Genomic DNA, 72,089 nt, shown 5'->3' on the forward strand with positions numbered 1-72,089 from the left:
ATCAGCAGGTCCAAATAATTTGCATTCAAGAGTTTTTAAAAAGCTGACCGTTGAGGTCTCTGGACCATTAATGTTGAATTTCAGTAAGTCTTGGTCATGGAGGAAATTCTGGAAGAAAGCTAATGTTTTATCAATATTTTAAAAGACTAAACAGGATGATCCACATAATTTTAGGCCTTTTGCCTAACATTGACCCTGGGCAAAATAATGAAATGGCTGATATAGGACTCAGTTAATAAAAAAAACTTAAAGAAGGGTAATACAATTAATACCAATTAACATAGGTTTATGGAAAACAGATCCGGTCAAACTAACTTGATATATTTTATAATGAGATTGCAAGTTTGGGTGATACAGAGAAATAGTGCTGATGTAATATACTTAGACTTTTATAAGGCATTTGATTTGTACAATATTACATTTTGTTTAAGAAACTACAACAATACAATTCAACATCGTACACATTAAATGGATTAAAAACTGCCTGATAGGTCACAAAATGTCATTGTAAAACAGAGAGGGTAATTAACCATTGGAATAATTTACCAAGGGTTGTGGTGGATTCTCCATCAGTGGAAATTTTTAAATCAAGATTGGATGTTTTTCCAGAAGATATGCTCTAATTCAGTGGTTCTCAAAGGTTCGGCCAATCGCGGCTCCCACTGTCTGTGGTTTGCTGCTCCAGGCCAATAGGAGCTGCGGAAGCGGCACAGGCCGGACGCTGCAGGTAAACAAACTGGCTCAGCACGCCAGGGGCTTTCCCTGCACAAGCAGTGGACCAGCTTTGAGAACCACTGCTCTAGTTCAATGGGGAATTAATTCAGGGAAATCCCATGTTCAGATTAGACTGAATTAGACTAGACTAGAACACTGTAATGGTCCCTTCTAGCCTTATAATCGATGAAAGTTAATGGGACCGCTTGTGGAGTATGGTGCTACTTTGCATGAATATGGGTATCAGAATCTGACCCTTAATTATGTTGGGAGAGGAAAAGAGATTTTATCCTCCCACTGCAATTACATTGACTCTTTTCTCTCCTTAAAAGAAACATTTAATTTCCATTATCATTAGTGGGTCCAATTCTGTTATCCTTACTTTGTTCTTACTCAGGAAGAATTTCCATTGAATTCAAATGGGAAATGTCTGAATGAAGATGGCAGGATTTGGCCCAAATGAGAGTTACACTAATGAATTAAGGGACTGTTTCTGAGCCCATAGAAATCAGTGGACAGATGTCCATCGACCTCAATGGACTTAGCATCATTTCCTGAGTCCCATATACTCTCATGACTTTTGTGCTGTAAAATACAGACCTATATTATAAAACTTCCTTCCATAACCTAAATACAAACCTAAACCTGTGTGAAGCAATAATTACTTACTAAAAAAAAAAGGACAGGAGGGGAATTTGGTTTATTTTTGTGTGGTTTGGTTACCTGGCAATATTACGTAATAATAATGTTTCTTTCTTTGATTTTAAGTATGTGTTTTATAAACATAACTATAAAATAAATACATTTGTTTAGCAGTAGTCCCACATAGGTCTTCAAAAAGCACAAATGAGAGTGTGATTTATAGAAATATTGGAAGCAAGAGGGAAAAGAATCTCTCACTTATGATATCCTAGGCAAACAATGCATCTTATTTTCAAGGACAACAGTATAAACGATCGCTAGGCTGAGCTGTGTTTGCACCTCTTCTATTCTTACACTACATCCATGGTCTATAATAGTTAAACCCAGTTTATCTGAGGGGGATAATCACAAAATTTTGAGGCATTTATAGTTATCCTGCAAATTTGCAATCACTCAGTATTACAGCTTGAAAATAATTTAGCAGTGAGTCAAGCTGCCTCCTGTGTAAAACAGCAACCAACATACAGATGAGCTCTGAAGAACTGGAAAACTTGACATAGCTGAAAAGTGTAACAAGGCCTCAAATGTGTGAATAATGTTTGGTTTGCAGCTGTTGAGAATTCTGCGTGGCTGGCAGAATGTCCAAGCCTACTAGTTACCACCCTCTTCCATTCTGATCTAATTTCTTTAACATCTGATGTTTATCATTATAATAGGTCCCTTGGGACTTTTAAACTTTTATAGCAAAAATAACTAAATACAGGCTAATGGACCTTAATTATGAATTACCACCTATCTTCGTGTTTTTAATTCATTACCAAAGTTAGAAGCTTCCTGTTTTAACTGTCTGCACCCAATGCATGGATGATGAAGGCTGGATCTTGCCTTATAGATACTGCCACAGTTAGGCACTACAGTTGCTTTGCTTATTGGTGTGGGAGTTTGGGACAAGGTTATGTCCCTATCTTCTTCACACCCTTTTGGTGTCGCTTGTGCCTCTATCACTGGAGTGCCGTCACTATGACTGTGCTCAGCCTTTTCACTGGGGCATAGGTGGAGGGAGACTCCTTGCACAGCACACCTAGAGTCATAGCCCCAGCTATTGAGTTGCTTGGGAGCAACTTGGGCAGACAGGAGGGAGGAAGCAGAGCTGAGGTAGACAGACTTGACCAGCCTCATACGTGAAGTATGCAATACCCCTTAAAGTGGTGTAGTAGATTACATTCCCCCTGGGAGTTCAGGAAGGCATTCTGTTTCTCAGGTGCAGAATGCCTCGACCCTTAGCACTGCACGGGAGGAGCTGCATTGCCTCCCTCAGTGAGTAAATTTCACAGTCTAGCTTTATGGGGAAGGAAGGAGTAGGCGGGTCTTGTCTTGAGAGCGTGCTCAGGAAACAACATGCAATTATTTTCACTGAGCCAGCTCCCAGACAGTGTGCATTAACAAAGCTTCATTGATTTCAGTACAGCGACACCAATATATAGCAGCTGATGATGTGGCCCAGCAGGCCTGTAGTGGTTTTTGGGGCTGCTGCAGTTTGTCATATACTGGTTTACTAATGAGAGCCCTGCTGTGGGAATAACTTTATAATGGGATACAATCTAGAGTGTCTCTGGCCACAGGCCAAGGTAAAATCCGGGCTGCCCGGTGGGGGGGGGGGGGCAGGGGCGGCTCTATGTTTTTGGCCGCCCCAAGCAGTCATGCGCGGGAGGCGCCCCGGAGCCGCGGGAGCAGCGGACCTCCCGCAGGCATGACTGCAGAGGGACCGCTGGTCCCGCGTGGCTCGGCTGGACCTCCCGCGGCTGCGGACGGTTCGCGGGTCCGGCGGCTCCGCTTGAGCTGCTGCAGGCATGCCTGCGGGCGGCCCAGCCGAGCCGCGGGACGAGCGCCCCCTCCGCAGTCATGCCTGCGGCAGGTCCGGTCGTCCCGGGGCTCCGGTGGACCTCCCGCAGGCATGACTGCGGCAGGTCCGCCGGCCCAGCCTGCCGCCCCCCCCCCGGCGGCAGGGAACGCCCTCTACATTTTGCCGCCCTAGGCACCAGCTTGTTTTGCTGGTGCCTAGAGCCGCCCCTGGGTGGCGAGTGGGGCAATTTGCCCCAGACCCCAGGTCCTGCAGGGGCCCCCACGAGAATATAGTATTCTATAGTATTGCAACTTTTTTTTTATGGAAGGGACCCCTGAAATTGCTTTGCCCCAGGCCCACTGAATCCTCTGGGCAGCCTCGGGTAAAATAGGAACAGCCGAAACAGCAACAAGATCCATTGTAGCCTTCTGGGATCCACTACTGCACAAGTGGAAGAAAGGTGGATAAACTACCTGCCACTAAAAGGAACCTTCTGGTAAATCTGGACTAACTTGCTGTTCTCCTAGAAGACTGAAGATAGGATGGACGAACAGGCTACAACTGAAGACAATGAAACTGAGAAGGGGTGTAAGAGCCTATGTTCTTAGAAAATAACAAGGTCAGGAGCTTGTTGTAAGACACTCTGAGAATTCAGTGCATAACTTAGCTGAATCCTAATGAAATTTTGGCTCAAACCATGAACTCCCTTAAACCTTTCAGCCAACCTGGTTTTATTACAAATTGTTGATTTCAACTTCTCCATATTCTTCCTTCAGATACAAGTGTATAGAACTAGTTTGCATCGCTGTAGATTGTAGGTGGTAATTCTATTGATGAAACAACATGAATGAAAATCTGATTTTATATCTAAAACTGCTGCTAGACCTGCCTATAATCAATAACCAGACGCTTCCCATTATAAGGCTCTGCTTTCAGTTGCTTATAATTTTGCCAAACTTTTACTGTCCAGATGCAAATTTTCATGGCAGGTGTCTGCATAAGGTTGAATTTAATTGTAAAGTTTCAGCAAAAGTAGTTCAGCAGTTTCCGAGAATGCAATAAAGAAAATGCATTATTATTATATTAACAGAAGTATCATACATAAAACATGGGAGGTATTGGTGAGGGCTCAGCTGGAGTACTGTGTCCATTTCCAGGTGCCACCCTATAGGAAAGAAGGACAAAAAAAAAACAACCCACAAGTTTTAGAAAACCGGACATATGAGGAAAGGTTAAAAAACCACGCAGGTTTAGTCTTGAGAAAAAAAGACTGAGGGGGGGGAACCTGATAACCGTTTTCAAATATGTTAAGGACTGTTATAAAGAGGATGGTGATGAATTGTTCTCCATGTCCACAGAAGGCAGGTCAAGAAGTAATCGGCTTAATCTGCAACAAGGGTGATTTAGGTGAGATATCAGGGAAAATTCTCGCACTATAAGGATAGTTAAGCTCTAGAATAGGCTTCCAAGGGAGACTGTGGAATCCGTGTCACTGGAAGTTTTCTAAGAACAGTTTGGACAAACACCCATCAGGGATGATCTAGGCTTACTTGGTCCTGCCTCAGCACTGGTGGGACGTGATGACTTCAAGGTCTCTTCCAGCCCTACATTTCTATGATTGTTTTGCCGATGTAAAAAATATATATATATATATATTCTTACAGCCATTGCATTGAGAAGGGTCAATTGCCACCATGCTTTAGAGCATTGACTTGACATCTATCAAGGGAGTCACCCTCATGGACTAGGGCAGTGGTTCTCAAAGTTTTGTACTGGCAACCCCTTTCACACAGCAAGTCTCTGAGGATGACCCCCCCCTTATAAATTAAAAACACTTTTTAATATATCTAACACCATTATAAATGGTAGAGGCAAAGCGAGGTTTGGAGTGGAGGCTGACAACTTGCAACCCCCCATGTAATAACCTCGCGACCCCTGAGGGGTCCCAACCCCAGTTTGAGAACCCCTGGACTAGGGCGAGCAGGAGTGCTGCCAGCTTTTTTGCCGCCCTAGGCGGCGGAAGGTCCTGCCCCTGAAATGCCACCCCCGACAAAGGCGGTGGAAGGTCCCTCCCCCGAAATACCGACAATGACCAGGGTGGCTGAAGATCTGTCCACCGCGGTCGCCGCCCCCCAAATGTTAGCACCCTAGGTGACTGCCTACATCACCTAATGGGTTGTGCCAGCCCTGAGGGCGAGAGAACTGAGACTGGCAGGGAAACAGCAGCAAGGGGAAGACTGAAATCTGACAAGGTTGCCTTTCCAGTCTTAATTCTGGCACTACCTAAATGTTGAGTGCTTGATTTGCAACATTTATGTACTTTTGGGCTATATGTGCATATGCATATAAAAAACCAACATAAAACCATGTTATTTAGGTTGCAAAAGTTAGTAAATACCAGATTTACAGTTGCCTGTGCAAACTTAATTCTGTCCCTTTGTGAAGCATTCTGTGCATTGAATGAGGCAGAAGTCCTGTTGAAAAAAACAGTATGTGATCTGTAGTTAAAGACTGCACTGTATTGGATGTGCACAAGTGCTTAATTTGTAATGAAAGAGGTGCTAAGGATCAAGCAATTTTTTTACTTTCATAACTGATGCAGCAAGCCTACAGGTGCCAGGGCTCAGCCCTAGCACAAATTAAGCACTGGTGGGCACAGTGCAACATGTGTCTGCTGATACTTTGGTGGCAGCGGCAGCAGCAGCAGCCTGATCTAAGAATGTCCATTTCCACTTATTGTTTTGGCATGCTGACAACATTTTCTTGAGGAACTCCAACTGAGGGAAGGGAAATAGCAATTTCTAGCAATTTGTGACTTAGCTAAACCTGAACAGAATTTTATGGGACAAAGAAAAGATGCTTCTATAGCCTGGTATTATTAAAGGCCTGCTACAAGCAATGGAAGTTTGAGTGATTCTCAAAGGAAAGGTTGCAATAATCTTTCTTAATGGAAAGCACTAGACAACCTCAATATAGGTGTCACTACGCGCTGCCCTATAATGTAATAGTGACTTCTACACAGTTATTTGTATTCAGAACTTTCCATCAACGTACTGTTTTTTACAAGTACATTTGTATGTAAAAGCAGCAAAGAGTCTTGTGGCACCTTATAGACTAACAGACATTTGGGAGCATGAGCTTTCGTGGGCGAATACCCACTTCGTTGGATGCATGTTTGTGTGTATTTGACCTTCTGGACATTTGTCACTGTTTTGGTGAACTAGCTTCAACCATTGTAGACCACAGGGAAAAGAAACAAAAACAGATTTTTGTTTTACGTTTACTGGAAAACATTACCAAATGTTATCTACAATTTCACATCTTCCTTGGACTGCATCTGGTTCTTCTGTATCCTAAGAAAAATGACTGCATCAGTACTTTTGTAAAAACTAACATGAAATCAGATTTTAAGTCTATTATTGGTTTTATAGAGAGTTTATAATTTAGAGTAATCATGATGATCACTTTGTACTTCTGGGGGACATGTGGGGTTCAATACTGCATTGCTTATATACCTCAAATTTCCATCAAATTCAGTTTGGGCGTGAAAGGAGTATTGGTTCCCACTTGTAAATGGAGCTGAAACTCACAAAAATGAATCACTGAGTCTTTATCCATCACTCTGCTGTTTTAATGAAATGACTTCATATCTCTGTGTAAACGTGCTCTAACATAGTCTTTGTTTCATATAGTAATTATCCTTACTTCACAGAAAAAATTTCAAATCCGCAAGATGATCCTCCTAATAGCAGTCTCTTTTCTCCAACAAACAACTTTACTAAGGTATTTTTTAACCGTGAATCATCACAGATATTAAAGGACCTAGAATAATTAGTTGGGCGTAATGAGTTCCTGTTTCATGACAGGAACAAAGAAATTAGTATGTGAGTGTAAAGTTTCAGGCATATTAATTTAATTTAAGAAAAAATACATCTGCCAAAAAAGAAGTTTCTGGGATAGATATTGAATCATGTCTTTACTGAACAAAGTACTTCCCAAAAAGGCAGCGATCCTTGTGTAGCTGAATTGTGGCCTAGTAAAAATCCTGTAGTCGTTACTCAGTGTCAAGTCATCCCTTCCCCAGAAAGAGAGATGGTGATCAGACTTTTAGGTCTTTCTCAGGCCAAACATCCTATGACATCAATGGGAGCTCAGTTGTGCAGGGACTCCAGTAACTGTCCCACTTGGAATAAGCCAAGTTTTGGACTGGAATATTGTCCATAAAAAAATGTACAGTTATAATTTGTTCATGTTACATGTTAGGACAGTTAGGGTTAAATATTAGTGCTGGGGCCTCTAAAAAGACCTGAAAGTACTTCACAATGTATTTTTATGTTCTGAATATTCAAAATAGCAAGGGAGGGGTGTGGAACACTTAACTAGTTCTTTTCATACATCACTTCAGGTCTCAGAGTGACACTCAACCCTCTGCTTCAATGCTCAAGCAAACACTATATTGTGACATCAAAGCTACCACACAGCCCTGTTGGAACACTGAGCTGGCCAATAGGGGCTCAGGTAAAAGAAAGAGTAGTCTTGTAATATTTTGAAAAGCTATTATAATATACCTGTAGACGGGTCGGACTCACCCCTACGGCGCCTCCTGCTGGGGACTCCGGGAATTAGCTCTGTTCCAGCGCTGGAGCACCCTCTGCAGGCTGGTGATCCGCCTGTCCTCAGGCCCCCCGTGTCCCTCCCTGGACCCGGTGCCCTTTCATTGGGGGTGCTGCCCCTGGCAGTAACCCCTTTCTCTCTGGGTCTCCCCTCCTTGGGGAACCCCCACCCTCTATCCCCACCTTGCTTCAGTATTGGCTACTGCCAGTCATTGTCTAGCCCCACACTCTGGGGCAGACTGCAGTATCAGCCTACTCATCACAGGCAAAGGGGTTTGGACCTGCTGCCTTGGCCTACCCCTGGGCTGCCCTCTGCAACCCCCAGTACCTGTTAGCCCTTTGCTAGGCCGCAGCCTGGGGCTTTCCAGGCTGGAGCTCCCCAGCTCCTCAGCCTGTCCCCAGCCCTGCTTCATTCAGGTATCCAGTCTCAAGCTCCCTACAGCTAGGCCCTTCTCTCTCTGAAGGCAGAGAGAGACTGTCTTGGCTTCTGGCTTCCCTGGCCTTTTATAGGGGCCAGCTGTCGCTCAGTTTGGGGCGTGGCCTCACCTGCAGCCACTCCCCTAATCAGCCCAGCCTAAATGTTGTTTTCTCCCACCACAGCCCCTTCCCAGGGCTGTTTTTAACTCCTTCAGGGCCGGAGCAGGGGTTCACCCTGCTACAATACCTTTTTAATGGTTATTTTGTTTGCTTAAAATATATAGGTGTTTGTTCTCATTTGCGCTTTTAGACCCCGTTCTAAATATAGACTTTGTTTGAATGTCAACGTGTCATCCTCATTTTTCTGCAGGCAAAACTCCCTGGAGCTACTAGGGGTGTTTTCAAAGTAAGGACTGGGAAATAGGGTATTTTTTGTTAATGTCAGCAGCTTTTAGCCATTACTTCCTTTCTCATCTGCCCCTCATTTTATTCCAAAAGAAGAGGTGAATTATTTCACAAAATCCATATTTAAGAATTATATGTTTCCTTCTCCCTTAACTTTGTCAGTTTGTGCCCCAGGTTATTCATGATAAATATTTTACCATCTTGCCACTGGAATTTCTCCATGGTCACAAAAGATTTGCTTTAAATCCCCATTTATTGCTGTTAGTTATTGTTCTAGATATCCAAGACAAGATTATTTCTATTCTATTCATGTCCCCATCACCATGGCATCTGGAAATTGAGGAGTCATTCCACCAATATCATCTAGGCATCCAAAGTGTTGGGTTTTTTTTTTCTAAAATGTTTGTTTATTAGTCAACTTTTGTTAAATTGTAAGTTTCTTATACATTATTTGCATTGTGGTAGTGCCTAGAAACCCATTTGTGCTAAGCATTGTACATAGACGTAGTAAGAGATGGTTTTTGCCCCAAAGAAGTTGCAATCTAACTAGGCAAAGAGTGGAAGAAAGAAAATTATCACCACCATTTTACACATGGAAACTGGGCCACATAGAGACGAAGTGACTTTCCTCAGACGACACAAAATGACTCCCATGTTTGCTACAATTGAAACCAGGTGTCCCGCATCCTAGTCCACCAACTAAACCACAAGGTTTCCTTCCTCTCCACTCCTTTAGCTCTTCAGGTCCAATACAATATTTTGGAACTGTGTATATATTTTATACTAACTAAATATTATGAATTCTTCTAATGCATTCTTCCTTTCACCTCTACTTTCCTATGAATTTGCTTTCTCTATGTATTTCATCTTATAAACACAAACTTAAGGAATCAAAGATGATTTGTTCAATAATAATTTTTGCCTACTTGCATGAAAGAGAATTCAAGAAAAATAATCTTACTAAGTCCTTTCTGCAATAAAATTATATCTAAACTGACCAGTTTTGACAAATCCCCAGTTGTAGTGGAAAAATTGCAAACAGACTCAAAAGAATAAAAGAACACCTCCGACATTTGTATTGAGGATGCTACCTCTATGTCAGTGCTCAACTATAAACAATGACAGAAGAATTTAGCAAAATTAAAATAATTCTCAATATAAACAGAAAAAGTGGATGAGGCAACATCACTGTAAGTAGAGATGAGTCAAAACTGGTAACCTCAGATCTAAACACACATTTCAGGGAAGGTCAAAACTGAATCCCATGGTCTAATCCCAAATTGGAATCCCAAATCCCCTATTTCATGGGTATGGTTCATTTGTGTTTGAGATTTCCACAACTCACAATGGAAGGTATCTTGTGAGGTCAGCTGAAGGTTGTGAAGGCCTAAATCTTGCAAGAAGAACAAACAATATTTCATTGCCAAACTCTAGTCCTGACTTGACCTGGAATCTAATCCCTGAGCCCAAGCCTGAATCCAAGGTAGATCCAATTCTGTACACTGCCTCTGTGGTACATCTCTAAATGCACAGGCTGCTGAAGACAAACTGGCTCTAGAGAAAACTTTAGTGTGCTGCTCCCCTTCCACTGCCTAGAACAGAAGTTCTCAGCAGGAGGGTCACACATCAGAATTTCTAGGAGGGCTCAGTGAGCTGTCTGATGGTTCAGTGGTTATGTAGAAGAGGGTGAAGGGCCAGGCCACAGTGCAACACATTCAGGTTTGGCCCAGCCATCCCTGCCGCCCTAGGGAGCTTCCTAGTTTGACAATAGCTAGAGTGGCCCCTGTCTAAATTTAACATAATATAAGAAAATTCTTTTAAAGAATTAGGATTATTGGCAGGGGATTACTGCACACATGTAATAACATAACCACCTTCGTACACGTACACATAGAAAAGATCTGCTGATGCTACTACCAACAAGGAATTAGAGCATTTGAAAGAGCTATAATAAAACCACTGAGGATCTGTTGAGACTCAAGAAACCTTGATGATGCTATAGAACAAAAACATTACAAATAATCATCGCCAGAAGATGGAGTTTAGAATGGATGTGGTGCCACCATGTATTTAAAATACTAAACAGCATTCTGTCACTGGCACCCTGGAGGAATAAAGCGGTAACCTGCAATGTTACAGTCTATGCCAGATAAGAACTAATCAAGATTGACATTTTTGAATCTCCCCCAGAACCAGAACTGTGGGGGACAGGTTCAGACCTAGAGAGTCATATATGAGAACTCAAAGCAGTTGGAATATAAGGTTTGGGACCATTTGGACTCAACATTCCACGGTGGGAGATATGTCAGAATGCTGTTTTGCACAGATTCAGCATAGGAAAGCTTTCCACCAGAGGCACTCAAACCATAGAGGGCTAGTTCTCCAAGGGCACCAGAACAGTGCTTGAACCTCCTGGGTAGGGGTACACATACATTGATCTAAGTCACTTTTCAGCCCTCCCATTCCTGTCCTGGTCTTTGCTTTTACTTTGTACTTGTTTGGCTGTAAAGGCAGAGCCACTGTGGTCAGCTGAGCAAATCCTTGTTTTATTCATGCAATGACAAATGTAATACATAGCCTTTAATCAAGTGACAGAAAAGAAATGTGAAGGCTAAAAGACATTGTTTGATAGCCTACAAGGACTTTGGCTTTAGGAGATAGCAAGATTTGAAGTGAAAATACTCGTTATTCTGATTTGAACTTTTTAGTATGTAAAAGCTTTTTCATTATGAGCATAATCAGCATAATCCTTTTAATTAATGCCAAGACCAAGTCATTGTTATTTTGGGTTTTTTTTCTTTTGTTTTTTAATTTTGCTGAAAGGAAAATGAAATGGACCCAAAATGAAATGGCTACCCACATAAAGACATAACCACATCCCTTTTAAATAAGAAAACAATATGCAACAGAGGAGGGGAAGGTAAGTTCAAAGCCACAACAGTGAGACACAGAAACAAGAGTCTAAATATTTCAGGAGAAAGCATCTGTGTTAGCAGCATAAGCGCTGTGTTAGACGATGCTTTGAGATCAGATTGTTTTGAATTTGCTAAATAAACTTTGTGGTTTGGTTTCCTTTCTGCAATTTTTTCAAAATGTTTGTATGGTACCAAAAAAAATCATTATAGACATTTTTGAGGATCGCGTGATATGTTTTTGTAGTATTGGTTTCATCGATCTGTTCGCCAAAGTATTCAATCAATAGAGCTGTTGCAGAAAATGGATCAAATCTCCTTAAGAGAAAAAAAAATGTAATGGACCAAAGTCTTGCTTGGTGTAACTCCAACAATGTTAATGGCATTACATCAGAGATGAATTTGCTCCCATAGATCTCATGTACAAATATTCAGTTATGGTAAATTTTTAGTTCAAGTATAATAAAGAGATTTTTTTTCAGGAGCGATTATATCCTGGCTAGGAGCTTGCAAGTCTGGAGGGTTGATTCATCAAGGGGTTCATGAACTCAGCCTCACAGTTTGGTTCATAAAAATTGGAAGCTAATCAACACTGCTGTGTTCACATGGAGTTTTTAGTGTGCTGCAGTGTAACATCCAAGGAAAACCCTCCACGTTTGTCTCCACTGTACTCCCAACAAGTAATACCCTAGACATCTTTAGTGGGGAATTCTGAGCTTTATGGGGGGAGGGAAGGAGAGGAAAGGAGGAGGCTAGGGTGACCAGATGTCCCAATTTTATAGGGACAGTCCTGATTTTTGGGCCTTTTTCTTATACAGACTCCTATCCCCCCCCCCGTCCCTATTTTTTACACTTGCTGTCTGGTCACCCTAGAGAAGGCAGCTCCTAGTGGAAGGGAGAGAGGTAGCTAGCTGAAAGAGTAAAATTCACAAATTTCTTAGTGCATGTTTGCAAACATGGACACAGGTTTGGAACCCATCAGACTTTAAAATGCACCATATCAAGACTCAGATGGATGTTCAGTGCCAATACTTTGCACAACCCTGGTTTGATTTATTGTGGGGACAGGAAGCTGGAAGACTTCAGCTTTTACCCCAGAAAAGAGACTCATGTAGAGTAGTATTTCAGATTTTCTCCCTTTGGCCCTATGCTCCCCTCGTATCTCTCACAGGAAGTCTGGTATTGAGGTGGGCACCAGCTTTACATGTTCCCCGTGTACCCATAATGCAGGCAGTGGAGATTGCTCTACATTTGAGATTTAGATCTACCTAGCTACATTGCTCAGGGAATGTAAAAATTTCACATCCCTGAGCCAAGTAATTACGCTGAAATAACCCCCGGTGTAGGCATATCCAGGTCAATGGAATAATGCTTCTGTCAATCAAGCTACCATCGTTTGATGAAGACTAACTACAGCATTGGAAAATTCCCTTCCACTGCACTATGGTGCTACGGTAGCACAGGAACAGCATAGCCTGGGACCATGCCAGGCCCTTGAACAACTGTACAGTTGGAAGGGGAAGCCAAGGTGGGTGAGATAATCTCTTTTATTGGACCATGTTCTGTTTATGAAAGAGACAAGCTTTTGAGCTACACAGAGCTCTTCAGATTTATGGCTTATTATAACAATCTGTAATCCACTAACCCTCCTTTTTGTCCTATGCCTACAGGGGTGTCAGAGGGCCACTTCACCTTGAATGGACCCTTAAAATATGTACTAACTGCTTATGCTAAACTATCTATTTGATCGTGTATTTAGCTGTGACAATCAGAGCTCTTCCTGGGAAAGGTTCTCAGTATAGCCAGAAAGCTTGTCTCTCTCACAAAAAGTTAGTGCAATAAAAGATATTACCCACCTTGTTTTGCTAATATCCTGGCATGGATACATGGATACAGCAACACTGCATACAACATTTCTAACCCCTGTCCATTAGTGGCTAGTTTCTGCCCTGAAACATGAAGGTTTCAAGCCTTTACAGTTTGTTTTCAGCCTAATTAATATAACTAGGGATGTTCAAACTACTTATTTAAATATCTAATCTTTTTCAAAATTCTTTTGTTCTTCCCCTCCCCCTTCATCTGCACTCAAACAGGACTATGATATTGCTGGCATGAAATGCTAAGAGCTGACAGAATTGGCTAATACAAAACACAATGCAGCCTTTTGCCTGCAGTTGGGTCAGTCCAGACCTGCTACACATTTACTGTGGTTCTCAGTGTTTCAAGCTTTCTGGGTTGCCTCCCCTGTTTATGAGAAACAGTAAATTTTTAATCTTTGGTGGTGGTGGTTCCCCCCCTTCCCCCCCCGCCCACTATTCAGAAGCCCACCCAAGTTGTGTGTAATTCATTCAGACAGGAAATATTCCATTGTGTGGGCCAGATTATTTTGTTATTTTGTACCTGAATTCTACATTTCTGGCATAAACCTACTGTGTTTTCTAGTTTTTAGTCACTCACACCTCAGAAACTTGAGTGCTCAGTGCAAATATGCTGCTGAGATAGGTCTTATGAAAGTTCAATGGCTGCAATCCTAACTTGGATTTAAAAACATCTCATCAGGGATTTATGGGGGTGGATGGCTCGGGAATTCTCTAGAAAACACTCAAGGGCTACATTTCCTTTCCCCTGAAAAGAGAGTTCATTTTTTCCAAGGCTGTAAGGTGATTTGAAGTCCAGTATTTTAACTTCCACTATAATGAAGCAAGATGGGTGAGATAATATATTTTATTGGACTGACTTCTGTTGGTCCAGCAGAAGCTGGTCCAATAAAGATATTATCTCACCCACTCTGTCTCTCTAATATCCTGGGACCAACATGGCTATAACAACATTACAAATTATAATGAAGCATAAAATACAAATGGAGAAGTGAAGACAACCAGCACCTACACAGATGCCTTCATAGCTAGCTATTAATATACTTGCTGGAGGCATCTGTGAGGTTGTGATATCCTGACACCTTCCCTACCTATGGACATAACAGCAAACTCCAGGGTAACATTGTATATTGTACATTCTAACAATGACATCTGATAAAGAAAAGTAAATCACAAAGTTCTTGCTGTCAAATACAATTAAAAAGATACTCAGAATCAAAACTGAAAACCATCATTTTGACAATCTAGAGTAGGACTGAAACAATGCTGAATTTATCAGAATTAATAGAAAAGTAAGAATATTCTAAGCAGTTTTAAAAGTTATATTATGGATTTTATTTTTAAAAAACAACTATGTAATTTACTTACGTATGTATTTATCTGGCAAATTTATCAGTGGACACCCTGCGGTGAAGTAAGAGTTCAATAACAATTTCCAAATGCAGAGACACTATTCACACTGTAGAGATAATGAAAAAGTGATTTTTAAAATAAAAAAGAGAGAGAGACATAATACAGAGACACAGGTGACGCTTATTTTTATGTAAAGCCTTTTGCAAAATTAAATATATGTTATTTCAACCAAATGACCTCCAAAAAGAAACAGCTCTCCCATCATTAGGGTACCTCCAACAGCCTTCTGCCTCCCCACATCCTCATATCTGGTCTCCAGAGAATTTGTGGGCATGGAAATAACTCCTTACAATTCTACGGTCTTGTAAAAAAAAATATCTGCAGACTATTATTTGTATGGCAGTAATAATTAGAAGCTCCAACTGAGACTGGGGACTCTTTGTACCATGCTCTGGACAACTTCAGAACAGCCAGACTGGGCCAGACCAAAAGTCCATCTAGCCCAGTATCCTGTCTTCTGACAGTGGCCAATGCCAGGTGCCCCAGAGGGAATGAACAGAACAGGTAATCATCAAGTGATCCATCTCCTGTCATCCATTTCCAGCTTTTGGGAAACAGAGGCTAAGGATAAACATATAGAAAGAAACAGACTGTGTCTCAAACAGCTTACAGTTGAATGAGACATGCAGACAAAGAGTGGGGGTTGGAGCAGACACAGATGAAGTTATTTGCCCAAGGCCTTATAGCAGGTCAGTGCCAGTTAGGAAGAGAATTTAGTCCTATGTAGTAGGCCATGTTGCCTCTCAACTTGATTGTGCAAAAAAATGATATGCTGACAGTTCAAAAGTTGTAAAAATGTTTATTGTTAATAGTAGTAAAAACAGCAACAGCAATAATAATAAATTTGTATATTATACATTGGGATTGAGACTCCCATTGTGCTGGGCACAAATTGTTTATTAAAAGCAGCAAAGAATCCTGTGGCACCTTATAGACTAACAGACGTTTTGCAGCATGAGCTTTCGTGGGTGAATACCCACTTCTTCGGATGCAAGTGGTGGAAATTTCCTGGGGCAGGTATATATAAGCAAGAAAGAAGCAAGCTAGAGATAACAAGGTTAGATCAATCAGGGAGGATGAGGCCCTGTTCTAGCAGTTGAAGTGTGAAAACCAAGGGAGGAGAAACTGGTTCTGTAATTGGCAAGCCATTCACAGTCTTTGTTTAGTCCTGAGCTGATGGTGTCAAATTTGCAGATGAACTGGAGCTCAGCAGTTTCTCTTTGAAGTCTGGTCCTAAAGTTTTTTTGCTGTAGGATGGTCACCTTAAAATCTGCTATTGTGTGGCCAGGGAGGTTGAAGTGTTCTCCTACAGGTTTTTGTATATTGCCATTCCTAATGTCTGATTTGTGTCCATTTATCCTTTTCCTTAGAGACTGTCCAGTTTGGCCGATGTACATAGCAGAGGGGCATTGCTGGCATATGATGGCATATATTACATTGGTGGAAGTGCAGGTGAATGAACCGGTGATGTTGTGGCTGATCTGGTTTGGTCCTGTGATGGTGTTGCTGGTGTAGATATGTGGGCAGAGTTGGCATCGAGGTTTGTTGCATGGATTGGTTCCTGAGCTAGAGTTACTATGGTGCGGTGTGCAGTTGCTGGTGAGAATATGCTTCAGGTTGGCAGGTTGTCTGTGGGCGAGGACTGGTCTGCCACCCAAGGCCTGTGAAAGTGTGGGATCATTGTCCAGGATGGGTTGTAGATCCCTGATGATGCGTTGTAGGGGTTTTAGCTGGGGACTGTATGTGATGGCCAGTGGAGTCCTGTTGGTTTCTTTCTTGGGTTTGTCTTCCAGTAGGAGGCTTCTGGGTACACGTCTGGCTCTGTTGATCTGTTTCCTTATTTCCTCGTGTGGGTACTGTAGTCTTGAGAATGCTTGGTGGAGATTTTCTAGGTGTTGGTCTCTGTCTGCGGGGTTAGAGCAGATACGGTTGTACCTCAGTGCTTGGCTGTAGACAATGGATCTTGTGGTGTGTCCGGGATGGAAGCTGGAGGCATGAAGGTAGGCATAGCGGTCGGTAGGTTTTCGGTATAGGGTGGTGTTGATGTGACCATCACTTATTTGCACCGTGGTGTTTATTGTTATTCCAATTATTTTGTGCTTGAAGTAAATTCATTCCTTAACATATTAATTAAAAAATATATATATTTTAAAGTCCCACAGGATCTGAGAAAGCCATCTAATACTTTGCAATACTTTACAAGTTTTATTGGAGAATGCAAAGCATTGTTTTTGCTTAACAATACCTTTCAATCATACTCCTACATGCTTTTTAGAAATGAAAGCTATGCCTTTAATACTTAAAATATGACAACAGGGATTGGTGTGTTTGATGGAGTGATTCTGAAGTGGTGGGTGCAAAAATAATATGGCAAAACAGCAAGACTCCTGCTATGCAGAGAACCATGGGAGTGGTGATAAACTGCCATTTTAAAGTAATGACACAACGCTTAAGCGGAAGGACTAAAAGATGTTAACAGCTGTTTCTGTCTAGGTCTTGAGAAGGGGTACTAGGGTAAGGAAAACTTTACAGACATTTTAGTTAAAAACAGCTGAATAACATTTATAAAAGTTCTGGTTTAAGTGTAGAAAGGTAACTCATCCATCCATCATGCATCAGGATCAGCTCCATTCTTTGTCTGCTTTTGGGAAGCTACTCCACTATCTTTGCCAGGCGCTTTCCTCTTTTCACTCACTAGTTCCAAACAATTTGCAGGCCTGGTTGAGATAGATTGGAATAGAAACTAGTGCTGGATGCCCTGTATCAACAATGGATCATATTCCTAGCACAGTCCAGATTATACTTAAGGCTGTTTCTTCTCTACCTTTCCATCCACTTCCTCACACACATTCATATGCACTCTTTTAAGCCCTTCCCCTTTATTTGTCTCTGACACCTCTACCATCCAGATTCAATTGAATTCCAAGTTTAAAAGGAAGACTCATGCAAGATTTATAAAGAAATGGTTCATCACCTGAGAGGGAGATGTATTCTGGTAGCAGCTCCTTTTTAATTCCCTTATTTTCCCATTTGAAGGTCAGAGAGGGTCCAAATGTTACTGACTCTGTTCACTCAGTCAGCACTTCCATCCCTACTTCTTGCATGTGGCAGAGGTTACAAAGAACAGCAAAAGTTAGATTTCCTGGGGGGAGGGGGGAACAGTAACCCACAGGGCAAGCAGTCTAGTGAAATAACCCAAAATTAGTACTGGTGAAAGTAAAATTGACCAACTGATCAAGAAGTAACCATACAATGGAAGTCAAGAAAGAGATGGGATTAAACTCAAGAAAGAAGGAAACTTTCTACAGAAAGAGGACAGATGGTAATTAAAGCACTAGACAGTGACTCAGTCAGGAGATCTGTGTTCAATTCCCGACTCAATTTCCGGCGTGACTCTGGGCAAATTATAATCTCTGGATTTTTCAGTTCCACATCTGCAAACTGGGAATAATACCTCCTTAGTCTATTTAAGATGGTAGGCTCATCAGCACTTTTGGGGCTATTATTACTTGTTTTAATTAAAATAGCACCAAAAAGCCTCAGCTGAGATTGCGTTAGGCTCTTGACGCTCGACTCTCATGGAGTTAGGAGGAAAGGGGGCCTGCCCTAAAGAGAGTCTACAATCTAAATAAAAAGGGGGAAAGACAGACAAAAGGTGGCAGGACAAAGAAAGGCAGAGAGGGGTGAGGTGATTTGCCCCAGGTCACACGGCTGTCAATGGCAGATCTAGGAATTGAACTCAGCTCTCCTGGTCCAGTGTCCTAACTTCTGACCCACCCTGCTATCGTCATAAAACTATCAAATCATAAAGTAGGTGTTTTATATCCACTTTGCACAGAGATCAATGACTAAGCTAGGTACAAGTAATGGAAAACAAGCCTCTACGTTCCTAGGGGCTATTGCTAATGCAAAGTTTCTCACAGTCCAACCTCTCTAATGTGGGCAGTAGCTTAAACCCACCTGCAGTATTTTGGTCTAAGTGTAAGTTACCAGAATCCCATGAAAAATTCGGGGAGTTTCTCACTCTCAGGGAGTTTCTCACACTGTTCCAGGAAAGAAGGTGTTTCATCCGTTTTGAGTGCTTGTGCCAAATGAACAAGTTCCATTTGGCTAAACTTGATGAGTAATACTGCGGGATCTGAATCTCTCCCCCTCTCACTAAATGTAAGTCCAACTGCTACCTGCTAATTATTACTGTAGTCTTCAACACTAATTTTGAAAAGGATATTTCCTGGGTGGATTATATGCCCTCCCAGATGTCTCATCCTTAACCAAGTTTGTCTGCTCTTTAGACAGGTGAACTAACACTTCCAAAAGCTTAGAGCTTAAAAAAAGTGTTTGCTACTGGATATCACACAGACGGTGACTATTCATTTTGGTTCCAAATCTGTAGTGCTAGTAAAGTAAATATGAACCTCATGTATGTTTACTTAAAACTCTGATGGGAAATGAATGTTCTTTCTGACTGTGGTAAAGGCCACTTGACCATTATCTGTGGGATTTCAGTCTATGGGAGGAAATGTTTTATATCAGTTGGCGGATGTAGAATAAAAAACCACAATGATATACGAGAACACTTCACATATGCATGATTTCCCATTCAAACAGATTAAAGCAATACCACCCAAATACTTCTTATGGGAATATGGGGACAAAATGGCAACAGATGATTAGTTTGCAGAAGAAAAAAAAACTTGCCTTCCCACCAGCCATACCTTTCAAGCAGAAATATGAATTTCTCTTATGCTGGATTTTGTACTGTTGCCCATCACTCTGGCATCTGAGAGCCTCCATATATATATACAACTGTTTCAGACTCTTGGGTAACTCATTTGTTCTGACACAATATTTCAATTCTCTCATGTTTTAAATGCAGTTTTGATGCCGCATATTATGCCAGGCAAAGAAACATGGATCATACAATATCATAGAATATCAGGGTTGGAAGGGATCTCAGGATGTCATCTGCTCAAAGTAGGACCAATCCCCAACTAAATCACCCCAGCCAGGGCTTTGTCAAGCCTGACCTTAAAAACCTCTAAGGAAGGAGATTCCACCACCTCCCTAGATAACCCATTCAAGTGTTTCACCACCCTCCTAGTGAAAAAGTTTTCCTTAATATCCAACCTAAACCTCCCCCACTGCAACTTGAAACCATTATTCCTTGTTCTGTCCTCTGCTACCACTGAGAACAGTCTAGATCAGGGTTTCTCAAACGGGTTGCCGCTTGTGTAGGGAAATCCCCTGGCGGGCCGGGCCTGTGCGTTTACCTGCCCTGTCCGCAGGTCTGGCTGATCGCGGCTCCCACTGGCCACGGATCGCTACTCTGGGCCAATGGGAGCTGCTGGAAGTGGAACGGGCCAAGAGGCTTCCAGCAGCTCCCATTGGCCTGGAGCAGCAATCCGCAGCCAGTGAGAGCGACGATTGGCCGGACCTGCGGACGGGGCAGGTAAACTGCCCCTTTCAGGTAGTTGAAAGCAGCTATCAAATCCTCCCTCGTTCTCTTCTGCAGACTAAACAATCCCAGTTCCCTCAGCCTCTCCTCATAAGTCATGTGCTCTAGCCCTCTAATCGTTTTTGTTGCCCTCTGCTGGACTCTTTCCAATTTTTCCACATCCTTCTTGTAGCATGGGGCCCAAAACTGGACATAGTACTCCAGATGAGGCCTCACCAGTGTCAAATAGAGGGGAATGATCACGTCTCTCGATTTGCCAGCAATGCCCCTGCTTATACAGCCCAAAATGCCATTAGCCTTCTTGGCAACAAGGGCACACATACAAACTGACTCATATCCAGCTTCTCATCCACTGTAACCCCTAGATCCTTTTCTTCAGAACTGCTGCCTAGCCATTCGGTCCCTAGACTGTAGCAGTGAATGGGATTCTTCCGTTCTAAGTGCAGGACTCTGCACTTGTCCTTGCTGAACCTCATCAGATTTATTTTGACCCAATCCTTTAATTTGTCTATGTCCCTCTGTATCCTATCCCTACCCTGCAGCATATCTACCACTCCCCTCAGTTTAGTGTCATCTGCACATGTATCTCATCATAGAAGGCAATGAGGTTAGTCAAGCATGACTTGTCCTTGGTAAATCCATGCTGACTGTTCTTGATCACTTTCATCTCCTTTAAGTGCTTCAGAATTTATTCCTTGAGGACCTGCTCCATGATTTTTCCAGGGACTGAGGTGAGGCTGACTGGCCTGTAGTTCCCCAGATCCTCCTTCTTCCCTTTTATAAACATGGGCACTACATTAGCCTTTTTCCAGTCATCCGGGACCTCTCCCTATCACCATGAATTTTCAAAGCTAAATGTCCAATGGCTCTGCAATCATATCTGCCAACTCCTTTAGCACCCGCGGGTGCAGTGCATCCGGCTCTATGGACTTGTGCAAGTTCAGCTTTTCTAAATAGTCCTGAACCACTTCTTTCTCCACAAGGGCTGGTCACCTCCTCCCCATGCTGTGCTGCCCAGTGGGAAAAAAATCAGTTCTTCAGTTCTCCCCAGCCCTTTGAGTCACTAGTGATCTACTCGCTGTTGCATCTCTCCATGAAGGTTATCTTCCTCGTGGCCATCACATCAGCAAGAAGGGTGAGAGAGCTTGGTGCCCTAATGGCACACCCACCTTATGCCATGTTTCTCGAAGACAAAGTAATCTTATGACAACATCTCAAGTTCATTTGATCTAGGTGTTGAATCAAATTTCACAGTCACAACAAACTGATGGCAAATGAGGTAGGAACATAAAATTATTCCATAATTCTTTTAACAAATGAATTTGAATAGTGAATATACCTAAGAAAATCAGTTTTGTTCATGGCTAATCAACAAACAGAAAAGGAGAGGCAAAATCTGATGAATAGATTGTTGCAAATTACTCTTGCAGGTCTATTCCTGTCCTCATCTTCTCCAGGGGGGCCACCTATGTAAAACTCATTGCAGGACTGAGTTTAAATTGTTCTGACCAACTCAAGGCACATACCATTGGTTTACTATCACTGCTCTTGGTGATATACTCCTAATCAGGAAATCACTTCACAGTTTGGCACAAGTGAGGACTTAAAATTAGTAAGAAAGCAAGTTCCTGTTTTTCTATCTATTGTCAATATCTAAGTTCTTCTTACTACGTAATGCTAAACAGAATTGATGGTTCTTACTCTGATCTCAGTTATAAATATTGACTCAGAAGCTTATTAAACATGAATACTAGTGAGTAAACAGAGACAAGAATCTGAAAATGGTTCAAGACTAGCTAACATTTCAGTTGTAGGATGTTATGGATAGGAAGCGCTGAAGTCTTCTTGACTGCAAGACTTCACAGGGATTTTACAAGCAACGTTTCTGAGAGCACCACCTCTACTGCCTAAATAAGGTCTCCTGGGGCATATTCACTTAAGTACAGTGCAGTAGGTGTTTCACATTCCAAACTTCTAGCCAGAATCCTGACCCAGCTTTTTTCATGCTGCTCCTCATTTTTTTATTATATTTCTTTCACCTCAAACTAAGAAAAGTTTCATGGCTTTACAGTCACAGCTGGCTTTCGTTTGTTTAACCAAATTGCACATTTTGTAGATTTGCACACCTGCAATTTAACTGCTGTCTAGAGAACCAGTCTTTAGCCTGATTGGAATTTTATTTAAGACAACAGTTTGAGTGCCCTGGCCCTTTCTTCCCTCCAAAACATACATACTGAGCTTGAAAAATAGCTGTAAATGTGCTGAAAGGAAATTGTAGAATGCTCCCCCCCACCCCCGCTTTTCACTAATGTCTCACTTTGCAGCAGTATAGTAAATACCAGGAATGCAGGTTGGGAAATTCCTATGGAAACGCTAACACATGAACCTCATATTATACATTAGCACTGGTCATTACCAGACAAGGCCACTGAGAGAGTTGTACGGGTGTGAGAAAATTCCCAGAGCCCTAGTTTACAAACTGGCCTACACAAGAGTCATTGCAGGGCAGTAATAATGCAGCAGGAGAGGGAATTTTCCTCCAAAAGCTGATTCCCCTGTGATTTCAAGACCGTTGTCAGCACTAAAAATGTAGTAGTATATTTTTGGTATGGAAAAGCTTTTCTTACAAGGGACAATGGAAATCTCCATCCCAGAATCTCAGCATTAGTTTTTAATATTTTATATCACTTGTTTATATCTGATTGTTGCACATTCTTACCAGATATTGTTGCAAGATACAAGGAACTCTACTGGACATTGTTTATAAGCATAAGATGAACCACTGCCACTATTACTGGACAAAGTGTTAAAGAAAACTGACAAAAAACATACTGTGGGAGTCTAATACTGCTTTTTTCTGTGTGTGTGGGGGGGTGTGTGTTAAATCTAATATCAACAAAACCAACACTCACTCACTTAAAAAAAAAGACAGTTGCAATAATGGGATAGCAAAAGAAATCAGACAAAAATGCATAGAATATTCTCCACACATAAAAGTGCCACCCTTTTTTCTGTACCATAAATGCAAAAAAATATAGGATATGCAATAGGCAACCTAGGCAACATTCGGCTTCCGTGCATCTGTTAGACAGCTTTAGTATGATAAGCAGAGAATTGATTACAGCTGGTTTTTTGTCTAGGGTAGAGTAGAGGATAAATAAAAGTAGCTGGATGAAATTAAGTGTCACCGTCTCTTGTTGTGCTCTTTGGAGGCTCCTGAACTGACCGTCCTTAGTTTGTTCTTAGTCAGGTCAGTTCCTGGAGCCTCACCTCTAATTAAAAAAACAAAGAGGAGTCCTTGTGGCACCTTAGAGACTAACAAATGTATTTGGGCATAAGCTTTTGTGGGCTAGAACCCACTTCATCGGATGCATGGAGTGGAAAATACAGTAGCAGGTATATTTATATATAGTACATGAAAAGATGGGTGTTGCTTTACCAGGTGGGGTGGGTCAGTCTAATGAGACATTTTAATTATCAGTAGAATACCAAGGGAGGAAAAATCACTTTTGTAGCGGTAATGAGGGTGACCCATTTCAAATGGTTGGCAAGAAGGTGTGAGTAACAGTAGGGGGGAAATTAGTATGGTAAAATTTGATTTTGTAATGACTCATCCACTCCCAGTCTTTATTCAGGCCTAATTTGATGGTGTCCAGTTTGCAAATTAATTCCAGTTCTGCAGTTTCACCTTGGAGTCTGTTTTTGAACTTTTATTGTTGAAGAATTGTCACTTTTAAGGTTATTGAGTGACCAGGGAGATTCAAGTGTTCTCCTACTGGTTTTTGAATGTTGTAATTCCTGATGTCAGATTTATGTCCATTTATTCTTTTACATAGAGACTGTCTGGTTGGGCCAATGTACATGGCAGAGGGGCATTGCTGGCACATGATGGCATATATCACATTGGTAGATGTGCAGGTGAACAAGCCCCTGCTGGTGTGACTGATGTGGTTAGGTCCTATGATGGTGTCCCTGGAATAGATATGCGGACAGAGTTGGCAGCGGGGTTTGTTGCAGGGTTGGGTTCCTGGGTTAGTGTTTTTGTTGTGTGGTGGGTAGTTGCTGGTGAATATTTGCTTCAGGTTGGGGAGCTGTCTGTAAGCAAGGACTGGCCTGTCTCCCAAGGTCTGTGAGAGTGAGGGATCGTCCTTCAGGATAGGTTGTAGATCCTCGATGATGCGCTGTAGAGGTTTTAGTTGGAGATTGTAGGTGACAGTTAGTGGTGTTCTGTTACTATCTTTGTTGGGCCTGCTTTGTAGTAGGTGACTTCTGGCTCTGTCAATCTGTGATTTTTCTTCCCTTGGTATTCTACTGATAATTAAATTGTCTCGTTAGACTGACTCCCCACGTGGTAAGGCAACTCCCATCTTTTCATGTAATATGTATAAATACACCTGCTACTGTATTTTCCACTCTATGCATCTGATGAAATGGGCTCTAGCCCATGAAAGCTTATGCTCAAATAAATTTGTTAGTCTCTAAGGTGGCTCAAGGACTCCTCATTTTTTTTTGCTGATACAGATTAACACAACTACCACTCTGAAACCTCCAATTAAGTCTAACAGCCCTTCAATTTTAGGGTTTATAATCTCTTTCAGTCTCCCGGCTTGTGTTTTGGAGGTAGCCAGGTGTAGAACAATCATCCCTTTGCTCTCCCAGGCCTTTTTACTTATTCTTCCTTCTCTGTACTCTCCCCTTTATAGCAGGCCTTGTTTTGTCTATTGGCTGTAGCTGTGGGTGTCTGCCTCCATGATTGGCAGCTCGGGCAGCTGCCTGGGGGTGTGGTCAAGCTATGTATGGCTTAGCCATTACAATAAGCAATAGAACATGTAAGCAGAATATTAGGAAACATTCTCTAATTGGGTTCAAACTTCCCTTAAGATGGTCTTATATTACTTCTGGCCAGGAAACCATCACTTAACACAGAAATTGTCCTTTGCCTGTCTTCATTTTTTGATTAAGGCTATTGAAAAGGTTTTGGTGAGAGCTTTCAGAGTATCCAGATTTTTCAGAGTTTATGTTAACCTGAGTTCTGATCAAGACATAGTAAAAAGAGGGCACTGGTTGCATTGGTAAATGATCTCCTCATACCAATGGATGAAATCATGCTTCTATGATATTAGATAGAGTTTTGGGGGGGAGGATGACAAATAATCCCCGAATTTCCATCCCACAGGAAATTCTGAGATTATGAAATTTGGTTTTACCCTGATTCTGAGATTTATTTTTTACCAGAATTTTTTTGTAAAATTAAATATTCTGAAATTTTATTTCAACCTTTTCAAAACATATAAAAGTAGTTAAGCACTGGAACAAATTGCCTAGGGAGGTTGCGGAATCTCCATAATAGGAGGTTTTTAAGAGCAGGTTAGACAAACACCTGCCAGGAATGGTATTATTATTACGTACTCCTGCCTTGAGTGCAGGGGAGTGGACTAGATGACCTCTCGAGATCCCTCCAGTCCTATGATTCTATGTCATTTTCATAAGGGCATACCATTATAATTAATGAAATGATAAAGTTGAAACAATCAAAGAAATTATATCTGAAATGAAATATAAGCCCTATTGAAATTATACATTTCAATAATTTCCCACAAAACTGTTGATACATTCTTGACATTCCAATTTCAACAAAATCAGCATTTTCCAATAGAAAAAAAATGTTCCATCGGAAAATTTTAGATCAGCTCTATTATTAGATTCATCAGCTGCCTTTGTTATAGTCTTTGTCAGCTGCTCCTTATTAAGATCAGCAATGAGGATATTTGTTGCTGAACCCAGCAGCTGCCTCCATCAGCATTGGTTTAATTGTGGTGGCTTTCTTGCTACAGACATATTATTAGGAGGACAGACCAGTGAATTACAAAGCATGTTTGCCAAGGAATGCTGCTACACAGCCAGCAATCATGTGGTCACCAAAAGCTTCTGTGGTTCAATCAGATTGCCAGGGACAGACACACTTAACATCCAGCCAAACCATTTTAAGGACCTAGCTAGAGATTGATCCATGTAGAACTTGATCTGCATGAAAGCTATGTCCCTTTGAAATATGCCTTGAGATGATGGATGATTGTTACCTTTGATTATTGGTTGTTATTCACTATCTAAAGGTGGCTATGTTCATTTCTTGCTACATGTTCTCAGAGGATGGCTTAGGACAATTGCTTAACGTCCCTGAGGTATTTTGTACATGGGCTCCATCTCTATCATGATAATCCCTCTCTATCTGTCTTAGAAACAAGAAGTCAGATTGGAAAGTCCATGTTAGAGCTAATAGAGAAATAGGAAAAATTCTCACACACTATTTTAGTAATTGTTTTCTTTACTAGCTCTACTCTTAGAGTTCAGCATTTAGACTCCCTCAAAAATCTGCTTTATTTTGTGGTGGGTTTTTTTTTGGGGGGGGGGGCTGAAATCTGTTTTGTTTTTTCCCCTGAAAGGAAACAACCTAGCCCCCATTTTAAGCAAAGGATTCTTTATTATAATGCAGACAGCACATTTTTTCACCCGTTATTCTCAGAAAACATATCCATGTGTAGTAATATTATAGACCAGCAATGAGAATATATAAAAGAAAAGCTTGTGTCACTCTGAGGAAAATATTTCTAGAAACAAGAGAGCGCAACAAGAACTCTAACACTCTTTAATCTTTTAGGACACTGCTCGGGGAGTTTTTATTTTACACATAATTTATAATTTGCTGCAACACTTTGAAAAAGTCAGTACCCAGAACAAGAGAGAGGGAGCAATTTTAATCCTTTTATATCCTCCAAGAAAATGAAACATTAAGACTCATGGAAATGATATATTGCTTTACTCATGTGTTCAATTCACTTGCAAACACCAAAGCAGTGGAAAAAAACATAGTTGATTCACTGTTACTTGCTAGAGAATGCCCAACTACAAGATTCAACTAGTTTTGGAATTCTCACTAAGCCAAGTTTCACATCTAATGCAAAGGCCCTCACAATTCAGTCTGGCAGAAATGGGTAATTGCAGTGATGGCATCTATCTCAAGCACACCCTTTTGGGTCAACTAACCACTGATGTATTAAAGCCTGGGAGAAGGCTGCATATGTGACTGCAGGGTAACATGGGAAGGAGGAATATGACCGAACCTGGAGAAATGGCTTCCCATGAAGAGCACCAAGGTTAGCATAACAGTCTGTTTTCCTCCTTTACTTTCACCCAAAGAGCCTCTTCATTTGTACCTTTTCCTGATCCTTCACTTCTTTAACTCATCTCTCTCCCAAGCTCTTCTATAATTGCTGTAAGAATAAAAGTGTCATCCAGTCAGAGCTTTCTAGCACTGTTACTAGACTAGGTCATAAAACCAGGTGTTCTCCACCACCATGGAAAATTTCAGCTTTTCATCAAAAACCACAACATGGAATTCTTTTGGCTAAAATATCCCAAGTTTACATTTTTATGTCCAAAAACTTGGAGTTTTTTTTTGACAAACATTTTAAATTTTCCATGAAACAGATACTTTTCATGAAAAAAATTATTTTGTTGAAATCCCAATTTTCCAAGAAAAAACCCAGTTCCTCTAATGCATACTCTGATCAGACATAATTTAACCCCTAGTATTCAAAGATTTTGACATTTTCAATAATGCATATTCCAACTTGTAGTAAGGGCTTTCAAGATTTGTATTAAATATTCCAGTACCTCATTTCTTGAATCACCAGCTCAGTGATGCGCAGGTTTTTGTACCCAGAGGACAGAAAAATCAGATTGTACCCAGCTGCTAAGTAACAGTACGGTCCCATGGTAGGGGAGAGAGAGGGAGGGAGACAGAAAGTGTAAAAAAGCCTCAATCAACATATGTGATCAGGATCAGCTTCTTAAAATCTGGGATTTAGAAACCTCCTACTCTTCTTTTTTTTGTATTATTTTAACAGTCTCTACAATTTTTATTTCTTAAATTCAAATGAAGCTGAATGGATCACTTTTGATATTTAGCCTATATTTTCTGCAACAACTGATTGTTCAGATTGCTCTTTTTTGGAAAAAAAAAAGAGACAGAAAATATCACAAGAATAAAGAGTTCAAAGCTGATCAGAGGCTAGAAAAATCTAACGTAGTACCAATCATTCTCTTATTTCTCCTGTGAGACTTTATTGTCCTATAATTTGTTGTACAGTTTCGATATGCACTGCAGTTCCATTATTACTCAGAGAGTGCTAATTAAATGCTATGAAAACTCAAAGAAACAAACAAAAAAACCATCACCACAAGACAAATTCTTATACACGTGGAAGAATAGTTCTTTGTACCACTATACTTCTTTTGTGAGCAAGCGTTTTTGGATGGCTTGAGTATTTATTATACTTATAAAAATGTCAGACCTTAAAATGGACTTACATAGCCAGAATTCCTTACAGTATTTTCTTCTGTTTGCCAGTAGATGACATCATTTCTGCGTTGTTTGAACAGCTGGTCCTCACCCAACTTTGGGAGTGCAGAGGCACAATCATTTTTCATAAAGAAGAAATACAGAGTGTAAGGCAACAGAATGTGTTACTAAACATCCACTTCCCACCCACCTTAGGATAAATTAACTTGTTACATTAAATGTTCTAAACTCCAGTAAGGGCAGTAAGGTTTGACCATAATGCCTCAGGACTAAAACAGAGGCAGTCTTATTTTCCATTATGTCATCAAGTTGTCCCATAGAAGTCATGATTTCTTGAAAGAAAAGATTATTTTATTCTTTATTCTCTGTGCATCTCACAATGTACTAAGGCCAAGAAGATGATGAGCACCTGTAACTCTACACCAGTGGTTCCCAAACTTAAAAAACCTGTGAACCCCTTTCACTAAAATGTCAAGTCTTGTGAACCCCCTCTTAAAATTAATATTTCCAGGGATTTTTTCCTTTCCTGAGTATAAATTATAAAAGCAGTGATCTTGGAAATACACAATTTGTTTTTATGACATGCTTATTACACACTATTATTATTATTTATAATTACAGTATTTTGATTACATTATGAAAACGGCAACACTTTTCCAAGATCTCACTTTTGTAGCTTCTATCGCTTTGAATAATCCTGTTATAAGACAAGGCTCCTATGTTTCATCAAGGAGTATCAGATGTGAAACAGCATGAAGATATTTAAAAAGCCAGCTCAAAGGGTTCCTCCTACACAAGCATTCAGGTCTTGAGCAGTCCACGCAAACAATGCACGTTACAACAAAGCTTAAACTTGTTCTTCATGATCATTTTAAAAACAATACTAGCTGCCTATTTAATTAAAAAACAGCAAACACCTCCCTTTCTATTTTGTATAAGGAGTCTTGAAGTTTAAATCTCCTCAGTGTGATAGATACGCTTGCTTTGATCTGCTTAACTCTTGGAAGTCCAGGGTGCTGGCCCCATGTTGCCCGCGGTCCCTAGGGACAGCTCTGTCCGCCATTAGGGATTTTTTTCCTGAGAACCCCCTGTTTGGGAACCACTGCTCTACACTGAAGTCACTGGGCATTGCAGATGTTCAACACAGCTTTCATTTGGCTTTTATACTGCAAGCTTAAAAGTGGCTGTTGGTAAAGGAGAGAGAGATAGAAATCAGGGGTTACTTTGGATGAGTCAGGAAAGGAGTGGTGGAGATGGGAAAATATTCCTTAACATGCTCAACTGTCCAAATTTTCAGTTATTCCATATCCACACCTGTGTCTCTTCCAGCCCCTGAGAGCCCTTTGGTCTGAAGGGAAGTTAATATCGGTAGAGCGATTACAGCAGATGATCATTATCATTTTTCTTGATGTCTTTTTATTTGTTCTCCTTCCAGATCACCTGTGAGGTATTCCCTTGCAGTGGAGTTTTCTGTTTTCTTTTCCACATCACTGATATGTTGCATGTTCATTATTTCCTTTCATTATTAGAAAAACTTTCATAACACTGAAAGCCATCAACCTTTTTTCATTCAAATCCCTCTGAAAACCCAACTTCTCAAAGAAGTTTATAAAAAAATTGAAACTAGATCAAAATGAAACGCTCATCAAGGAGACAGACACTTACATGTCAGTTTACGCAAATGCAAAGTTAAAGTTCTTAACGTGCATCAAGTTATTGATGTGTTTAAATTCTTGAATCTCCCTACTCTGGAGGGCCCAATAGAGCTGGGAAGAACATTGTTTGGTGAAATGAAATTCCACAAAAATGTACCGTTTCAACAAATGTTTTCATCAGAGAGGGCACACCAGCCTCATGGTTAGGGCCCTGCGATGTGCAAGACTCAATGAAAGTCCCCACTGTGCCTGACTCAAAGCGATCTGGGATGAGAAGCTCTGCTCTAAATTAGGCAGAGCATGGAATTGAACCAGGGCCTCCCACATCACTGCCCTCACCACCAGACGTTCTATATGCAGATACTTCTGTTTTCATTAAACTATTCAAAAAGTTTTGCGTTCCTGCCAATGCAGAATTTAAACAAATTTCTAAACCTTGAGAGTTGCCGTGAAATGGAATGGTCATCCTCCACTAAGCTCTAGTGCCCAGCACATTTTACAGACCTATGTTTTAGAGTCTTTGGGATATGGACTCTAGTTTTTATACGGCTAAGCACCCTCGTCACACTAAACAAGCAATAATTAAATAATACTATTGAATTTAACCTGGTTTATTTTTTCCCCTCTCATATGCATGATGTAGTCACATCCCACTCTTTAGTTATTCTGGTGCCACCGAAAAATGGGAAAACATAAAAAAAAAAATTCAAAACATATTCGTGTGTTAGCAAAGAAAACTGTGTACATCTACCATCTAAAAACCATGTCAAAACTTTCCTTTCTGATTAAGTGTGATGTGCTTCCTGAAGCCAGAAACACCTTTCCTGAGACAAATTTGGCTGGTATTCCCCTGCATATTCTTGTCTCTGTGAGGCAGATGAAGCTGAGAAGGTTGCAGTGGGGCTGGGGAGGTTGAATTACAACAAAAGTAGGTCACTGGTGAAGTACGTAATTCATTTTCAGATCATAAATCTTGATTTTTAAGTGTAAAGGGTGCACAGAGGATGCATAAAAGTTTGTAGCTACAGTTCTGATAGTTAAAAAACATATTGACTTAGAAGAGTAGGTTGAGAGTAAGGATTATTCCTAACAATGGCCAAATCACACTTTTCTGAAAATAAACATTAAATTGTAAATTGTTAGTAAATCAGCCTGGGTAAACTCTAAATCTGTAAGTTCCCATTGTGCACCTCAATACGATTTTTTTAAACTTTACTCAGTAAAGCAGTTTGTTATTTACTGAGACAAGAAAAGAAGGCTTAGAAATTTCAAGCGATTAATGAGTCAAAATATTTATTTGAATTTCATTGACCCGCTGTGGAAAAGAGGGAAATGGTGGCATTGCCCATTTGTGATTTCAGTGTTTTCTTGTCCCATGACAAGGCACTTTATTTTATTTGGACAGCTTCTGACTTGGAGATGTAAAAGAATTAGGACTCCTGCTGGTCACCTTCTCAAATGAGTGGGGGCTGGAGGAAGGACACAGTTAGTCCAAATCTGGCAATCACAAGTAACTAAGCAGTAAACAAGAAGACAATGAGCCAAGGTAAACTAAAGTAATAATACCTGACAGCAGGATGTGCTTTGGCTCTAATTAGTATAGGACGTCTTACATTATCTCCAGCAAATATTGAAATCAACAGAAGCTCTCATTGGGTGGAGAATGTACTATACGTAGTTTTAACATGACACAGGACAAGAGACTGAAATAAAAGTAGAAGTGGACCTTGACTTTTTATTGTGTTTTTGGTCTCTAAAACATTGTTAATAATATGTGGTTAGCACATGGACACAGTCTGGTTCCAAATAACCATGTTTATGAAACATATACAAACATACAAGACCTAGCTACATATTTACACTGCTGCTCCATTAGAATCTTCTGGCTTCTTCAATAGACGACAAGGTGGTCCATTAGAGGATGCCCAAACTATTTAAAGGGATACTAACCAATTCTTAAACACTAGTCTTTTCCAGCCCTGCTTGCAGGTGAAACTGAGATGTAAAAAGTAAAATTAAGGAGTGCCCCGCCCCATGAAGATTACCATTGAAATAACATTGCATATGCTTTTGTAAGCAGCATCTATAAGGTGGCATATGTACCTGGGTAATTGACACCTTCATTTCTTTTGAATCAGTTCATATTAATCTTTCCTTTGCACTATACGGTCACTGTGGAGTGCTTTAATAAATTTAATGGAAGTCTAGTACAGAGCAGGCTAAGTTACTGCTGTCACAGTTAGTGTTGCTACTGTCTGTAGGTATGAATTTGCTGTATCATTCTACTTCTATTTCTTCTACGTTTTCCTTCTTTGTTTCCTGTGCTCTCTAACTAGAATAGTTCAACCATTTCTTTTCCCTCCAGGGTCTCCTAAGGATGTTAAACTTGACCTTCTTGTGGGCCCAGGAGTTCCGACTTCCATGTCAATGCAGTCGCAGCAGCTTTTATAGCTAGTTTCCCTTCCTAGTCACAGTGGGCTTTAGGGACCTTTCTGAGACTGTCTAAACTCTACTGCTGAGAGCTGTATTGACCTTAACCTCACTCTGGGCCCTTGTGCGTCAGCAACCATACAGCTATCTTCTTCTAGTCCCCCTCCCCTCCTATTCTGTGGCTGCAGTTAATTCTGTCAATTGCTTCTTAGAAGCCCTTACTAGTATTGCCTATGAAGGTCTGGAAACTCTCAGTTTCCTACAGGCTACGTATCCCGAACCAAGTTGGTTTTAGACTTGCTAAATCAAAACAGGGATTGAGGGTTTGCAAAAATCAAAACCATCCCTCCTTGTATCATCACTTGCTATTATCAGTCATTTGAGAACTGTCCATACTTATTAACCCATGGCTAGCCATGTTTTCCTTCAATATAAAAATAAGACATGCTCATGCATTTATTATGAAACACTAATAAAATCTTGATTTATATTAGTAGCAGCAATAACTCACTACTCTAAATTAAATTATCTATGGGTAAAGAATTAGGGGTCATTAATAATTACTTGATGATCATCACTCTTCCAGAAGAGTTCAATTTCCATCAGAGAAGGGTATAACATTGTGAAGTTTCCTGTTCTGTATCAGTTCACAGCAACTGCAAGCCAAAATGTATTTGCTGGGAACACCCTCCCAGACAGGAAGGATCTTGGTTAATGAATGCATCTGGGAGTTAGGGGCCTAATAAACTTGGCATGTATTTCCTCCATCTTTAAAACAAAAAAGGCCGAGAGCAGGATAATTTAGTAAGCAATGTACCATGGTCTTTTAGTTTCTGGTTCAGTGAGGGTTTTTTCATACTATTTTGTTGTACTTGTTCAGTTACATGGAAGTGTATCATATGCTTCAATAGAATCCTTCCATAGATTTAGACACCCCGGCCAGAGTCAGTCCTGGGGTAGTTAGATACAACTCCTTCTGGACCAGTTTTGGTGAGGACAAAAATGGTGCTTTATGTTACAAGTCATATGTAAATTGATCAGAAATACATGTAAGTGTTAAAGTAGCGTAAACTGCACCAGTTTGCTTGCAAAATGAGTATACATTTACATACTGAGGTGGAAGGATGGGGATCTCACCACAAAGGCAATAGGAGGGTGTCAGTTAAAGCCCTTGTTGCTGTATTTCATAGCCTACTTACACTTCACAGCAAAAATATGTTAAAACTTACTATTTTACTATACATCATACGCTTAAGTGAGGGAAGCAAACCAGCTAAAACATAGTAGTCTTTATTTTTCTTCTTCGTTTCAAAATGTGTTCATGACTGTTGCTTTCCATAGATCTTATATACCTAGAAAGCAGGTGCCTTTCTTTTTACCTAATTTATAAAGGTGTATTTTAAAAATGTGATAGGGCAGTGTAACAGGGTGCTGGCCAAAAAGGTTCTGGCCAGGCCTCTGTTAACCCAGCTCCAATTAACGGGTATTAATTGGTACTGGCTGGGTATGGCTCGCCAAAGGGCTTAAGGAAAAACACCTGCGGGCCTTGTTAGCCAGGAGGCTATATAAAGCTGGCAGGAAGGAAGCAGAGGGAGGGAACAGGAAAGGGAGGAGCCTGTGGCTGTAGTTCCCAGCTGGCTGAAGAAGCTAGCTGTCTCCCAAGGAGCTGGTTGGAATGGACTGTATGTAAACAGTGGTGGGAACTGACACACGGAATAAAAGGGCATGGGTGCTTGCACATCAAGCGGTCTCCGATTAATTTTTGGGATGAGCAGCGAAGTGCTCCATTACAGGCAGAGATGTCCCACGCCAGCAGAGAAGGGCTTAAGGAGAGCCTATGAGCTCAGCTAGCCCCATCCCATTATACCTGCAGCCAGTAGCAAGCCTAGAGGAGAAATAAAAGGAAAGAGCCTGGCTCAGTCCAGGGCTGACTGGCCAGGAAGTGAGGGAAGAACACTGCATCTCTGCCTGAAGGAACATTTATCTGCAGAGTTGTGGAGAGACAGGCCTGCTAGCTGAACAGTCAGTGGGAAGGAATAATTATACCCTAAGAATTGGGCAACATGCGAGTAAGACTTTTTGGGAACCTAGCCTGAAGTAAATAGCAGGGATGCTGTAGTGAGGCGGCCTGGCTCCCAGCCGCACCTGAGAGGGCCAAGCCAGAACAGCCGCCACAGTGGGCGGAGCCACCGAAGCCTGTCCCCGCCCCCCAGAAGTCAAGGGGCGGGACAGGAAGTATAAAGGCCTGGCCCCAGCGCTCAGTTGCTGCCTGGCCATCGGAGAGGACAGACGCTGCTGCTCGAGCTCCTGTTAGGCCGAGCCTTCCCTGAGCCCGGTACCCCGAGGAGCTGCCTGAGCGTCCCCTCGCCCCATGTCCTGAGGAGCAGCCCGACCTATCCAGCGCTCAGCCCCACGAGGAGCCCATGGTATGGGACACGGTGGAGGACGCCAGAGATGAGCAGATACCCATGGAGGGGGAGCTGGGAAGTAGCCCGGGGGTAGCCGACCCTAGTCTGGCTACAGCAGACTGTGAGCCAATGTTAGTGTATTGCGGTCAGAACCCCACCGACACAGCAGCAGACTAACTGCCGCTGTTAGGGCCCCGGGCTGGGACACAGTGGAGTGGGTGGGCCTGTGTCCCCCCCCCTGCCACCCCACTCACGGGTGGCAGTCTCCCCCTCACACCCACACTCAGGCCTAGAAGCCTGGACTTACCAGTGTTGCTCAGCTCCTGCCCGAGGACCTGAGCCCTTGAACTGGCTGTGTGTTTGCTCAGCTCCTGCTCGAGGACCTGGGCACCTGAACTGTGGCTGTTTGCTCAGCTCCTGCCTGAGGACGTGAGCCCTTGAACTGCTGTGTGGGTGCTCAGCTTCTGCCTGAGGGTCTGAGCCCAGAACTGCTATTTGTTGCCCTGCCCTGACTGAGGGCTTGGGCTTGAAGTACTGTTTATTTTACTCAGCCCTGCCTGAGGGTCTGAGCCTTGAACTACTGCTTGTTGCCCCGCCCTGATCTAGGGCCTGGGTTTACCTAAATACTGTTTGTTGTGCTCAGCCCCTGCCTGAGGGTCTGAGCCCTTGAATTACTGTTTGTTGCCCCGCCATGATCTAGGGCTTGGGCTTCACTGACTGTTTATTTTTCTCAGTCCCTGCCTGAGGGTCTGAGCCTGTGAACTGTTGTTTGTTGCTCCGCCCTGACCTAGGGCTCGGACTCTGGAGACTGAGCTGCTTACTTAGCCCCGCATAGTGAGGCGGCCTGGCTCCCAGCCGCACCTGAGAGGGCCGAGCCCCACACCGGACTGTCTACACGTGGTGCCTTTGCTGAGGAGCCTCGCCCAGGATGTGGGCGCGAGCTCTTGACGCCGGGGAGAAGGGGGCCGCGGGAGAGAGACCTTCCTCCCGGGAAATGGATCTGTCCCAGCTCTTGGCCCTTGTGATGGAGCACCAGGAGCGACAGCAGGCGGCCCAGTCGCGGCAGCAACAGGAGCAGCAGGCCGCCCAGTTCCAACAGCAGCAGCAGCTCGTAGAGCAGCTAGGGACCCAACAACATCAGTTACTTCAAGACCTGGTTACCCAGCACCAGGACTTCCAGTGGCAATGTATCCAGCAGCTCGCGGCGGTGCTGGCCCGACCTGGGGAACCCCAGCCGGGAGGCCCAGCAGGGGCCCCGCGGCCCAGAACCCCCGATTCGGCTGACGAAGATGGGATCCGGCGACGACCCCAAAGCCTTTCTCGTCACGTTCGAGCGGGTGGCAGTCGTCGCAGGGTGGGCCCAGGACCAATAGGCTACCATCCTGGCCCCATACTTGACTAGGTCTGCTCAGACAGTCTATCGAGGCCTGTCTGAGGAGGCAGCCCAGGACTACAGCCAATTGAAAGCCGCCATTCTGGACACCCTGGATGTGAGTCCAGAGACCTACCGACAGCGCTTCCGAAGCCTGACTTATTCCCCAGGGGCCCGGCCTCAGATGGTGGCCCAGGAGCTTTGAGAGACCTGCAAACGGTGGTTGCAGCCCGAACGCCAGACGTCGGAGGAGCTCATGGAACAGGTGGTACTTGAGCAGTTCATCCAAGTTCTCCCGCCGCGCGGAAGAGCCTGGGTCCTCCGGCATAGGCTGGCGACCGTGGCCACCGCCGTTACACTAATGGAAGACTTCCTCGCAGCTGAAGCTCCGCTGGGTCCGGCGGCCCGGGCAACCCCACCAGGGACGGAGCGCCCCAACCCCGAGAAGAAGGGGACGCCCACCCGGACGGACTTACAAGTTTCCTCCCGGGGGGCAGAAACTCGAACCCGCGCCGCAGCGTCCTCCGGCAGACCCGCTTGGACCCCGGTTCCCACGGCAAGAGGGGACTACTGGAGGTAACACCGGGACCCTGTCACGGACGGGACGGGCAGACATGGGGCCCTGTTTCTCCTGCGGAGAGCATGGCCATTTACAGCGGGACTGCCCAGGACTGGAGTGTACCTTTGGCCAAGTTTACTCAGGGGAGGGCCGTGCCCGGCGTTCGCAAGCGGCCAAGTTCACCGTGCCTGTGGTCGTTGAGGGGCACCCAATGGTGGCCCTTCTCGATTCAGGCTGCAGCCGGACGCTGGTCTGCCAAAACGTAGGCCCACAGGCTGACCACCACCTGGGGAAGATTCAGCTGCAGTGTATACATGGGGACGTATGGCCCTACCCAAGTACCAGGGCCCAACTGACCATTGATGGGGCCACCCGGCTAATGATAGTGGGACCTGCTCCACAGTTGGCGTACCCGGTGATCCTGGGTCGGGACTGACCCGAGTTTCCAGCCGTCCTACGCCACCATGCCGAGGGCAGCCCGTGGGTCACGCCAGCCTTGGAAGGGGAGGCCCCAGAGACCGAGGAGGACGGGGTGGAAGCCCCCGACCACACCAACCCGATGGGAGGACTTGAAGATGCTTCCCCAGGAGCGGGGGAGGGTCCCTCGGCGCCCACGGACTTTTGCCGGGATCAACGGGCCAACCCCACACTCCAATGGGCATACGAGCAGCTGGCCACCGTGGATGGGACTGTTCTCGACCCCCGCCGAGTGGCGCAGTGGCCGCACTTTGAGCTGCGGCAGGAGCGCTTGTATCGGGTCGAGAGGGACCCCCACACGGGGGAGATCCAGACTCAACTCCTCGTGCCCCAGTGTCACCGCCGGGCGGTCATGAAGCTGGCCCATGACGTCCCGGTGGCCGGACACCTCGGTCATGAGAAGACACTGGCCCGGATACTGGGGCGCTTCTTCTGGCCAGGGGTACACCAGGAGGTAAAGAATTATTGCAATTCCTGTCCGGAATGCCAGTTGGCCGCCCCCGCACGGACTCCCAAGGCACCGCTGGTCCCGATGCCTTTAATTGAGACCCTCTTTGAGCGCGTGGCCATGGACCTGTTGGGGCCTCTCCCCAAGAGCAGTACGGGGTTCCAATATATCCTTGTCATAATGGACTATGCTACCAGGTTCCCCGAAGCAATCCCTCTCCGGAACATCACAGCCCGCACCATCGCAGCTGAGCTGGTGAAGGTCTTCGCCCGTGTCGGCCTGCCCTGGGAGATCCTCACGGATCAGGGGACCAACTTTACTTCACGGCTGCTCCAGCAGGTGTGCGAACTCCTGGGGATAAAGCAACTGCGGACGTCCGTCTATCATCCCCAGACCGATGGGCTGGTTGAAAGGTTCAACCGGACGCTGAAAGAGATGTTGCGTAGGTTCCCCCAGGAGGACCTTCCCCGGTGGGACCAGCTACTTCCACCCCTGCTCCTGGCGGTACGAGAAGTCCCCCAGTCGTCAACCAAGTTCTCCCCTTTTGAATTGCTGTACGGCCGGCGACCCCGAGGCCTGTTGGACCTCATGAGGGAAACTTGGGAGCAAGCCCCATCACCAGCCCAGGGCCTCTTACAGTACGTACTCCAGCTCCAGGAGCGCCTAAGCAGACGGGGGCTCTGGCGTGGGAGAATTTGAAAGCCGCCCAAGAGACGCAGGCCCAGACTTATAACCGGGACGCCCAGACTTGGGACTTTCAACCCGGAGACCTGGTGTTACTCCTCCTTCCCTCCAGTGAATCGAAGATTCTGGCCCGGTGGCAAGGGCCATATGAGGTGGTCCGGAAGGTGGGCCTGGTTACCTATGAAATTAATCAGCCGGACCAGAAAAAGAAGATCCAGCGGTACCACGTCAACCTCCTCAAGCCCTGGCGGGAACGCGAAGGTCTGCTGATTAACCCCTACCTGCCAGAACCGGAGCTAGGACCCCAGGTCGCCCATACTGAGGACCCCGGGGAACCCCAGCTTGGGGAGACCTTAACAGAGGAACAACTCAAACAGACCCGGTGCCTCCTGCGAGCCTTCTCCCGCATCTTCATGGCTCAACCAGGATTCACTACCCCGGTCTATCATCGAATCCAGACTGAGCCTGGGGTGGTGATCTGGGGCACGACCAGGCCCTTGCCGTATCACCGGAGGCGGGTCGTTGAGGAGGAGGTATGGGCTATGCTGGATTTGGGGGTGATTGAACCATCACAAAGCGAGTGGCGGAGCCCAGTAGTGCTGGTACCGAAGCCCGACGGCTCGCAACGGTTCTGCATCAACTTCAGGCATGTCAATGCCATCTCCAAGTTCGATGCGTATCCCATGCCTCGGATAGATGAGCTGTTGGCCCGGCTAGGGGAGGCCCACTATATCACCACCCTTGATCTAAGCAAAGGGTATTGGCAGATCCCCCTTGAACCAGCCTCCAGGGAGAAGACTGCATTTGCCACCCCCACGGGCCTGTACCAATTTACCCGGATGCCCTTCGGCCTCCATGGGGCCCCGGCCACGTTTCAGCGCCTGATAGACCGCCTCCTCCAGCCACATCAAGACTATGCGGCCGCCTATCTGGATGACATGGTCATTTACAGTCCTCGGTGGGAGAACCATCTAGAAAGGGTCGCAGCCATCCTGAGGTCCCTGCAGAAGGTCGGGTTAACAACCAACCCAAAGAAATGCCACATCGGCTGGCAAGAGACCACTTACCTGGGATATACCATCGGGCATGGGCAGGTAAAACCTCTTGTCGGCAAGGTCCAGGCCATCGCAACCTGCCTCCCACCAGCCACGAAACGCCCAGTGCGCCAGTTTCTGGGGTTGGCGGGGTATTATCGACGGTTTATTCCCCAATTCGCGGCGATTGCCGCCCCCCTAACGGGGCTCCTGACAAAGGACAGCCCGCGGCAGGTGAAATGGACCCGCGAGTGTGACGAGGCCTTCCAGACACTCAAAACCAGCCTCTGCAGCGAGCCGGTCTTGTATAGTCCCGATTTCAACCGGCCATTTGTCCTGTAGATGGATGCTTCGGAGGTGGGACTCGGGGCCGTCCTCTCCCAAGAGGTCGACAGGGAAGAGCATCCGGTTCTTTACATCAGCCGGAAGCTGTTCCCCCGAGAGAAAAATTACGCGGTGGTTGAGAAGGAAGCCCTCGCCGCGAAATGGGCCCGTGACGCCCTGCGGTATTACATCCTGGGAGCCCCATTCACCTTGGTCACTGACCACTCTGCCCTCCAGTGGTTGGCCCACATGAAGGACCATAATATGCGGCTGCAGCGGTGGTACTTAGCACTGCAGCCCTATGCCTTCACCGTTAGCCATCGGGCCGGGAAAGACCACGCAGATGCAGACTTCCTCTCCCGACTGGGGGGTATGGAAGGGGCTGGCCCCACTGCACGGGAGCCAGCCTTGGGGGGGGGGCGTGTAGTGAGGCGGCCTGGCTCCCAGCCGCACCTGAGAGGGCCGTGCCAGAACAGCCGCCGCAGTGGGCGGAGCCACCGCCACCTGTCCCCGCCCCCCAGAAGTTAAGGGGCGGGACAGGAAGTATAAAGGCCTGGCCCCAGCGCTCAGTTGCTGCCTGGCCACCGGAGAGGACAGACGCTGCTGCCCGAGCTCCTGTTAGGCCGAGCCTTCCCCGAGCCCGGTACCCTGAGGAGGACTGGCCGAGCCTTCCCCGAGCCCGGTACCCCGAGGAGCTGCCTGAGCGTCCCCTCGCCCCGCGTTCTGAGGAGCATCCCGACCTACCCAGCGCTCAGCACCCCGAGGAGCCCATGGTGTGGAACACGGCGGAGGACGCCAGAGATGAGCAGGTACCCATGGAGGGGGAGCTGGGAAGTAGCCCGGGGGTAGCCGACCCTAGTCTGGCTACAGCAGACTGTGAGCCAATGTTGGTGTGTTGCGGTCAGGACTAACTGCCGCTGTTAGGGCCCCGGGCTGGGACACAGTGGAGTGGGTGGGCCTGTGTCCCCCCCCCCCCCCGCCACCCCACTCACGGGTGGCAGTCTCCCCCTCACACCCACACTCAGGCCTAGAAGCCTGGACTTACCAGTGTTGCTCAGCTCCTGCCCGAGGACCTGAGCCCTTGAACTGGCTGTGTGTTTGCTCAGCTCCTGCCCGAGGACGTGAGCCCTTGAACTGCTGTGTGGGTGCTCAGCTCCTGCCTGAGGGTCTGAGCCCAGAACTGCTATTTGTTGCCCTGCCCTGACTGAGGGCTTGGGCTTGAAGTACTGTTTATTTTACTCAGCCCTGCCTGAGGGTCTGAGCCTTGAACTACTGCTTGTTGCCCCGCCCTGATCTAGGGCCTGGGCTTCCCTAAATACTGTTTGTTGTGCTCAGCCCCTGCCTGAGGGTCTGAGCCCTTGAATTACTGTTTGTTGCCCCACCATGATCTAGGGCTTGGGCTTCACTGACTGTTTATTTTTCTCAGCCCCTGCCTGAGGGTCTGAGCCTGTGAACTGTTGTTTGTTGCCCTGCCCTGACCTAGGGCTCGGACTCTGGAGACTGAGCTGCTTACTTAGCCCCGCATGGTGAGGCGGCCTGGCTCCCAGCTGCACCTGAGAGGGCCGAGCCCCACACCGGACTGTCTACAGATGCCCAATGTGAAGATTGTTGGGCAGCCCAGTACTGATTTGTTTGTTTAGAACATTCTGGTACTAGGTTACTCCAACCGCCCTCTCCCCCAAAGGGGACAGGACTGCAGGCCAGTTAGCCAGTGGGCTGGAGCCCATCTCAGTTGACACCAGAGATAGAGATTTTTTATTCCCAGGGAGGCCTGTGGGTGCATCAGGGCACCTCAAAGATCCATAAGGGAGCATTGCTCCAGCTACTCCTTACACAAATAATAAGACTCAATGAGAAACTCTCTTGGCTTTCTATATGTACAAAAACAGGTAGAGTCTGTTTTTACATTCCATTGAACCAGATTCATCTGTAATTTATTTATTTAGACAGACAGTATTGCACTGCAAATACCTGATAGGCATAGCCTAGGACTCTTTTTCTTTTCCTACGGCTATTGCTATGCTGCAACTGGAGTTGTGATTTTCAACTTAGATAGATGTAACCATGTTTGTTTTAAGCTAAATAGCTCACTCAAATAGGAAAGATGATGTAGTGGTGAGTGCTTCAGTGTGGGCTGCACAAGCCACCTGAGTCCCCTGGAACATACTCACTTGTGCAGTCCACTCTACCACATCCTCACTTCTATTTTTAGTGAACTAAGTAGATTCAAATTAATGCATGTATGTCTACAAAAGGTGCAAATCAACCCCCCAGCTGCAATGCAGATGTACCCTTAGTAAAAGTACTAGGCAACAGGACTAAAGGGGACTGTATTAAAATAGTCCTTCCTGAAGGGATTCAGCCAAAAAGTAGTGATGGGAAATTGTACCTCTGCCAACCTAAATTTTGGAATTCCAAAATGATCAATCTTCTCCCTTCTCCTATTCAACATCAGTATGGAGCTGCGAGGTGAACTGCTAAGACAACATGGACTCACATGCCACCAATTCGCAGTTGACACGCAGCTCTAGCTATCCTTCACCACATATGGCCAAACCATTACCACCAAGATGGCCCTGTGCTTGGGCAAGATCAGCCCATCAATGAAGAACAGCTGTGTGAAACCAAACCTGAGCAAGAGGGAGAGTATACTGGTAGATAGATGAAAACACTTTTAAGAGTTTGCACCATAGTGCAGTCTCCTTTGGTTGAATGTACACACCCACAAACAGCCAAGTCAGTTCACAGTTTGGGATTCCTCTTGGATTTCTTGCTGCTGCTAAGCTCATATAGCAACATCCACGTCTCCAGATGGCCAAGATACTCCATCACATCCTGCCGGATGATGAAGGGGCCTCAGCTATATATATGTTACCTCAATAATTACAGTAATACACCTGAGAAAGAAGCCTTCACTGATTAGGAAACTCCAACTAGTACAGAAGATAGCAGCTCATCAACTCTGCAGCACAGACTACTCAGAGCATATCACATCTGTCCTTCACTCTCCACATTGCCTAATCCATGGAAGAGAATCAAATTCAAATTCTCAGTGCTTATCTTCAAGACAGTCAATGGCCTGGACCCACCCATATCAGATGCTATGTTTACCCTTGGAGTGGTGTGATTCCTAGCTCAAGTAGATACACTTGCACTAGCTGTCACCAAGTTAGTATACTAAAATGCAGCCATTAAACAATGCTGGAAGGAGCACTTTGAGAGCCTACTCAACCGTGAATCCATGGTCTCTGAAGACACCATCAAGTTTATTTCACAACGCTCAGCAATGGAACACCTTGCTGATCCTCCATCTTCTGAGGAAGTCTGGCATGCCGTCACTCAGATAAAAAAAACCACAAGGCACCAGGCCCAGATGGCATCCCAGCTGAGATGCTGGTGGAACAATGCTCCAGCACAAACTTTGCCAACTCCTCGACAAAATCTGGAGCTGGGAAGAACTTCCACCTGACTTTAAGAATGCCAACATTGTTACAATATTCAAGAAAGGGGACAAATCTTTGTGTGAGAATTACAGAGGTATTGATCTCCTCTCCATTGCAGGGAAGATTCTTGCCTGGATCCTACTAAACCGCCTCCTCCTCCTTTTCTGAGGAACTCCTCTCTGAACCACAGTGTGGCTTCAGGCCATCCTGAGGCACAACCAACATGATCTTCATGGCACAACAGATTCAGGAGAAGTTTAGAGAGCAACACCAGTAACTGTTCATGGCATTCATCGGCCTAATCAAGGCCTTTGACTCTATCAACCATGATGCCCTGTGGAAGGTGCTGTGTAGGTTTGGCTGTCCACAGAAATTAATTTCCATTATCAGACTACTCCCTGATGGAATGACTGCCACCATTTTGTGCAACGGCTCAGAGACTGAACCATTCACCATTTGCACTGATGACAAGCAGGACTGTGTCATTGCTCCAACACTCTTCTCCATTTACCTTGCCGTGATTCTGATTCTCATTCATGACCACGTTCCTGATGGAATTGGGATTGAATATTATATGAATGGCTAACTTCTCAATCTCCAAAACAAATCTAAGATCATGAGAACTGGTATCACTGACCTTATGTATGCAGATGACTCTGTCATTCTTGCATACAGAGAGGCACCCTAAATGTTTTTGCAGATCACAGCCTGGAATGCTCTCTCAACATCGGGAAAACCCAGGTACTCTACGAGCCCTCACCTGCACAAACTATTCCTCGTACTCCACAAATCACCATCAGTGGAGAACCCCTGGAAAATGTGGACCATTTTCCATACCAAACAGCCAGCATTTACACAGAAATTGAATACACATTCCTCTGTGCCAGCACATCCTTTGGAAGACTACTCAAATGAGTCTTCAATTGTAGGGATCTGCAAACAGGCACCAGGATCTTGGTTTACAAGACAGTTGCCATCCCTACCCTTTTCTATGGGTGTGAGACCTAGGTAACCTACAGATGACATCTCAAGCAGCTAAAGTGGTTCCAGCAGCGCTACTGCAGGATAAGTCTCAGGATCAGCTGGGAAGAGCAACACACTAACACCAGCGTTCTCTCTGCAGCCAACGTCAGCAGTATAGAAGTGCAAGTCATGAAATACCAACTCTGCTGGGCTGGCCACTGTGTACGTATGTATGCCACTTGCCTCCCAAAGCAAGTACTCTTCTCTCAGTAAAATCATGGAAGAAGGACTCACAGAGGGCAGCAGAAACATTTCAAAGATGTACTGAAAGGGAGGCATCAACCCGACAAACTGAGAGGACTTGGCATGGAACAGAACACAGTGGTGCCACACCATACATCAAGAGACAGCTCACTTTGAGGAGAACAGATGTGCTCATGAGACAGAGAAGTGACAAAGGAGGAAAGAAAGGGCACAACACTCCAACCAACAACAATGTCTCCTCCAAGATTACACCTGTCACTTCTGTGGGAAAATCTGCAGGGCAAGAATTGGGCTCCTCAGCCACGTAAAACTTGGCAGACATCATCCTCGCATCGAGGGATAGCCAAAGGAGGAGAAGAAGAAGAAGAAGATACTAAAAATAGTGTAGCTATGGTAGCATGACTGTGGTGAGCAGTGGCACAGGCTAGTCGCCCTGAGTATAAAGCCTCCTGGAGCCCCTGGGTATGTACTCTGGGTGTGTCATTGAGCTAGTGCACTAAAAATGATAGTGTAGCTGCAATAGCATGGGCAGCAGAAAGTGGTGGCACAGGCTCACCACCTTGAATACATACCAATAGAGAGTCCAGGAGGCTTTATACTTGGGGTGACTAGCCCATGCCACCACTTTCTGCTACCTACGCTACCACAACGACACTACCATTTTTAGCACACTAACTTGATGACACATCCATGGATTGCAACTCGTGCAAACTTTAATTAGATACTTCAGATACTGCTGCCAGAGTAATCACCCAGGGTTCTGGGCAGGCTTGTGCAGCCTGCACTGAAGCCCATGCTGCCACAACTTCTTTGCTATTGATACCCCAGCTAGCTTTAATCTGATTAGTTTGAGTATGTCCACATGGAGCAGACTTACACTAAAAGACCACCCAAACTTCCAGGATAAAGACTGAGGTCTACAATTCTTCTCCTCAAGCACAATGGAACTTTCTACAATAAGGGTAAAGCTCTATACACTGCCTAGCACAATGGGGTCCTGGTCCTTGACCAGGGCCCTATGCAATACAAAAAAAATTAATATAATACAAATAAATTTAAATGTAATAATAATAACGTTAATCTGTGCAGAAGACAGCACTTTCATAAAGGCTGGTCTGAGACTGTGGAATGAACTTCCACAGGAAGGTGGGACTATCATAAGTGTCACCATCTTCTGCTCCAAGTACAAGGCACACTTATTTGACCTTACCTTCACTAACGTAAACCGACAGTGTTGTGTACATTTAAAAAAAAAATCTGAGTACTACCAAAACAAAACACTACACTGCATACACAATTCTCCCCCTGGGGAACAGGATGAAAGAACCACAGGTGGCATATGTTATTCGCATTACTTTATATACCAGCGCATTGATGGACCTATCCTCCATGAATTTATCAAATTCCCTTTTTTGATCCCTGTTATAGTCTTGGGCTTCATAACATCCTCTGGCAAAGAGTTCCACAGGTTGACTGTGTGTTGTGTGAAAAAATACTTCCTTTTGTTTGTTTTAAACCTGCTGCCTATTAATTTCATTTGGTGACCCCTAGTTCTTGTGTTATGAGAATAATTAAATGACACTTCCTTATTTACTTTCTCCAAAATTATGTGGGTTTTTTTTCTACTGCACATTGAGTGATTGTTTTCAGATTTGGTCAATGTTTCCACAGTGACTCCAAGATCTCTTCCTTGAGTGGTAACAACTAATTTAGACCCCATCATTTTAAATGTGTAGTTGGGATTATATTTTCCAGTGTGCATTACTGTACTTTGCATTTATCAACACTGAATTCCATCTGCTATTTTGTTGCCCAGTCACCCAGTTTTGTGAGATACCTTTGTAACTCTTCACAGTCTGCTTTGGACTTAAATATCTTGAGTAATTTTGTATCATCTGCAAATGTACCCATTTTTCCAGAGCATTTATGAATATGTTGAACAGTACCAGTCCCAGTACAGACCCCTGGAGGACACCACTATTTATCTCTCTCCATTCTGAGAACTGACCATTTATTCCTATCCCTTAATTCCTATCTTTAATCAGTTACTGATCCATGAGAGGACCTTCCCTCTTATCTCATGACAGCTTACTTTGCTTACGAGCCTTTGGTGAGGGACCTTGTCAAAGGCTTTCTGAAAATCTAAGTACACTATATCCACTGGATCCCCCTTGTCCACATGCTTGTTCACCCCCTCAAAGAATTCTAGTAAATTGGTGAGGCATGACTTCTCTTTATAAAAACCTTGTTGACTCTTCCCCAACAAATGCTGTGCTTAGGGATTTTTCACGAGCTATGCAGACACAACAATGAAGGAAAAATGGTGTAGAAATCCATAACTCAAAGTAATGAACACTGGGAGACAGGGGGCTTATGTTAATGAACTCTTCTTTCCTATGCCTGTTCCAAGGCTCACTCAAGTTGCTTTTACATTTTGACTTTCTACAGCAAGTCATCCTATCCAATAATTTGTCCTATTGAAAAGCCAGAATTCGTCTTTTTGGGCATGCTTGTCTTAGAACACCACAAATGCTTTATGTTGGGTCAGGCCCACAATCACAGCTGCCCAGGGATAGCTTTAATGTATATGACAGTGTCACATTACCACATACCTTCATGTCTGTCAATAGCAGCTGTCAATACAATCTGGATTATTTTTTTTAAATGTACAGTAAAGCCAGGAGGGTTCAGTCAGGCCACAGGGAGGACTGGGTTTTACAAATACATAGACAGGTATGTGAGTGAGAAACTAAAAGAAATAGAAAATACAATACTGTGCATTTTTTACATAAAGAGTCGGAGTGTGAGACTTCTTCATAGAACAATACTGACCTGTAGATTATAGGAACTGCTGTAAAACAGCTCAGACACATTTTGAAAATAAGGCGGGTTGTGAGAACTTAATGGCAAATGGTGAAATCCACATCAAAAGAGTAATACACTAGGATCAAAGGCAATTCAACTATTTCCTTTGGCTGAGGAGACCAGGAAGTAGGAGTATTTGCATATAGAAAGAACAATTTGACTAATTCAATCACATATATTCCTCTTTGTATTGCTAGAGGGTTTCATACTAAAAATTGACTAGAGAGAAATCTGATAGCTCAAGTTAATAGATGGAGGGCAAAACCTGACTTCCCTCACCCCATACTGTGTGACCAGACTGTTAAAAATGTAAAACAAACTATTAATACTGATAACAAAACATGAACAAAAAATACTGTTTAGTAGGTTCCTGCAACTGCATGTTTATATCTATTCTTTGTATGTATCTTGTTTACGTGTTCCATGTTTTAACCTTGATTTTTAATGAATCATGTAAGTAAATCTATTTATGCTGATGTGAATGATACAGGTAATTGTTAACATTATCTTTTCCATCTGTCCAGAGATGTTTTAAGTGTAGTACCCTCTGTCTAAAAAGCTGCTGTTAGTCCAACCCTTCCAGAACGCGAGAAGCCTCTGCTTTAGTTAGGAAGTCTGACAGTTATACGTCAGAGTACTCTTGAGAATCTTAGTTTAGATTTTTCATTCGAGTTTTTTGTTTCCTCCTGACCAAAAATAGCCTTTCTTCTAAACCAAAAACTTTTGCAAAAGTTTTTGATTTGTATGATCTTTCTGGTTTCTCGTTGAAACAAACAAACAAAACACTTGATATTTTCCCCTTTCTCCCCCTTGCCGCCCTTTTAAAGCTACTAAATGCCAGAGAATAAATAATGGCTCATTTTCTTTCATTTTGTTTTTTTCCAGCTAAAAAGCCCCAAAGAAAACCGCAACATAACACCACTTGTTTAATTGCATTTAGTGGCAAGGGGAGGGGTAGATTGTGGAAAAACAAAATATGTGAAGTTTCAAAATCCAAACTTCAGAATTCCAAATATTAAAAAAATTCTGAAAATGTTTGAAAAATTACAAGTTTCAAACTCTGTGAAACATTTTTTAAGTTAATCTTGAAATTGTTTTTCCATTTTTTGGCTACTGTATATGGGCATTTGCCCAATTTTTACCATATGAGTCATCCCAATGAAGTCAATGAAACTACTCATGTGCTTAAAGTTAGGTACATGTTTAAGTACCTTACTGAGTTGGATCCTTAGTGTACAGTCCAAAGCCCATTGATTTCAATGGGAGTCTCTCTCTGGGCTTCAGTGGCCTTTGGATGAGGCCCTCAATGTACAAATAAAAAAAAAGGTTCCTAATATTAAACCATTTATATTTTATCCTTTTCCTTCACAAAATCTTTAGAAACCCTTGATATGCTAACTCAGAAATACAAGAAACTTCCACATTTGGGAGTACCCAAGATGTGATTGCACTGTTCAGGACTTTATTATTATTGGAGGGACTTTTTGTTTGTGCTTGCTTGTTTTTTCTTTTGTTATAATTTCTTGAATGTATCTCACCTGCATACTGGGTAAGTTCTTGTGTCCCAGTAACAGAACAGTGTCCTTGGAATTGTGCCCTAATTAAGGCCAGATTTAAGCACTGGTACTGTAGACCCATGAGTAGGGTCCTGGCTGCTAGAGCCATGTGAAGAGGTTGGAATCTCAGTTCCTGTAGTAATTATAAATATATTTTCTAGCCTTCATGAATGTGAAGAAAAGTTTGAAAATGTGACCCAAGTGTAACAATGTCAACCTGAGTCTGCAGGAAGCCTGGTACAATAGCTCCAAGAAACATAAACTACTTCATTCGTCTTAATTTTGAAATCAATTTCCCCCCAATTTGGGGTTTGCATCATGGCGCAGTGACAGGGCCAAAGGTAGGTTAAAGAAACAATTTCCAACCAGGTCTGTGAAAAATTTCCAATTTTCAATCAAAAACATGAAATACAAAAACTTTTGGCCAAAACCTGAACATTTCCATCATGAAAATTAAATTAAGTATTTTTATGTGGGTTGGGTCAACTCAAATTGAAATATTTGTGTTTATCACACCAAAGTAAAATGTTTCATTTTGGGGCAGTTCAATGTTAAACTGTATCCTGTGCCTCATAGGCATAGTTTGGGTACTTCATGCCCATATTCTTGCTTATTGACCACACGCCCTGGACAGACTACAGCTCCCATGATGCACCATGGTCTTCCCTCTTGCAGTGCATCATGGAAGATGCATTACTGTGTGCACATGGAAGATGTAGTCCAAGTGGCAAGTCAGGCCCACAGAGCAGAATGAGCATGAGAGAATGGAATAAATAACTCCCATGAGGCTCAGAGGATGCAGTTTGACATCCAACTGAGCTAAAATGAAACTTTACAATCCAGAAATGTTGAAACATTTCATTTTGATCAAAATTTCCAAAATGATGTCTTGACAATTCTGAATGGAAAGCTTGGGTTTTCAATGAAAACTCTTCACTTTTTAAATGTTCCATTTTTTTTTTTACTAAGTCAGAAAATTCCATGGAAAGCAGAGACTTAGTGAAAAAAAATATTTAGTAAAAACCCATTTTTGGCAAAAACAGTTTTGAGGGAAAAGTTTGACAGCACTGAGCTATGGGAACCCTTTATGGGGTGTGCCTAGTGATTGGGAGTACCTTAATTCAGCCCTGGTCCTCATCAGTATAATACAATACAATACAATAGTTTTGTCCTGGCATTTGCAAACCCCTCTAACACCAGTCATCTGGTGGAGGGTAGGGCTAGTGAATTGGACAACAGGTTGTCTGTGAATATGTATATCTCAAGCACTAACTCCCTCCTCAACTTTACACACTATCACCATTTCCTCACTGTAGTCCAAGTGGCAAGTCAGGCCCACAGAGCAGAATGAGCATGAGAGAATGGAATAAATAACTCCCATGAGGCTCAGAGGATGCATTTTGCCTAACCAAAATGCATATACTGAAATCAGTGGAGTTTCACATTTTTAAATCCAGGTCTGAATTGAGCCTAGTGAATACAGTATCAATGTGAGTGTTTTCTGATTAGCGTAATTATGTTATTTGACAAACAGCCCATACAAGTCTTTTCCTGTCCTACAAACATCTCTCTTACCACTTCTCTCTCTTTCTCTCCCCCACACCCTCACAAACATCCCTACCCCCTTCCGAGCCACTGCCACATTCTGGCAGACTTTCAAAACAATAAAGGGATTTTGGAAAACTACTAAACGATCACATCCCTTTTTCTGCATCTACTTGTATGGCCAGGGACAAGCCTCAAATTGTGGCATCACTAGAGGAATCGAGCATGAGGAATCAGATATGTATAAAGTAGAAAAAAAATGAACACTGATGGCTTATAATTAGCTATAAGGTCAAAAAATATGTGGAAAAAGTTATCTGTGTGGTAATTTAACAAAATTAGAGGATATTACATTATTATGAGACATATTCCTGAAAGCTTTCTTGACCATGAGTGATTATTTAATCAGACCCAGCTATGGTTACCACTAATTACAATGTGAAATGGGCAACATTTTCACAGGAACTAGGGGTCTAATACTTCAAAACATTTCAACTTTTTAATCAAATGATGCTCACATCTGCAGCAACAGTTCACGTTTGATTGTATTTTGCAACTCATCTTAACTTAAAAGAAAAAAAAACAAACCAGCCAATTAAAACATCAAGGTCTCACACATGAAAGTTTTGAAATTTGGACCCGCAGGGTGGCCTACTTACTCCCACTTCCAGTATGGAAGTATAATTCTAGAGTGTGTTGTGTCTAGACAAGAACTGCAGGTCAGAAAATGGAATAACATACCTTTATGTTATGAGACACACCATTTTTATTTAAAGGCAAGAGCTCCCTCTAGATAACAGATTGGGGAATTTCCTTGTCTGAATTTTATCATCAACCTTAAAGAAAATAGAATAAGGTCAATCAAAGTGTTAATCCACTCCCCACAAAAGCAGAGTGTATATCCTCAGTGATTTGAGGACATTTTGAATGTAAACGTCTCTCTGTACTTTCAAGTTTATTAATAAACTTTTGACAGGATTTGGGTTTTATTAATATGTCATCTTTAAGTTTTAAATATTAGTAAAGCCAAAGGTGATTTTGTACAGCTAATATCAACCCATATCATCATTGGGGCTTACATGGTGGAGTGACGGAAACTCCATAAGTTCCTGCATTGTTTCCGCTCATTTAAACACTGGAATATAACTTTTTAGTTTCGATTTCTGGGGCTGATATTCCTTAAAGGATCTAAATTCACTTTACATGGATATTTTCTAATATCTACTAAAATATTTTCTCTCCTCATTACTGCCAGGAAACTTGCTCATTAGAACGGCGACTGCCAGCCTTTTTCACAACATGGTTCACAATTTTACAACAGAAAAAAGTTGCAGGATCCTTCTCCCAAAGAAAGGGATGGTATTCATGAGCTCCTGAAAATGCCCCATAACACCCCAAAGATCACAAATCCAAGAGGGAGAACAAGTTCATTAGACTGTTCATGGAAATCAAGTAAAAAGAGAAATAAAATGCAATATATTATTCAAGGAGCTGTTTATAGAAGTTGAAATATTTCTCCAGCTAAAAAACAAACAGAGCCACTATATCCTCAGAACCCCACCACATAACTCCAGTATAAGATAACCTCCTAAAACATAAACTTTGCTCTTTAATTGGTGAGTTAACAGAAGTTCCAGTTGCTTTGCAAATAGAAGGGACTGGTAGACACCTCACACAAGTATATCATTCTATTTTATAGACAGGAACATATAAATGAACAAGATAACAATTACAGTGCAAAATAGTCATATATCTGTCAAAGAGTGATGTCAATTGCAGGCTGCAATTGGTACGTCACAAAATACTTCAATGTAGTTTGGTACGTCACAAAATACTTCAATGGTTTCTGAACTATATGTACTTTCCCACTACAACACCTTTAGAAACAAGCTAACTAAAGCCACATACCTTGATAACGGTTAACTTAAGAAGTGAAGTATCAGTGGCCAGGGACGGATTTACACATTTCGCCGCCCCAAGCACGGCGTCATGCCGCAGGGGCGCTCTGCCATTCGCTGGTCCCATGGCTCCGGTGGACCTCCCGCAGGCATGACTGCAGAGGGTCCGCTGGTTCCGCGGCTTCGGTGGACCTCCCGCAGGCTGAAGCCGTGGGACCAGCGGACCCTCCGCAGGCATGCCGCCAAAGGCACCCTGCCTACCGCCCTCCCGGCGACCGGCAGAGCGCCCCCTGCAGCATGCCACCCCAAGCACGTGCTTGGCATGCTGGGGCCTGGAGCCGCCCCTGTCAGTGGCACACTTTTACCTGCAGCAAGGAATGTTTCTTTTAAGCCATATGTACACTACATAATTATGTCGACCTAACTTACATCGGCATGCAGCCACCACAGTACATAGCTTGTGCATCTCCACTTTGCTCTTTCTGCTGGCGGTATGTGTCCTCACTAGGAGCGCTTGTATCAATTGTACTGTCAGTGTGAGGCATTGTGGGATGGCTCCTAAAAGCCAGTAATGGTTGACATAAGCAATGCAGCATCTACGCTGACTCTGTGTTGACCTAACTACATCGACCTTGACTCTATGCCACTCTTGAAAGTTGAGTTAAGTCAGTGTAGTGAAGCAATTAAATTGTGCTCCCACCAAGGTAGACACTTCCATAGTTAGTTCAACATAAGCTGTCTTGCATCAACCTAACTCTGCAGTGTAGACCAGATGTGGCGTTATTGACAGAATCTGTAACCATATAGATCACTGTTGCAACCACTGTTATATATTTGCAGCAAATATTGTACAAAGGTTGTCATGTAAGGTGTCTATTGAAAGGTTATGATTTTGCTATATGTATGTGTATACCACTTTTGTAATTAAAGGTATGAATATTCGCTATGTACTTGTATATCAATGTGTTTTAATTCTGAAGTAGCCTTAGTAAAGCATTTGGTCAGCTTCTTGAGAAAGGAATTTGCAAGGTAAGCTCCCAGTCAAGAAACACTTACCTGACAATAGACCTTGGGAGACTCCAATCCACATAAGAAGTCTTCCTGGGACGTTCAAGATAGCATGTAGGCAATGGCTGCCACCTGTAAAGTACTGAGTCAGATGGACATATGACTTGCCCTTGTGACTCCATACTCCATTTTGCTGTAGTTTTCCACAGTAAGAACAAAGATGTGTCTTTACACCTCGAAGAGACTATAAAAGGCTGCTGCCTCATCTCCATCTTGTCTTCAATCCTGCTTCATACTTCTGGAGGGGCTTTTCTACAAACTGAAGTTCTAAACTAAGGACTGAAGGACCCATCCCAGCTGTAGATGTACTCCAGAGACTTGATTTGAACCTGCAGTTTATTTTATCGCTGCTACAAACCTGAACCAAGAACTTTGCCATTACTGTAGGTAATTGATTCAATTTAACCAATTCTAGGTCTCATGTATATATTTTTTCCTTTTATGAATAAACCTTTAGATTTTAGATTCTAAAGGATCGGCAACAGTGTGATTTGTGGGTAAGATCTGATTTGTATATTGACCTGGATCTGGGGCGTGGTCCTTTGGGATCAGGAGAACCTTTTTTCTTTTACTGAGGTATTGGTTTTCAAAATTGGTTTTGTTTCAAAGCAAAATTAAAGGGAAAAAACTTTTAAAAATCTAATTTAATGAATAAATAATGCATATCTGTCTCATTATGTTTTGCCTGGACCTTAAGGGCTCGGCAGCTGTATCAGTGAGTTGATTAGATTAAAAGGCAAATAAATATGACTACGTTTGAGGGACCATCACATGACATTCTCCATTCAATGAAGATCCTCAAAAGAATAAATTAATTAAGGCCCAATAATTCTGAGTTGGATCCAGTTAATCTGGCTCAGCACAGTGGCTTTAGGTTTCCACCTGCTCTTTCCTCCAGTTCTCTGTATGCTACAATTGTTTACACTGCAAGCTAGTAGAAATCTTTCTTCATTTTGGACTTTTGAACAAATATCCAGGTAGAAAAATTGTTTTCTGCCTTTCCAAAATACTTCTTTTGTACCACAGGTCCAATCCAAAGCCCATTGAAGTCAGTAAAAGCCTTTCTGTGGATTTAAGGGGCTTTGGATCAGGCATCAAATGAGTATATCTAGGTCCTCTTTTTCATAGCTGACCTAAATTGCCTAAAATTCATTTCACACACTAGTGGCTTAGAGACTTAATTGAATGGGAAAGTCTACAATCAATTTGCCAAGGAGACAATAAGCAGAACACTGCAAACAGTAATCCAAGATACAACCGTTTAGTGGAAAGTTGTAATTGATTCTGAATAACTTCCTTTTTCCTCCCACACACCCCAGAGCTGAGAAAATGTTGGAGGAAAGATGAGAAACTCAATTCCTATTTCCCTTGAACAGAGAGCCAAACCTTGAGAATCAGTTTTTTCCCCTTCTCCCGCAATGGAAAAAATTCTGGGGAAAATCTCTTTTGGGATGGAAAACTGATGAACATGAATCACAGTGCAGTGTGTGGTTGGATAATTTCCTGCAATCAATGCTAGCTTTCTTATCGGTAATTGATACCCTTTCAGCCTGCAGCTATACCTGTGTGAGATGAGGAAACAATTACTTGGATAGTATAGGTGAGTCTGATTTTAAAAAATGAACATGCCATAGGCACTTTGACTGGGAAAGCAACAGCACTCTCAATGGATTCAGCAGTAAATAAAATTAGATTCCCAAACAAAGATCTATACACCAAAGAGTGTTTTTTCCTCTGTAACTTGGCAGATAAATTGCTTGGCAAAAGCACTCCTATTTGTCTTTGTGAATTGTTAGGTACTTAACCAGCTTTGTGTATTATCTACAAAGCCCACAATGTAAAACTTTGGGATCATAAGCAATGTAAAATTAAATCAAGCATTAGCAGCTGTGGCACATTCTCTATTTGGAGATAAGGCCTTCTATCTGTATTCTAGACAAGTCACACTCAGAAACTAAATCTAATCCTTTTTCAAGAGCTCTGAGGCTCTTCTTATACTATAGTGCAAGTGATACTCAACCTTACATAAATGGAATATCATTAAGAGCTAGTTTCTACCCTACATTCCATCAGGTGTGTTAGAAGAGGTGCAGAGATACAATATAGAGTTGGAGTCTCTGGGAAGAATTTACACTAAAGCGAAATTGACTTATTTCATTTTGATTCCTTCACAACACAGAGAGTGCATGCTGCCATGCCCACTACAACACTACAGAAAGAGATGCAGCTGATTCCAGGTCAGCTTTCAGTCACACACCTGGGTTCTGCTGAAAGGAGCTTGGACTACACTCCTCACTCCTGTGCTATTTGAGTTAAATTTTCCTAGCTGACACTTTGTATTTAACAATCCATTTCAAGCTGTGCTGCAAGTCACATGAAATAAAAATGTGGTTTTCAAACAAGGGTGGCTTAACACAAATTGTAAAAATAGAACTGGCACTTCTTAAAAGCTTTTGGCTGAGCATCTCCTTCCTAAGTCTTTGAAGGCAATTACGCTATTGAACTAAGTATGGAAATGCCCACAATAGCCATTACAGCTGTGTGAATTTTTCCGAAACCAGTTTCACACAGAATTCTGCTGACGTTATCACACCGGTTTACTCATGAATATTCAATAAATGGCTCATGAGAATTCAAAACTCCACATTCACATGGAGGAGAATTTTTGGGCCCATTATGAACTACAATGCAGACTTCAGTCCAATGCAAGGATCAGGGTCCAACCATACATAGTGAAAACTGTGGAAGGATCAGGACACCTTGAAATTTGCCCAGGCCACTGCCCAGAAGACACAGGAAACAATGAGGGTCTGGCCTACAACCCTACTGATCCCCTCTGATCCATGCAGATTTTGGGGATCTGATGAGACACAAGACTTTCCACTTGAAAGCCCACTGCTATCAGAGCAACTCTTGACCTCTGTGGCTGTGACCCAGTTGCCTAGTGCCATGGCTTGGCTCAGTTGGATTCTTCTGAACCTCCCTTTAAAAGTGGGGCTTTTCCAATACAGAGAGGGTTTTCCATTAAAGTTAATAAAGCATCTGGCTGCATTACATTTCCTCAGGATTTTCTGTTAGGCTTAGAGAAAAGGAACATTTCTTCAATCTTGGCCAACTCATTCCTCCCTTGTCCACTTTCCTTCACGTCCATATGTGCAGAATTCATGGGTGAGAGAAAACCTTGAGGGGTCCAGGTGTATGGGTGAAATTCTGCCATGAAGGTGGTGATGGAAGATCCACATACAGAGAACAAGGCTATAAGGGCACAACCTGAAACTGAAGTATCAGAGAAAAATACCAGATGTTTCCATTGGTTGTTTAAGGAGTGCTTCCTAGCAACTATCATGCCTGTTTTGGCTGGTGTGCTCCTGCATGAGCCTCTTAACCATGGGACATACCCAATGCTTTCCAAAAATCTTAGTAGCCATACTTAGATGAGCTCCCAACACTAAAACATTCCAACCAGGTAAGGAAATTAAAATTAAAAAGAATATTCAGGGGAATGGAAAATAAAAATCCTGTGGGACATAATGGCAAGTTCATCTATGTAGTATCTAATACAAATTTCTTGATGTGCACAAAATGGTGGCATTCTCAGAAATGCTCCCAGTTCCATGCGCAGGGCAAGGTAGGCAGGCAGAGCTTCAGAGTCTCAATGCATGGATGAGACGATGGTGTAGAGAGAAGGGGTTTACATTCATTAGGAACTGGGGAAACTTTTGGGATGGGGGGAGTCTATACAGGAGACATGGGCTCCACCTAAACCAAAGTGGAACCAGACTGCTGGCACTAAACATTAAAAAGGTTGTAGAGCAGTTTTTAAACTAGGAGATGGGGGAAAGCTGACTGCTGCAGAGGAGCATGTGGATTGGACAGAGACTTCTCTTAGGGTATGTCTACACTACCAGAGTAGTTCGATTTAACTTAAGTCGAATTTGTGGAATCGACTTTACAAAGTCGAACGTGTGTATCCACACTAAAGACAGTAATTCGACTTTGTGAGTCCACACTAACGGGGCAAGCGTCGACATTGGAAGCGGTGCACTGTGGGCAGCTATCCCACAGTTCCCACAGTCCCCGCTGCCCATTGGAATTCTGGGGCGAGCCCCCAATGCCTGCTGGGGGAAAAAATGTGTCGAGGGTGGTTTTGGGTAACTGTCATCATTCAGCCGTCACTCCCGCTGGCGGGCAATCAGTTCGCGCACTTTTCATGACGCGTGTGTTTTCAGGAACTCTGGTCTGTTTAGATGCCTGCAGGAAGGTAGTTTCTTCCTGGACCACATCTGTTGGGGATGTGCAGATGCCTATAGTAATCCTCGGGGACCCAGCCTACCCACTAATGCCCTGGCTCATGAAGCCCTATACAGGCGCCTTGGACAGTGACAAGGAACTCTTCAACTACCGGCTGAGCAAGTGCAGAATGGTGGTGGAGTGTGCTTTCGGACGTCTCAAGGGGAGATGGCGAAGCTTACTGACTCGCTCGGATCTCAGCGAAACCAATATCCCCATTGTTATTGCAGCTTGCTGTGTGCTCCACAATCTCTGTGAGAGCAAGGGGGAGACCTTTATGGCGGGATGGGAGGTTGAGGCAAATCGCCTGGCTGCTGATTACGCTCAGCCAGACAGCTGTGCGATTAGAAGAGCCCAGCGGGAAGCGCTGTGCATCCGGGAGGCTTTGAAAGCTAGGTTCCTCAGCGAGCAGCGTGACCTGTGACTGTTCAGTTTCTTTACACAGAAGCTGAACCTGCCCCTGTTTCTTTACCCAGTTACTGTTGACTATCCTCTGCAGTTACATACCCCGTTCACCCCATTTCCCCCCTTCCAACACACGTTTAAAAATAAAATACATGGACAATTGTTAATTAACAACGTTGTCTCTATTAATGACTTCGTGTTAAAGGGTTGAAACTGGGACGCAGACTGTGCTGGGTAGGGTGTGTGGTGATGTAAAGACCGCTTCTAAACTTGAGGAATGACAGGCTCCTGCTCCTAGAGCAGTCTGCAGTGCTGGTCTGGTTGTTTCAATGGAGCCTGCCATCCCTCCTTTTCGGGACTCTGTGTGCGGGGGCTATGTGACCTTGTGGCAGGGTGAAAACGGTTACAGATTCCCCTGCTGCGTGGCTCTGTGGTCCAGGACAAGGACCGCTGCATAAGATCTGTAACCGCCCTCCCCTGCCACAAAGTCACGTACCCCCCACCCACACAGAACATGAAAACCACCTCCCAGACCAACGAGGGTGCTTACTGACTGCACTGTGTGTGTGACCTGCTGCTGATCCTGCCCCCGTGTCTGTACCCTCGTAAAGATGACTGTCCTATGCAATTACCAACCCCCTTCCCCCCCTTCAAACACAGTCTTCTGTACAAGAACATGACGGAAACAGTAATTAACAGCAAAGTATTTTTAATAATCAACTAGACAGTTAGGGGATGAAACTGGGATTGGGGCTTGGGTGAGTCAGGAAGGGAAGGACTTCTCAAAATTTAGGGAATGAGAGCTTTTTGGTAATTGAGCACTCTGCAGGGGTGGAGTGACAGTTTTCACGGCCCCTGGCGCCCCTCCTTCTTGTTACTTTGGGTGAGGGGGGTATGGGACTTTGTGGCGGGGGAGGGCGGTTGCAGATACACTGCAGGGGGGCTCTGTCCTCCTGCCTGCGGTCCTGCAGAACATCCACAAGGCGCCGGAGCGTGTCTGTTTGCTCCCTCATTAGTCCAAGCAGCGTTTGAGTCGCCTGCTGGTCTTCTTGACGCCACCTGTCCTCCCGTTCGCTGTGTGAGCGCTGCTGCTGAGAGAGGTTCTCCCTCCGCTGGCTCTGCTGGGCCGCCTCGGCTCGGGAGCAGCCCATAAGTTCAGCGAACATCTCGTCCCGTGTCCTTTTCTTTCGCCGCCTAATCTGCGCCAGCCTCTGTGAGGGGGATGCTGGGGCAGGTCGGGAGACAGTCGGAGCTGTGTGATGGGAAAAAGGGAGTGAATTCCTTACAAAGATACATTTTTGCAAACAATGAACATAGTTTAGTCTGTCTCTGTGAACAAGACCATGCACAGCACCTATCTCATGCGCACTCAGGACAAGTTCGAATTTTCGGCCTTCGCATTCATTGCCTGGGGTCTTGCACTGGAGATCAGACAAGCGGGGCAGGACAGCAGAATCCGTGGAGCAGGCACACATGCTAAGCCATAGACTTTTGGCTGCTTAAAACTTAATGTATAGCAGTGCCCTCCTGCTGCAGGCAATCCAGAAAGCATGAACTCTGCCCCTGTTCCACCCCCTCGCGTCTGTCCCCGGGAAAGATCCCTGTATGCTGCCCCTCTGCAGCCTCCACCACGTGGCTGTAAACCGCCGCTTATTGTTATGCAAAGGAACAGTGTAGCATTCCCAATACTAACATTACCCTAATTACCCTAATTCAATGCAGGAGTCGCCGAGTGAGATCACCCTGAGGAGGATCACTGAGAGAGATCTATTGGGTTTCCAGGAAATGGGGTGGGCGAGCCCGCCCCATGCTAACGGAACCCCCCCCCCAGCCTAAGGGGAGGTGCCACAGAGCCTCAGAAACCCACTAATTGCGGGGGACAACTAATAAAAGAACAGGGACAGGAGTGCGGTCAAAGGGTCATAAGAAGGGAGCCTGACGGTGACACCGAGCAGAGAACCCCGGACAGCGCCCACTGCTCCTCGAAGGCGTCAAGGGAGCCAGCGGACGCTGCCCAGAGGAACTCCGCCCGGAGACGTGAGCGGACTAAGGATCGGAAACAAGCCCCACAGTCGCAGGAGTCTCCATTGGCCAACCGCCTCTCCCTGGTCGCGTAGATGGCCATTTTTGCCAGGGCGAGGAGGAGGTTGACCAGGAGGTCCCGCGACTTCATGGGGCCACAGATAGCGCATGCTGTGTGAAAGCCAGCACAAACCAGGGGCCTATGCTGCCATGCTCGTGGAGGCAATGCTCCCAGAGTACCTGATGATAGCCTGGCGCGGAAAAGTGTCCTACCACGGAGCACCCAATAAGGCAGCTCTCCCCAGGAACCTCATGCGTAGGCTTTTCGATTATCTCCAGGAGAGCTTCGTGGAGATCTCCCAGGAGGATTTCTGTTCTATCCCCATATATATTGACCTTCTTTTCACATAGTTAATATTCCTGTTCTGTTAGAAATAAATGTTTACATGTTTAAAGCACTTACCAACTGATCCTTCCCCTGATTCAGGGTCCGGGTTAACGGCCGTGGAGGGTTGGTAGGGGATCTCCGTGAGGGTGATGAAGAGATCCTGGCTGTCGGGGAAATCAGCGCTGTAAGCGCTGTCAACTGCCTCGTCCTCCTCATCTCCTTCCTCATCTTCCCCGTCCGCGAACATCTCCGAGGAACCGGCCGTCGACACTATCCCATCGTCAGAGTCCACTCACACTGGTGGGGCAGTGGTGGCAGACCCACCGAGAAAGGCATGCAGTGCTTCGTAGAAGCGGCATGTCTGGGGCTGGGATCCGGAGCGTCCATTTGCCGCTTTGATTTTTTGGTAGACTTGTCTCAGGTCCTTGATTTTCACGCGGCACTGCGTTGTATCCCGGCTGTATCCTCTGTCTGCCATGGCTTTGGAGACCTTCTCATAGGTCTTTGCATTCTGTTTTTTGGAGCGCAGCTCCGAAAGCACAGACTCATCGCCCCACACAGCGATCAGATCCGAGACTTCCTGGTCAGTCTATGCTGGGGCCCTCTTTCTATTCTGAGATTGCATGGACACCTCTGCTGGAGAGCTCTGCATCGCTGCCAATGCTGCTGAGCTCGCCCCGATGTCCAAACAGGAAATGAGATTCAAACTGGCCAGACAGGAAAAGGAATTCAAATTTTCCCGGGGCTTTTCCTGTGTGGCTGGTCAGAGAATCAGAGCTCGGACTGCTGTCCAGAGCGTCAACAGAGTGGTGCACTGTGGGATAGCTCCCGGAGCTATTAGCGTCGAATTCCATCCACATCTACCTAATTCGACATGGCCATGTCGAATTTAGTGCACCTCCCCTCATCGGGGAGGAGTACAGAAATCGAACTAAAGAGACCTCTAAGTCGAACTAAATAGCTTCGTTGTGTGGACGGGTGCAGGGTTAATTCGAATTAACGCTGCTAAATTCAACATAAACTCCTAGTGTAGACCAGGCCTTAGGGGAGAGTCTAATGATAGAGAATCTCCAGGTTATAGTCAGGAGCAGAGGATGGAAGAGGATAATATAAGGGCCAGTTCAGATGATAAACATTCACATGAAGATTCTGACACATCAGAAAAGGGTAGACAAATAAACAGTGACAAGTTTTTAAAGTGCTTGTACACAAATGCTAGAAGTCTAAATAATAAGATGGGTGAACTAGAGCGCCTTTTGATAAAGGAGGATATTGATAAAATAGGCATCACAGAAACCTGGTGGACTGAGAGCAATCAATGGGACACAATCATTCCTGGGTTCAAAATATATCGGGAGGACAGAACAGGTCGTGTGGGGGGGCAGTGGCACTATGTGTGAAAGAAAATGTAGAATCAAATGAAGTAAAAATCTTAAGTGAATCCACATGTTCCATAGAATGTCTATGGATAGAAATTTCATGCTCTAATAAGAATATAACATTAGGGATCTATTATTGACCACCTGACCAGGACAGTGATAATGATGATGAAATGCTAAGGGAAATTAGAGAGGATATTAAAATTAAGAACTCAGTAATAGTGGGGGATTTCAATTATCCCCATATTGACTGGGAACATTTCACTTCAGGATGAAATGCAGAAATAAAATTTCTCAATACTTTAAATTACTGCTTCATGGAGCAGCTGGTACGGGAACCCACAAGTGGAGAGGCAACTCTAAATTTAGTCCTGAGTGGAGGGCAGGAGCTGGTCCAAGAGGTAACTATAACAGGACCGCTTGGAAATAGTGACCATAATACAATAGCATTCAACATCCCTGTGGTGGGAAGAACATCTCAACAGCCCAACACTGTGGCATTTAATTTCAAAAGGGGGAACTATACAAAAATGAGGGGGTTAGTTAAACAGAAGTTAAAAAGTACAGTGACTAAAGTGAAATCCCTTCAAGCTGTCTGGGCACTTTTTAAAGACACCATAATAGAGGCCCAAATTCAATGTGTACCCCAAATTAAGAAACACAGTAAAATAACTAAAAAAGAGTCACCGTAGCTTAACAACCATGTAAAAGAAGCAGTGAGAGATAAAAATACTTGCTTTAAAAAGTAGAAGTCAAATCCTAGTGAGGCAAATAGAAAGGAGCATAAACGCTGCCAAATTCAGTGCAAGAATGTAATAAGAAAAGCCAAAGAGGAGTTTGAAGAACGGCTAGCCAAAAACTCCAAAGGTAATAACAAAATGTTTTTTAAGTACATCAGAAGTAGGAAGCCTGCTAAACAACCAGTGGGGCCCCTTGATGATCGAGATACAAAAGGAGCGCTTAAAAATGATAAAATCATTGCGGAGAAACTAAATGGATTCTTTGCTTCAGTCTTCACGGCAGAGGATGTTAGAGAGATTCCCAAACCTGAGCAGGCTTTTGTAGTTGACAAATCTGAGGAATTGTCACAGATTGAAGTGGTTTTGGAATTAATTGATAAACTTAATATTAACTAGTCACCGGGACCAGATGGCATTCACCCAAGGGTTCTGAAAGAACTCAAATGTGAAGTTGCGGAACTATTAACTAAGGTTTGTAACCTGTCCTTTAAATTGGCTTCTGTACCCAATGACTGGAAGTTAGCTAATGTAACACCAATATTTAAAAAGGGCTGTAGAGGTGATCCCAGCAATTACAGACCGATAAGTCTAATGTCGGTATGAGTCAAATTAGTCGAAACAATAGTTAAGAATAAAATTGTCAGACACATAGAAAAACATAAACTGTTGAGCAATAGTCAACATGGTTTCTGTAAAGGGAAATTGTGTCTTACTAATCTATGAGAATTCTTTGAAGGGGTCAACAAACTAGTGGACAAGGGGGATCCAGTGGACATAGTGTATTTAGATTTCCAGAAAGCCTTTGACAAAGTCCCTCACCAAAGGCTCTTATGTAAATTAAGCTGTCATGGGATAAAAGGGAAGGTCCTTTCATGGATTGAGAACTGGTTAAAAGACAGGGAACAAAGGGTAGGAATTAATGGTAAATTCTCAGAATGAAGAGGGGTAACTAGTGGTGTTCCCCAAGGGTCAGTCCTTGGACCAATCTTATTCAATTTATTCATAAATGATCTGGAGAAAGGGGTAAACAGTGAGGTGGCAAAGTTTGCAGATGATACGAAACTGCTCAAGATAGTTAAGACCAAAGCAGATTGTGAAGAACTTCAAAAAGATCTCACAAAACTAAGTGATTGGGCAACAAAATGGCAAATGAAATTTAATGTGGATAAATGTAAAGTAATGCACAATGGAAAAAATAACCCCAACTATACATACAATATGATGGGGGCTAATTTAGCTACAGCAAGTCAGGAAAAAGATCTTGGAGTCATCGTGGATAGTTCTCTGAAGATGTCCACGCAGTGTGCACAGGCGGTCAAAAAAGCAAACAGGATGTTAGGAATCATTAAAAAGGGATAGAGAATAAGACTGAGACTATATTATTGCCCTTATATAAATCGATGGTATGTATCTCGAATACTGCGAATAGATTTGATCTCCTCATCTCAAAAAAGATATACTGGAACTAGAAAAGGTTCAGAAAAGGGCAACTAAAATGATTAGGGGTTTGGAATGGGTCCCATATGAGGAGAGATTAAAGAGGCTAGGACTCTTCAGCTTGGAAAAGAGGAGACTAAGGGGCGGATATGATAGAGCTATATAAAATCATGAGTGATGTGGATAAGGAAAAGTAATTTACTTATTCCCATAATACAAGAACTAGGGGTCACCAAATGAAATTAATAGGCAGCAGGTTTAAAACAAATACAAGGAAGTTCTTCTTCACGCAATGCACAGTTAGCTTGTGGAACTCTTTACCTGAGGAGATTGTGAAAGCTAGAACTATAACAGCGTTTAAAAGAGAACTGGATAAATTCATGGTGGTTAAGTCCATTAATGGCTATTAGCCAGGATGGGTAAGGAATGGTGTCCCTAGCCTCTGTTTGTCAGAGGATGGAGATGGATGGCAAGAGAGAGATCACTTGATAATTCCCTGTTAGGTCCACTCCCTCTGGGGCACCTGGCATTGGCCACTGTCGGTAGACAGGATACTGGGCTAGATGGACGTTTGGTCTGACCTGGTATGGCCGTTCTTATGTAAAATAATATACATAGGGATCAAGTCTCCATAAACATTTAAGGGACCCATTAAAGAACATCTTTTTTAGTACATGTGAGAGAGAGAATGGAATTGATTACATGAAGTTAGGTTTGCCTGTGGTACTTTATGCCCCACACTACTGTAGTATCTGGGAATCTCACATTCATTAATGTAATTACCCACACAGAGAAGTGTTGTTGTTCTCATTGTATAGATCAAGAACAGAGGCATAGAGCCTAAGTGTCCAATTCTCAAAAGAATTTAGACTAGATTATCAAAGGTCGCAGAGTCTTGGAGAAATATATATTCTTTGTAACATTGTATAAAATGGTAACCTGGCTTGCTCAAACCAAAGGTAAAATACACAAGTGTTTTATAAAAAAGTTAAGTGTTTAATTGATTGGAATCAGAAAACCTGATATTCAGATCATTCTCACAGACCTGGTAAAACATGATTTTTCTTTTGGTAAATCTTGAGTAAATAGCCATAACAATAACAATAAGGAAAAATAGTACCGTAATAAGAAAAAATAAGAAAGTAGTAATAGAAATAGTAATAGAAAGTAGGCCAAGAAGTCCTTTGTCACACAGTTAATAAATACGCATGGTTCAGTAGGAGTAGAAGAAAATGAGAGAAACTGACTGGCATATAATGAAATGGAGGAATACATATTGTTTTAAACATTGCTATATCTTGAATGCCAATTAACGGTTTTCCTCTGTAGAGCTGAGATAATATGAACAACATTCCACTTCATTAAACCTAAATAGGATCGTTAGCACACCCAGACTTTCAGATCATGACAATTCCTAGCTAATAAGAAACGCCATGTAAAAGGTCAGTTTTCCCTCCTCCCTCCCCAGACTTTGAGCTATAAATTCCTAGCTAGGGAGACCAGGGTCTGCATTTCAGGGAGATCTAGACTTTATCAAAAAGGGGATGGTGTTTAGGAGCCCTTTCTATCACTACCTATTGCATTTACATAAGGGAGTTATACCAAGGAACACCACTATTCAATACTACAGCCTAACAGTTGATTTGTAGATTGCACCATGGTAGGCCATCCTCATACTGCAGGCCACACAAGATGTTCCATTTTAAGTTTGGCTTCTTTTTCAGTTTTCTACAAATAAGACCGGAAGGATTTCCATTTTGTCAGCATTCATGAATCAATCCATCTAGCAGTCAAATCCTTACAACCTCTTAAACTTTTGTGCATGCAATAAAGGGTGAAACGGTAATCAGGGACTAGTGTATTCTGCAATTCCGTGGTGACAGATCATGCTATTGAATCCACCTCTTGCTGTAGAACTGTGGAGATGAAAAGAAGTAGGGAGCACAGCTACAGGTGCACTATTATTCCCATTTTACAAAAGGGGAACTGAGGCAAAATGAGATTTGACTTCCCCAAGGTCACACGGGAGGTCTCAATAAAGCCAGGAACAGAACTCAGTTTTCCTGAATCCCAGGCCAGTGTCTTAACCACAAAACCACCTTTCCTCCCTGAATTTTGTTTCTGAATCATCCTAGTCACATAAAATACAGGTCTACATCCCAGCAAAATAGATGGTGGTGTATTCATAACAGGGTTTAAACAAAGAAGTTTAGCTCTTACTAGCCTTTTCTACCTAGATACTGCAGACCTGGAATATAGATGTGCATCTTAGGCATAGTTAGCTAGTAGCCTTATTTGCCAAGCCTACCAAGGTTGTTGGCATTGCTTGTGAATGGCAAAATGAGATTAGAGAAATCTTGCGGGCCTTTGTTATAGACCAAGGACATGCAAAAATTAATTCAAAGTAAAGAACCACTGCTGCATAGTATCACTTTTAAACATATGATTGTCCCAAAGTCAAAAGGGAATGAGGCAAAGCACTTCAGCTGAAATGGCCCTTCTTCCAAACACAGAGGGTTGTGGCAAACTGACAAGTTTATTCTGTCAACGTTGGCCAAAGAGACATGTAGGGAAAGTCACTGTAAGAAAAACATTATTTGCTACTGATGTGTTTTAAAGTTATTATCTAAAAGTATGAGCTGATATTATCCTTTGTTCTGCCTATCAGTCTGAACACATATCTTGCAATGCCAAAAGCAACAGGAGACAATTTGTAGGGAGATGTAGGCCAATGGAGGAAGAGAGGGACAGAGGAGAAGGGAACGGAAACTTTATGGCTTGGTTAATTTCTCTACTTCTCATTTTGACCCCAAAATTCTACTAATGCCTCAATATCTAACCATAGAAAAATATTCTTGACAGAAAAAACAAACAAACAAAATTTATAAGCCCAGTCAGTCCAGCATCTACTGAGGTCAATGGTAAAATTTCCATTGATTTCATTGGATAATGGCCCTATTTTGTATAACAAAGTTTAAAGTAATGTAGGTTGAGGTTCATAGTTGTTTTATTGCAAGACTTGTCCCTCATCTTGTTTTTACTTATTTTATTTTTTATTATGGGAGTTATTCTATACTCTTATTGTTATATGGTCAATTTTATTTAGTTTTTTAAAATTGTGTTCTCACATAGTTTGTGGATTACTGCAAATTTAGTCACATAATTACAATTTAGCTGTGGAAATGTACATCATGCCCTTCAGAGTTAAGCCTACTGTTCTGAACCTTGCTTCATAATTGCTATAGCCTGTGAGTCTCCTGGTAAATTACTGATTTTGCTATTTCTGGAGCTATTGTTATTGGGATGAAAGCCTCTTCTACCTCAGTTTTTAAAATTTCACTGGCTATGTTTATATGTAATTTTCTTTGGGTTTATTTAAATTAGTTAATTTTAATAGAACTTTCAACTTTCTATTTGCAATCATTATTCTTCCTACCCTCTTATTGTAACATTCATTGCTGCTAAACAGTATTTACTTACACTATTGTTATGTATCTTGTAAATGAAGCATTTGTTGTTCATCCTAATTTAATTAAAAAACTAGGGATCCATATCCAGAAAAATTAATCACTTCATGATTTTACTTGAACCCATGAACCTCCTCTGAAAAGTCCATAGACAAACAGATTTGTAAGACGAAAATGGGAAGTTACAATACTTCTCTTGAAGACAGATATTCTAGTCTTAAACCTGACAGAAACAGCAATGGGAAGTATACTTGTATTGCAAAAACATTGTATTGCTATAGCTAAGGCCAGAGTCTCCCAGATTTACTGCTGAAAGATAAAATCCTGGAAAACTTTATTTTGACGCCCCTTCCCCCATGTTTGACTTTACGTGTCCTTTTGATTCTGTCATTGGCTATTATAACCAACTATTTAGACAATTATTTTGATTACTTTGTAGATGTGACTCTGTGGCCAGTAGCCAGGACCCGTAAAATGGAAAATGCAGAGGTTACATTGTCTGCTGTTTGTGTTGTTGACTAGACCATGGGTCAGACACTGACCTGGGGGCTGTTGGCAGTGAAGGCTTTGGGCATACATTGATGACTCCATAATGGACCTTTGCACTGATGAATACAGAGGAGGATATCAGAGTTATTCAGTGGTTCTTCATGGTCAGGTTCTTCCTTAAAGTTTAATGCCAGTATTTCAAAACCAGGAGCCTAAAGTTTGGCTCCTCAATCATATTTATGCTCCTAAATACGAAACCTCATTTTCAAAGTGCTGCAGCTCCTACTGATGTCAGTGGGAGCTTCTGGTACTCTGCATGTTTGAAAATCAGGCCACTATCTTTAGGCTCCCATTTTTGAAAATCCTAAATGTATATTTATTAGAGTCACTTCTCTATGTCCTATTAAGAAAGAAAGGATGGAAGATGATACAATACGGATAGGATCTGATGAGAAATAATCAAATGAAAAAGAGTCCCATTCAGTTACATCATGTAATGGCAGACAGATAAAAAGTGGCAATTTTTAAAGTGCTTATATACAAATGCTAGAAGTCTAAATAATAAGATGGGTGAACTTGAGTGCCTCATATTAAATGAGGATATTGATATAATAAGCATCACAGAAACTTGGTGAAATCAGGAAAATCAATGGGACACAGTAACTGCGGGGTACAAAATATATCGGCAGGACAGAACAGGTCATGCTGGTGGGGGAGTGGCACTATATGTGAAAGAAAGCATAGAATCAAATGAAATATAAATCGTCAATGAACCAAACTGTACCATAGAATCTCTATGGATAGTAATTCCATGCTCCAATAATAAGAATATAGCAGTAGGAACATATTACTGACCACCTGACTGGGATGGTGATGGTGACTGTGAAATGCTCAGAGAGATTAGAGAGACTGTAAAAATAAAAATAAACCCCTCAATAATAATGAGGGATTATCCCCATATTGACTGGGTATACGTCACCTCAGGATGGGATGCAGAGATAAAATTTCTTGACACCTTAAATGACTGGTTCTTGGAGCAGCTAGTCCTGGAACCCACAAGAGGGGAGGTAATAGCGACCATAATATAATTAAATTTAAATATCCCTGTGGTGGGGAAAACATCACAGCCAGGGCTTTCGAGCGGAGCCCAGAGCTGGAGCGTGGACCGGTAGGTTTTTGCCAGGAGCTAGAGTTCCAAATCCCTGATCACAGAGGCCCAACACTGTGGCATTTAATTTCAGAAAGGGGTACTACACAAAAAATGAGGAAGTTAGTTAAACAGAAATGAAAAGATACAATGCCAAAAGTGAAATCCTTGCAAGCTGCAGGAAGACTTTTTAAAGACACCATAGTAAAGGCTCAACTTAAATGTACACCCCAAATTAAAAAACATAGTAAGAGAACCATAAAAGTGTCACCGTGGCTAAACAGAGGTGATCCCAGCAATTACAGGCTGGTAAACCTGACTTCAGTACTGGGAAAACTGGTTGAAACTATAGTCAACAAAATTGTCAGACACATAGATTAACATAATTTGTTGGGGAAGAGTAAACATGGATTTTGTAAAGGGAAATCATGCCTCGCGAATCTACTAGAATTCTTTGAGGTGGTCAACAAGCATGTGGACAAGGGGGATCCAGTGGATATAGTGTACTTAGATTTTCAGAAAGTCTTTGACTAGGCCTTTCACCAAAGGCTCTTAAGCAAAGTAAGATGTCATGGGATAAGATGGAAGGTCCTGTTGTGGACTGGTAACAGGTTAAAAGATAGGAAACAAGGGGTAGGAGTAAATGGACAGTTTTCAGAATGGAGAGAGGTAAATAGTGGTGTTCCCTAGGGGTCTGTACTGGGACAGGTACTGTTCAACATATACATAAATGATCTGGGAAAAGGGGTAAATTTGCAGATGATACAAAATTACTCAAGATAGTTCAGTCCAAAGCAGACTGTGAAGAGTTACAAAGGGGTCTCACAAAACTGGGTGACTGGGCAACAAAATGGCAGATGGAATTCAGTGTTGATAAATGCAAAGTAATGCACAATGGAAAATATAATCTCAACCATCTATATAAAATGATGGGGTCTAAATTAGTAGTTACCACTCAAGAAAGATCTTGGAGTCTTTGTGGAGAGTTCTTTGAAAACATCCACTCAGTGTGAAGTTGCAGTCAAAAAAGCTAACAGAATGTTGGGAATCATTAGGAAAAGGATAGATGATAAGACAGAAAATATCATATTGCTTCTCTATAAATCCATGGTACGCCCACATCTTGAATACTGCATGGAAATCTAGTCGTTTCATCTCAAAAAAGAAAAGGCACAGACAAGGGCAACAAAAATTATTAGGGGTTTGGAATAGCTTCCATATGAGGAGTGATTAAAAAGACTGGGACTTTTCAGCTTGGAAAGGAGACAGCTAAGAGGTGATATGATAGAGGTCTATAAAATCATGACTGGTGTGGAGAAAGTAAGTAAGGAAGTGTCATCTTACTCCTTCTCATAACACAAGAACTAGGGATCACCAAATGAAATTAATAGGCAGCAGGTTTAAAACAAGCAAAAAGAAGTTTCTTCACAACACATAGTCAACCTGTGGAATTCCTTGCCAGAGGATGTTGTGAAGGCCAAGACTATAACAGGGTTAAAAAAAGAACTAGATAAGTTCATGGAGGACAGATCCACCAATGGTGATTAGTCAGGAAGGGCAGGGATGGTGTCCCTAGCCTGTTTGCCAGAAGCTGGGAATGGATGACAAGGGATGGATCAGTTGATGATTACCTGTTCTTTTCATTCTTCCTGGGACACCTGGTATTGGCCACTGTCAGAAGACAGGATACTGGGCTAGATGGATCTTTGGTCTGACCCAGTATGTTCATTTCAGTTTTATCCCTAAGGCCCAATTTACCTTTTACTTGACCATGTCTCACAATATTAAAATATTTTTATTGTATTTCTCCACTGCCCCCATTTTCCTTTTTTGTTTCTGTGCATCTCTTAAGTGTTTTTTATTTATTATTCTTCTCCCTCTCCCCCCATGATTTTAAAGTTTACCAAGGGCTTTACATTTAGGATGCGATATTAAATTTCACAGTAAAAAATTTTTCACTGATCTTATCAAAAGTATGTCAAAGCAGTTTCTGATCTGACATTTTTCTCAATATATAGCTTCTCTCTTTTACTAAAGATGCTGGTCCATGTGTAACTATGGCATACATGGTCATCTTATATAGATCTTTAATGATTCAAGGGAGGTTTAAATAAATAATATACTTTTGCCCATTACTAATATTAATAAAAGTACAGTCCTCAGGAGGTTGAATAATTCAGTGATGATCTGTCATGAGTAGGTAGTTCATACTAGTTTTCCTTAATTATGTAATTAAGTATTTCTATGCTTCAGTCACCGCGCGTGAATGCATCTTGAGTAGACACACCTGAGCTAGCCTTTAACTAGCTAGCTCAGGACTCAAAGCAGTGAAGCTGCCGCAGTGCAAGCTTTAGCATGTGCTGTACAAACCTGCCTGGAACCCTAGGTAATTACTTGGGATAGCTTGCTGTGACACTAAGCACCCCAGTATTCACACCCTACACCACTACTGTAATAATCTTTGTACAAAATATGCCTTGTGAGGTTATCGTTTGGAAAATAATAACTCACTGATCATTAATATTCTTGCATGAAATATGTAAGCAATGGGTATTAAGAGTTATGCTTATATGCTAGAATTATGTCTCAAGTGTGTTTAAGCCAGGCATACCAGGGGGTTGGTAAATAGGTCAGCACTATTCAAAGAAACAAAATTTTCCACAACTGGAACTTACTTCC

General features: G+C 43.2%; 1 long non-coding RNA gene across 1 annotated transcript; it reads right to left on the reverse strand.

The window, feature by feature from the left end:
* Nucleotides 1-14,794: 14,794 nt before the first annotated feature.
* Nucleotides 14,795-41,273, reverse strand: LOC123367431. Its single transcript, XR_006578461.1, has 4 exons — nucleotides 41,090-41,273; nucleotides 28,662-28,748; nucleotides 27,413-27,562; nucleotides 14,795-14,882 (listed from the first exon to the last, which is right to left on the reverse strand). It is a non-coding gene; the product is annotated as an uncharacterized LOC123367431 (long non-coding RNA).
* Between the last annotated feature and the right edge of the window lie 30,816 nt (nucleotides 41,274-72,089).

The sequence above is a fragment of the Mauremys mutica genome, chromosome 1 (genome assembly GCF_020497125.1).
Source record: "Mauremys mutica isolate MM-2020 ecotype Southern chromosome 1, ASM2049712v1, whole genome shotgun sequence".
NCBI lineage: Eukaryota > Metazoa > Chordata > Testudines > Geoemydidae > Mauremys > Mauremys mutica.